The 63,559-nt window shown below is 37.8% G+C and overlaps 5 protein-coding genes and 1 long non-coding RNA gene across 6 annotated transcripts; 1 reads left to right on the forward strand and 5 right to left on the reverse strand.

Annotated features, from left to right (window-relative positions):
• Positions 1-8,102: 8,102 nt before the first annotated feature.
• Positions 8,103-11,612, reverse strand: LOC121789813 (E3 ubiquitin-protein ligase RZF1-like). The gene is made up of 2 exons (XM_042188173.1): positions 10,847-11,612; positions 8,103-8,599 (listed from the first exon to the last, which is right to left on the reverse strand). The coding sequence occupies exon 1, from the start codon at positions 11,569-11,571 to the stop codon at positions 10,849-10,851; it is 723 nt and encodes a 240-aa protein (XP_042044107.1). The 5' UTR covers positions 11,572-11,612; the 3' UTR covers positions 8,103-8,599; positions 10,847-10,848.
• Positions 11,613-13,607: 1,995 nt separating this feature from the next.
• On the reverse strand, positions 13,608-14,195 carry LOC121789814. The gene has a single exon (XM_042188174.1). The coding sequence runs from the start codon at positions 14,190-14,192 to the stop codon at positions 13,767-13,769; it is 426 nt and encodes a 141-aa protein (XP_042044108.1). The 5' UTR covers positions 14,193-14,195; the 3' UTR covers positions 13,608-13,766.
• A 1,072-nt stretch (positions 14,196-15,267) lies between these two features.
• LOC121789810 (AAA-ATPase At4g25835-like) lies at positions 15,268-17,003 on the reverse strand. The gene has a single exon (XM_042188171.1). It carries the CDS (start codon positions 16,835-16,837, stop codon positions 15,353-15,355), a length of 1,485 nt encoding a protein of 494 aa, XP_042044105.1. The 5' UTR covers positions 16,838-17,003; the 3' UTR covers positions 15,268-15,352.
• Positions 17,004-33,799: 16,796 nt separating this feature from the next.
• Positions 33,800-35,487, forward strand: LOC121789811. Its single transcript, XR_006048154.1, has 2 exons — positions 33,800-35,172; positions 35,232-35,487. It is a non-coding gene; the product is annotated as an uncharacterized LOC121789811 (long non-coding RNA).
• Positions 35,488-36,475: 988 nt separating this feature from the next.
• On the reverse strand, positions 36,476-37,109 carry LOC121789812. Its single transcript, XM_042188172.1, has one exon. It carries the CDS (start codon positions 37,058-37,060, stop codon positions 36,710-36,712), a length of 351 nt encoding a protein of 116 aa, XP_042044106.1. The 5' UTR covers positions 37,061-37,109; the 3' UTR covers positions 36,476-36,709.
• A 2,967-nt stretch (positions 37,110-40,076) lies between these two features.
• On the reverse strand, positions 40,077-44,538 carry LOC121789816 (uncharacterized transmembrane protein DDB_G0289901-like). The gene is made up of 3 exons (XM_042188175.1): positions 44,292-44,538; positions 43,923-44,198; positions 40,077-40,090 (listed from the first exon to the last, which is right to left on the reverse strand). Exons 1-3 carry the CDS (start codon positions 44,536-44,538, stop codon positions 40,077-40,079), a joined length of 537 nt encoding a protein of 178 aa, XP_042044109.1.
• Positions 44,539-63,559: the final 19,021 nt, after the last annotated feature.

Genomic DNA, 63,559 nt, shown 5'->3' on the forward strand with positions numbered 1-63,559 from the left:
ATTAGGGTTTAGTTCGTACCCCATCATCGTTCAAAATGGGACGCCAACTGGTTGACAATTCGGACAATTTCACGCCTCAATAATTGGCTATTGCTTTGCTGAGCGGACTTTACTTTCTTTAAAATTGGAAAACAATATTTTAATTATTTATACACTTTTAAATTAATAGTAATTTAACTCTCCCACAATAATCACATGACAATTGAGGCTGCACAACACAGATTGCTCATTACAAAGTAGCAATGCATAAATCAAAACAGGCCTTGGGATTCCAATATAGAGGCCTCAAAATAATTGGGCCCGACCAATTATAATGACAAATATTAAATATCCATGATTAATTATATAGTACTAATATTAAAATAATGAATTATATATATATATAACAGTTAAACACAATAATTACTCGATCCATCAAATTAATAGAAGCTAACCGTCATGCATATATGTTTCATTGCCCACCTACCATAAAACTAAATTACACCAAAACTGTGAAAACCTTCATTCAAATGAACCTCAATTTCAGTTTTCTTCTGCATGTTTGTGTAGATTACATAATTCATACGGGAAGATGAAAATGGTCATAATTTTAATTTTGACAATTATTGGTATTTCCGATGCTAGTTCTTTTGGCATTGAGAAAAGACGAGGATGTTACAGTGAGTATCATGAAGTTCATGTTATCAATGATCTCCCTCCAACTCCAAATAGCGATGCCCCGGACTCTTCTCATCCACTGATGTTGCACTGTGCATCCGCCGATGATGACTTGGGATATCATGTTCTTCCCACACAACGTGAATTTAATTGGAGTTTCTGCGTTAACATATTGAAAACTACTCTATTCTTCTGCGAATTATCGTGGCACTCCACAATTTCAAAATCATTTCATGTGTACGATAGGGATATCGGATCTACATGCAATGTGACTTGTAACTGGATTGCCAAACACGATGGCATCTATTTTTCCGGCAACCCTGATCCTACAATAGGTTTGGTAAAGAGATATTATTGGGATGAAGCCAAATGATCACATCTTATATCACACATTGACTTCGTCATTCAAATGGAAATTATATATCCTATGTCAATATGAATATATGACTTCAATATAATTTTCCCGACCTATTGATTGCTTTTAAAATGTCTTACTAGCCGATTAGTATAAAAAACAAACTCATATATATATATCGGAAGTGAAACAATCATTCTTTCCATTATGAAGTTCGCATTATCAATGATCTTCCTTCAACTATCGGTGCCCTAGACTCTTCTATTCCATTGCGGTTGCATTGTGCATCTGTTGACGATGATTTGGGATATCATACTCTTCTCACACAACGTCATTTTTATTGGAGATTCTGCATGAACATTTGGCGAAACACTTGTTTCATACGTGATTTATGGTGGGGCTTTACAATCGCAAAATCATTCGATGCGTTTAATTTTGACATCGGATTAACGTGCAACACAACTTGTAACTGGGTAGCCAAACGTGATGGCTTCTATTTTACGGGCAATCGCGATCCTACAGAAGACTTGACAAAGAGATATAATTGGGCTTCAATGTATGATACATCTGTTGGTAATTGAAACATAAAAATGAATATAATAATATCTCTCGGTGTACACAAAGAGCTTAATCCACTATATAAGTCTCATGGGCCTTTCCTCTTATCACCAATTAGTTTTAAGATGGAACCCATGGATTTCTATCATGGTATCAAAGCGGGTCGCCGACTGTGGGTCATATTTAACTGACCCAGCAGTATATCTGGGCTGAAACCGAAAAAAATGACTGACCCAGCAGTATAACTGGGCTGAAAATTTGGGCCAGTGGTCCAACCGATCGAAAAAAATTGGGCCGATTGTCCAATCAATCACAAAAAAGTCCAATCCCTTGAAGGGTTTGAGGGAGGGTGTTGGCAATTGAAACATAAAAATGAATATAATAATATCTCGCATCTGTGTACACAAAGAGCTTAATCTACTATATAAGTATCATGGGCCTCTCCTCTTATCACCAATTGGTTTTAAGATGGAACCAATGAATTTCTATCAACTCATTTACTTTGTATCTCACTTTCAAACATTGATTAGAAATAGCATATACAGATTTTAGGACGACATTTTAGGACGACAAATAAGATTCTCAGTTACCAAAATATGATAATAAGATTTATATCACATATTGTACTTGTAAAGAAATAGCATATACAGATACATAATTTATACTCCCTCCGTCCCGTAAAAATATGGGCATTTTTTTTATTTAAATCCATCTCAAAAAAAATAACTACTTCTATTTTAGGTAATTTCTTTTTCTCTAATGAGGTAGGACTCATTATCCACTAACAATAATCCAATTACTTTTTCTTCCAATCTCTCTTTTAATCTACCAATTGTATATCAAAACTCGTGTCGATCCAAATGTCCATATTTATTATTAAAGATAAAAGTAACCCCTTATATTATGGGACCACAACTCAAACGGCTCAACCTTAACATGAATTTACTAATAATAAGCTATCAACATAACACTATTAGTATAAGAGTATTTAGTTTTAATTAGTAGCTAACCCTCATGCATGTTTCATTGCCCACCTACCATAAAACTAAATAACAACAAAACTTAGGAAAACCTTCATTCAAATCAACCTTTATTTCCCTTCCTTCCACATTTTAATCGAGATTACATCATTCATACAACAAGATGAAAAGGATCTTAATTTTTATTTATACTATCATTATTATTAGTATTTGTGATGCTAGTTCTTCGCGCGTTGTAGGTCCAACCTGTTGGTGAAGTTTAGAGTTAGAAGTTCATATTATCAATGATCTTCCTTCAAACACCGGCGCCCAGACTCTTCTCTTCCATTGCGGTTGCCCTGTGCATCTGTTGACGATGATTTGGGATACCATACTCTTCCCACACAACGTGATTTTCATTGGAGTTTCTGCATGAACTTTTTTCAACCCACTAGTTTTTTATGTGAATTATGGCGGGGCCTCACAATCGCAAAATCATTTGAAGCGTTTAACATAGAAGTCGGAAGAATGTGTGATACGACTTGTAATAGGGGTTACCAAACACGATGGCATCTATTTTACCGGCAATCGTGATCCTACTGCAGGCTTGGTAAAGAGATATAATTGGGTTGAAATGGAATGGACTTTATATCTAACTCACACATATTGATGAGAAAGTAGTTGTTTCCGAGTAACATTGCCCAAACCATTTGGGCTGACAAAAGAGAATCTACGACTAAATATTAGTATTACTTTGGCTTTTCTTTTTTCTTTTTTATTATTACTATAAAAGCGTTGATCATTATAAATTAAATTTAAATATAACTTTTTAAGTCCTTAACTCTGCTAATCCATCAACGCAGTGTATTATAAATGTCAACATGATAACATTAAAATGTTCATGTGTTGACATTTTTAATACACTGCGTTGATAAGTTAGCAGAGTTAGCAACTTAAGAAAGTTAGCAATTGGTCACATCTCACCTATAATATTCGTAAGTTTGCATGTCAATAGGGGTCAGACGGGATTAACGACCCCCACCACTAGTCAGTGTTATAGTTTGGGACTTATCATGGTTATGTTCAAAATATATTTAAGGAAATGCAATTTCACGATTTAGATAGCTACTAAAAGAAAAAAAATAATGCTCTCTCAATCCAAATGGATGCAAACGATGCTCGTCAAGACGACGTTCTTCAACTGGCAAGCTCCACCCCTTAAATTTTGTTTTCTAGATCCACCACTCATTGTAATAAGAAAATTCATTAAAAATAAAATAAAAAATGAGTTACGAAATCCAAACTCGTAAAAGATATTATGGCAACTAAATTTAAATTTTAACAAAAATGGAATGTTCAAATTACATGTAACCTTCAAACTAGAAACCCTTACATCAAACAAATCGGCTATAAACTATTGATCATCATCTCAATAAAAGATTGTCTTGCTAAATGCTAATCATTATTTTCTAACAAAAGCTAGTTTTATCATCAATGTGCGAGACATAAAATAGAAGACGTATCATTCGAATTCGGACCAATAATATCTCTTTATCAAGTCTTGTGCAGGATCTTGATTGCTGGTAAAATAGATGCCATCATGTTTGGCTATCCAGTTACAAGTCGTATTGCACTCTAATCCAATGTCAAAATTAAATGCTTCAAATGATTTTGCAATTGTAAGGCCACACCATAAATCACAAACGAAACGAGTCGTTCCCCAAACGTTCATGCAGAAACTCCAATGAAAATCACGTTGCGTGGGGAGATAATGATCTCCCAAATCATCGTCGGCAGATGCACAATGCACTTGCAATGGAAGAGAAGAGTCTGAGGCGACGGTGTTTGAAGGAAGATCATTGATAATATGAACTTCATAAAAGTCATTAGTAACAGAACATCTTCGTAACCTTCGTCTTTTCTCCATGCCAAAAAAGCTAGCATGAGAAATACTAAAATCATATAAATGAAAAATATAACCATTTTCATTGTGTCGTCTGAATTATGTAATCTTGACTAAGTTGTGGAAGGAAATGAGTGTAAATGAAATTAAGGTTCATTTGAATAAAGGTTTTCCAAATTTTGGTGTAATTTAGTTTTATGGTAGGAGAGCAACAAAGCATGCATGAGATTTAACTCTATAATTGCTAATTAAACACTATTTTATTTATCCATCTTCAAATAATACTAATAATTTTCCCACAATAATAACTTGAGGCTGCACAAATTTCTCATTAGAATTTGTGTACCATTTTCATTTTGTTTTAGTTAATTTCTTCTTTAGCTTAATTTTGTACTTGTAATTAGTTAGGATTTATAACTAACAAATTAGCAACATAACTATTAAGAATATTTACTTTTAAAAAAAGTTAATAATTTACTTATCCATAGTTAGAGTATACTAGTTCTAATTATACTACCAAATAGTATTAATTAACCATGACTAATTACTCCATCCGTTCCATAGTAATGGAGACGTTTCTTTTCAGCACGAAGATTAAGATAATTGTGTTAGGTGGGTTAAGTAAATGGAGAATAAAGTGGAAAATGAAAAAGGTAGAGAGATGAATAGAGAATAAAGTAAGAGAGTGTAAAGTAGGTGTAGAGAAATGTGTTGACTTTTACTAAAAGGGAAATGACTCTATTACTTATATTTATTTTTATTTTATATGTAAATGACTCTATTATTTTTATTTTTATATTTATATTTATTTATATTTCTGATGCTAGTATTTTTGGCTTTAAGAGAAGTTGCTATACTTACCGGGTTTTATGAAGTTCATGTTATCAATGATCTTCCTCCAAACAGAGGTATCCCAGACTCTTCTTTTCCATTTCGGCTGCATTGTGCATCGGCCGACGATGATTTGGGATACCATACTCTTTCCGCACAACGATTTTCAATGGAGTTTTTGTTCTAACATTTGGGTAAGGACTGTATTTTTTTGTGAATTTTGGTGGGACAATATACTTATAAAAAAAATTGAAGTGTTTAATTTTGAGATCGGATTAACGTGCAATATGACTTGTAACTGGATAGCCAAACATGATGGCATCTATTTTACCGGAAATCGCGAACCTACGGCAGGCTTGCTAAAGAGATATAATTGGGATCCCACTGAATGATCACATCTTCTACTTTAACTTTGTGGTATATATCTCACATATTCATCACAACTAACACATTTTTTTAGCATTAGTATTAATTTCACCATCTAATAATGTACTTTACACGCCTCATAATAGGAGTTCTATTTGGTTATAACACGGGTTTTAATAAATGTAAAAAAAAGTGAGTTGAATAAGGTAGTAGAATATGAGTCTCATTTATATACTGATTTTATAATAAATGTGAGTGGAATAATTTGTGGGATGTTGAGTTTATTTACTATTTATAGTAAAAATGAAATATGACTATTTTTTAGGGACGAACGGAAATGGAAAAACAAGAATTTCTTCATGGACGAAGGGAGTATGAAAAAAAATATGAAAAAAAACCAGGCTATTCGAAGCCCTATTTTTAGATCATTTAGTCGAAGTATAGAATTAGGCTATATGATTTGTTCATTGAATTATAGAATTGATCAAAATCCAAATGATCAAAACTAATAGGGCAATCCTACAAAGATCTAAACTAAATTATTAAATTATAATTTTATTTTTAAATGAAAACTTATACTTACTGTATAAAATGGTAGTACTATATTATTTAAATGATAAAAATGGTTGAGACAAATATAATTTGAATCGCATCACTGGAAAAATAAATTAATTCATAAAAAAATTGTTTCATATAATATGATGATAAAAATAACACTCCCTATTTTCTTTAGCGTTGAGACATTTTTTTGGGAGACAGATGAATATTTAATGAGTTAAGCATAGTAATACTATTAGGCGGTGTTTGGTTTCCTAGATAAGTTAGTACCAAGATATAATATAGGATTGAGTTGTGAGATTATTTTAGTCGGAGTGGGTTAGCCATGACTAATTATTTCATGATTATCCCTCTAGGGTTCAGTTGTGTGATTGAATCTTATGAACCAGATACACTACATAAATCACCAAATAAAATCTTGCAAACCGAACACCTCCGTAAAGTAAAAGAGATGATAAAATAGATAAGTTCTGAGATAATAAATAGGAGAGTAAATAAAATAAGATAGAATAAAGTAAGAGAGATTGTGTTGGATTTTACCAAAAAAAGAGACTCGACTATAATGAGATAGTCGAAAAAATAAATATGAAAGTAAAAAAAATGGCAAACTCTATCGATTATATACGGCCAACTTACGGCAAACTCTATCGATGATATACATTATACAGCCAACGTTCACAAGTTTCAGGTATATGTTATAAACGGCTGAAAGTTATTGTTCTTATAATAAAATTACTTTAAAAAAAATTAATTGTTATAAATAAAAGTGATTATTTTCACAGTAGGCGAGTGCCCCTTTGGAAAATGGCACAACACTTGCAAATTCGTTGATTGCATAAAATAACATAGTTAACAAAATTTCCCATAAACTTGACTAAATAATCCTGCATTACAAATCAAATTATGAATAACAATAAATTGTTCATTTAACATCAAGGCTAGTTCTGTTGCCTCTGTTGGAATCATAGTCGCTTCCCAAGATTTAACAATTTAGAGCAGAGCACACAATAAGCCAAGCTCTAAATATCTAAGCACAAAATAACTGGATCACTTTATTTATTAGAAAGAAAAGAATATGATTAGTGTTGTAAAACGAAATCATATCCCCTAAACACTAATACGTACTACTAAGGTGAAAGAAAGCTCCCTTCATACTCAATTATATCATCAGTCGTGTTCGAGCTCTCATACATCTTAAAACGTCCGATCAATTTCCGAGCACGATAATCATACAAAATCACTTCGCTCGACTTACAACCAGTATTATAATTCATCCCAACTGGAATATAATCACTCCGAATATGCAAATCTCTAAGGACCACACAGTTATCATTCCTCCTAATAGGAATATCCGCAGACAAAGAACGAACGTAGTTCCACATTATTCACATTATTCCAAATAAGTTCACTTCCCAACTCATAAATCTCAATGATGTAATGCCAGAATTTGCAGACACGTATGAATCTCAAGAGGGATCGTACAGGAAGATGCAAGAGCATCTCGAACAGCACGTTTGGGATTAGTCTATATGTAGCCTATTTCTGTTAATTATATTTTTGTTAAAGATTGAGAGTTAATTTGATTTCCTTTTAGAATAGATTTATATTTCCAAGTCCGGACCTTGTGCACATATACGGTGATTTCATTTCCATTTAGATTGGATTTATATTTCCTTTTATATATATCACCCGATTTTGTTAAATCTTGCCTAAATTTTTTTCGCAAGCAACCAATGTGGCTGCAAATTACATAATACAGTAGTATAATCTTCATAGTATTAGACTAATTTAAAAGTATATTGCAAACTTTGAGGATACTATTACTATTAGTGATTAATATAACGCCTGCAAATTTGTTAATTGCATAAAATAACATAGTAGTTACCAAATTTTCACATAAACTTGAACTGATGTGTAAAACTAAACAATCCTGCATTACAAATTAAATTATGAATAACCATAAATTGTTCATTTAACATCATGTAGTATCAAGGCTAGTCCTCTTGCCTCTGTTGGAATAATAGTCTCTCCACAAGATTTAACAATTTAGAGCACACAAAAAGCCAAGCTCTACCGATCATATTATCAATTTTCTTCACCATCTCCGACTACAATATTAGCTCGGGAAACAAACAATCTTGAAAGGAAGGTAGGTTTTACAAAGAGGGATTTATGAAATGCAACTAATCCTTTGGCTGTTAATTACCAAACAAGTGTGATTTACAGAGTATATTTATCACACTTTCAAGAAGCTGAGAGCAGGGAGGGAACGCAAGGGAAGATTCACAGTTTTCTTTTTTGGGTTATTGAATGGAAGAGACACGGCCGATTTATGGCTAATTTACACTTCACTACACTCGTTACAGGTGACAACATGGCCTCGGCCCTTGATCTCCTGGGAATATACATAACCTGAAAACGTTACCACCAACGAATAAATGTTAGGCAGACAATCCAGCAAGACTGATATGAAGCTAAAAAAGAAAGCTAATAAATCTCAGTAGCAGAAAGAGTACTTGATTCCTTGGTCATTAATCACATTATAATTAAAGCGACCTCTTTCATTGAACGTCTAGTGAATTTTGTCATGCATGTACCTCCGCAATATTCAGTCCTCAAACAATAGTAAACCAGAAATAAGTGTTTTTGCATACATCTCTATTTGGATTCTAGAATGATAAGCCAGGTTAACATATTTAAGGTATGTAGCATGGCCGATTCTAATAGATAAGTGAGATGAAATGCGAAGCCTATCAGATTAGCTTAAGTATAGAACTAATGCACCACAACCCTAATTCTGCTTTTTGGGTAAGTTAGACAATCTGTCCTAGACCACCAAGCCATTACAACAATGGAATTTAAAAAAAGTACTAGTACATTTTACCATAGAAATAGTACAGAGCCTCCAAGGTAGAGTTTTCAACTACACATTTTATATGACCAGATAAAGTTTAGCATCACAACTCGCTATTATGGCAAAAATGTTATCTTTTTATCCCAAAAGACTAACTATCCAAACAGTTCATAATTTACAGCTATAAACATTAAACAGAATGCAAGACAAGTGGTCAAGGCAGTCAACAAGTTTGCAACCAATTGTGTCCAGCCAACATGTGCACGAAACAACACAAGCTCGCTGAATCAGCAACCTCAAAGATAACTTTCTCTGTGATAGGAATTGTACTGATAATAAACTAAGCAAAATTGTGTCACAGTGATTGTGTTATCGACCAATCTCTTAGAGAAGTGTGGATCTTTTCAAACAAATAGTTCTCAGCAACCACACCCACCCTCAAAAAAATTAGTTGTCACATATGAGAAAGGAGGGAGATGGAAAATGCATATATTAGATAAATCTGGATGATTTCAAGCGAAAGTACCAGACTTTAAAGAACACAAATTAAATCAAGTGAGCCCTAAGCTAAGGAGTTCTTAATGGAGGGAGATTCAGAGGAAAAAATTCATAGCGCAAAAGATGGTTACGGCATGATTCTTTCACCCTTAAGAAGCATACACTAAGGCTGTAAGCTAGAGGCTACCGTTTAAACCATATGGGTAAGTCAAGTCCTAAACCTTCATAAAAATCATAGTACTATTTTAGATGCCACCATGCATGCTCTCCACCAAATGACAGAGAACCAATTGTTGCAGTAGAGCCAACAAATCGGGTATAAAGGTAAGTGTTGACAGTTTATGCATAAATGTGAGTACTTTTACAAGAAACATCATGATTTTACTAAATGAGTGTAAGCTTATATACAATCTTAATCAAACTGAGGTTAAAAACCAATTGCAGATAATTAACGAGCACCTACAACAGTACCATAGAGTTCATTTCCGCTGCATTTCCAATATATGATCATTCACTAATCATTAATTGCTCATCTATATTGATCGTTTACAATGTTTAAGGAAAAGACTTATTTTTGTGAGGTGAAAAGAATATTGAATTACAGACGTGAGGTGAAAGAATATTGAATTACAGACTAAGTGCAAGCAATCTATACTTCCATCTTTCCATTTACCACGCTAAATTATTTGTTCAACGCAGCTTTCAGAAAACTAGTTCTTGGGCAATTATGTAACAGCATATTCAATGTCTTGAATGTAGCCTAATCACTTATAAACTATGAAAATCCAAAGAAAAAAGTAGCTTTCTAGCAACACACCTTCTGACACCATTAAACTTACCAAAACCTTGTTCTATGCTTATTCAGTAGCACAAAAACATTTAGGTGAAGCGAACGGAAGTTCATCAAACACATTGTATTAACTATTAACACTAAAATAAGTAAAATTTTGAACTTTAAGAAACAGAAGTTCTTCAAAAGAACTAGTATTAATAACAAACAAAGCACAAAGCAACAAACTTTATTTTTTTTAAATGGCAACTTAGGTAACCAGCACATATAGTCCAAAAGCAAGAACAAGAAATAGCATTCCATACAATCAGTACATGCTTACAGCCTCTAGAATCATGCTGCACACTGATGTCAATCTTTAAAAAGTGAATTCCTTTGAGCTTTAATATTCAAGAACTGTTTTTTAAGCATCAAATTGGTCAAAACTAAAACATTTCACAATTCATCCGATTAGAGCTAGTAACCAAATTCATCCGATTCAACTCCAAAACAAAAGAAAGCAGTAACCAAATTGTACCTCTAATTTATGGCGTAACAATACAAAATCCAATTAGAACTCCCCACCAAAACCTCAGCTTCGAGCAAATGCATCAGCATCGTCAGTTCCTCCCCACCTCCGCCTCCGCCTCCACCTCTCTCCTCCGCCTGCCACCTCGGCCAGCTCGACACGGTTTCCACACTGTTTTCCCTCTCCAAAACCCCATCCCCTCTCTCCACCTCCCCGATCTGCGTCGGAGAAAACAAGTTCCCCTCGCTCCCACTCCCAACATTACTCTCATCATTATTCCACCGATGCCTCCTCGCTATGTGCCTCAGCGTGTCCCTAAACCCGTACAAATCCGCCTCATCATCCACCAATTCCTCAATCCTGACCGATCCCACAAACCCCTCCGCCGCCCGCTCCTCCACCGCGGGCAGCTTGTAGCGGCAAACGGGGCACGAATTGTTGATCTGGAGCCAGGGAACGATGCAATCGGGATGGTAATTGTGGCTGCAAGGCATGACCTTGGCGACGGAGTCGACAAGGAAGGGGTCTTTGCAGACGGGGCAAAGGAGGGAGGCGTCGGTGACGGTGAATTCCTTGAGGGAGTCGATGGAGGATTTGGGGGCGGGGTCGGATCGGGGGTCGGCGGCGGCAGAAGTGAGGTGGTGGATGAGGCGGTGGAGGTAGGGGCTGTTGAGGAGGAAGTTGTCGTCGGGAGGGGGAGGGGGGGCGTCGTCGGTGTCGATGTCCATGTCCATCTGCTCGAGGGAGTCGCGGTGGCAGTGGGGGCAGAGGAGGGCGTTGGGGGTGGGGAGGGGGGGAGGCCGATGCTCATGTCGCAGGAGTGGCACCAGTAGGCCGGGTGGTAGAAGAGGCGGGGGACGACGGTGGAGGGGGAGGCGGACATGATTGCGGTGGTAGGGATAGGGATAGGGATAGGGATTGGATTGGGGGTTGGGAGTTTGGTTTTGGGGAAGAGAGGAGAAATGGGGTTAGCTTAGGCCTTACGTTTCGTCACGCTCCGTAGGGGAGACGTCGATGTTAACTTTCAACATTAACACTTTTATTAATTATGTAATAATGAACTAATTAATTATCACTACATCGTGACTCGTTTATTTAAATACTCATTCTGGATTTTATGAAAATCTAAATATTTGAGTTGGGAAATGAATGGAAGGCGAACTTCATTTTCATACTCATATTTTATTGTTCCATTATTTATGTTTCAAAATCTATATAAGTTGTTGAAATGTACGCAGATCTACTTACTTAAAAGCAAAATGTGACTCTTTTTATTGGATGGGCTGTAATGTCAAAACGTGACACTTATTATGAGATGGAAGTAAATATAAGTTAGTAAAATATGAATATTGTGTTTATACATTATTTTCTTTATTTCAAGCTACTTAGAACATTTCTTTTCAATATAGTAAAACTTAAGAAATTGATGTTAATGGTTAAATAAAAAGAAAATTTGTTTATGTAACTACAACAAAAAAAATCGGGTAAGAATATTTTTTAGAGTGATAATAAACAATCAAATTTTGAACAACTAAATAAGGTTATATTAGTAATTTGATGTATTAATTATATACTAAAATAATAAATATAGTTGGTGGACAAGTTAAAAAGACTTGATTAGCCTTTAGCCTCATTTTCATTTTTTTTTATATTTAAATTGTCTTTCTATTGCTTTTCATATTTGAATTAAAGTATACATTAATTACATTTTTATGATTCCAAAAAAAATTTATACACAAATCATTAATATATGACCACAATATTATGCACGTTCTATGTACTATATGTGCGTCTATATGTTTTAATTAAATGCATAAATAAACTTATTTTTTTTTCAAGTAAATCAGTTTTTGGTAGTACAAAATTTGGTCACATATATTTATTATATTTTTTAATGCTATTAAGGACGCAAATTTATGTGTCTAATTATACTATTAACACTTCATAAAGTGTCCTCATTGTTAGTGTCCCAACTAAAATTTGGGGACACAAATAAAAAGCGTCCTAAAAAGCAAAAGTTTAAAATAATTTGTCTTCAACTTAGAGACACTTTCTTTTGCATCCTAAATTATGGTTATTTTTAAAATTTTCCAAACGCTAGTAATTGCATCTCAATTTTCGTGTTCCTAAAAGATGAGTTTTTTTTAGTGTGTCAATAAAACAGTTTTTGTTTAGAAATGAAATTGTATAAGTAGTTTGGAGTAGTTTTTATATGAAATATAAGTGAAACAAAGTATTGGTATAATATATAAGAGATAATTATAAAATATAGTAAAAAATAAATGAGACATATAAATAAGTACAGATCAGATGGAAATAAAAAAGAATGAGACTAAATTGATTAAATGTTGAAATGGAGATATGAAATGATTGAATGTACATATTAGTTTAAAGAGTGTTTAAGTTTCTTTGATATTTTTCAAGATAGTAATATGTCAATTTGAGATATAAAAACGTACTCTCATTTTAATAATAAACGAAACAAATGGTGCTATGAAATACTAAGTCGTATTTTGTAAGTTAATCAAATGGAATTGTAACCTATATTTGGGCTTTAGGGTGAAGTCTTTCGTTCTTTAGCTTTTCGATTATTTGACTCTTGTTTTCACCAATACACGAGTCAAGAACAAAAAACAAGAAAAGGTTGAATCAATAAAGTAACAACATCGAATTTTGAGATTTGGTATTACATTAAAATTCCAAGGAATCTCTCAGTCGTGCGTTTACTTTTTTAATATTCTATTCGATTGGATATATACATAAGTCTTACTTACACCAATTCGTACATTTATAAAACCAAAAAACATTAAAATTCCAAAGGAAAATAACTACCATAACCATACAACAGAAACACACATTTGCCAGAAGAAAAACACAAAAACAAAAACAAAAACAAAAACAAAGCAACACATTGAAATATGAAACATAATCAATTAGGCTTAGCAATCTTGGAGGCCTCGAGATCGGCGGCCTTCTTGAGGAGATTCCTGTCGCCCTCCTCGAGCGCCATCTGAATAGGGTTGGAGCCGAGGCCGTCGGCGATGGCCAGCAGTATGTTCCTGATCTCGTCCCTGAACTCCTTCTGGTCCACCGTCCCGCTGTTGTCGCAGTCGAACCTCGCGAAGATGGAGTCGTACAGCTTCGTCACATCCTCAGGCGGCATCGCCACATCCACCCCGAAGTCCGTGTCCACCAGCCGCGTCGACTCGAACGCGTGCCGCAGCTCCGACCGCGACAGCACGCCGTCCTGGTTCAGGTCCAGCGCCGCGAACGCCTCGTCCACGCCCTTCACGAAATGCTCCTCGTCGTTCACGAACGACCGCACTGTCGTCCCGTCGATCATCACCACCCCCATCTCTCCTTTGCTTTTTGGTTTGTATTTGAGTTTGATCTCTGATTAATTTCGTTTCTTTGTAGAGAATGGGTTGGGTGAAAAGGAGGCCATGTTGAATTTGGACCGTCGGATAGGTGGAGTTCTATGCATAGATTTCGGCCACGTGGCTCACTGGGTTATTCAAATTACTACCACTACTATTATTATATGGGGGCATCGAATAAATCGTGCTCTAATTAGTGGTGTGAGAATATTATTCTATTTTCGGTGCTTTTGTTGGCCGTTCCTTTGTCTATTTGATAGGATAATAGTCAACCCATACTTACCTCATGCTTCATTAAATATATAATGTATGCTTTTAAAGTAATAAGAGTAGTATATAGTATTTATAATAGAATGTTAATTTGTTCTTTCATGACATTCAAACGCTAGATTCTCACGTGTCAATAATGAGGTGAAAGATTTAATCTATACCTTTATTATTTACCCTAGTAAAAAAAATAACATATGCATAAAGTAATAATCAAACTATAGTTTTCCAATTTTGACTATACATGAGTAGTATAAGATTCATAAGAGGCCCACCTTTTTTACTCCAACTAATTATATTTTTTATGCGTATTTTTTAATTTTCCTATATTACTCCTTAAAATTAATTTTTAATTTAGAAATATATCAATGATTTATTTTGCCTAAATGAGGTAATATAACTATTTTTTAAAATGTAATATCAATTTTACCAGACAAAAAATATTATTTATTTTACTATATTACTCCTTAAAATTAATTTTTAATTTTAGAAATATCAATGATTTATTGTGCCTAAATGAGGTAATATAACTATTTTTTAAAATGTAATATCAATTTTACCAGACAAAAAATATTATAAGTAAAGGAATTAAGTTACGAATTAATTTCAACAAAATATACATTTTAAACTTTACTTAATTAAGTAAAACGAATCAAGTTCAATATTGCAGAATAAGTACTTTAGATGCAGAGTAAGATGCAAATAAATGAACAATAGAGTGGGGAATTTTTTTTGGTAATAAAAGCGGGCAACATCCGAACGAGACTACATACTACTGATCAGAGATTGGGGAATTTGATTTCATGTAAAATAGAATTCTCAAAATAACTGCCGATGCAAGAATTGCTACAACTCATGTTACTTCATTTAATTAACCCCCTCTTCTTCCAGAATCAGATTTATTGAATGATTTGAGTCTAACAAGGAAAATCCCCTTACTCTCCCAATTACAACTACCCCTATAAATATGATCCTTCCTTTTCTTCCCATCAAACTTCTCCGCCCATTCACATAGCCCCGGCTGTGTCCTTGACACGTCATCGCAGCCTTCCACAACATCCACATCAGCACCCCAAATCTTAGCCTGCATGGCCGCGAGAACAGCCTTGACCGCCACGTCAGCATCCCTCCTATTCCTCAGCATTATCTCCCCAACCTGAGCTGGCGTGAGGGACCCACCACCCTCCACGCACTTCTCCACATCATCAAACAGCGCGTGCGACTCCAGCCCCAGGTAGTTCCTCGCCAGCTCCCTCACGGCATGCATCCCGCACGTGCCGAGGCTCACGTGCACGTCCATGCGCCCGCGCCTGAGCAGCGCCGGATCCACCGCGCCGCGGTCGTTCGTCGTGAACACGATCACCCTCTCCTCCCCGCAGCACGACCACAGCCCGTCCGTGAAGTTCAGCAGCCCCGACAGCGTCACGCGCCGCGCGTCGTCTACATCCTCGCCGCTGCCTTTCCTCGCCGCCGCTCTATCTCCGGTTAGATCTATCGAGCAATCAATATTCTCGATAACGATAATCGAACGGTTCGTAGTTTGGATGAGTAGCGCCCTGAGCTCGGAATTGTCCTTCACCTTGCTGAGATCGAGATCGTACACGTCGTAGCGGAGAAAATTCGCCATGGCGGCGATGAGACTGGATTTCCCGGCACCGGGAGGTCCGTACAGTAAATAACCCCGTTTCCATGCACGGCCGATTCTCTTATAAAACTCTCCGCTGTCAGCAAACGCCGTCAAGTCCTCCACCAGCTGCTTCTTCATCTCCGGCTCCAGCGCCAGCGTTTCAAACGTGGAGGGGTGGCGGAACGACACCGACGACCATCCCGAATCCAATGCGCCGCCTGCGTTGTTGGTGAAGAGGCGGCGGTCGAGCAGCACGCGCTCGAACTCCGCCGCACGCGCCGCCACATGGTCCAAATATGGGGCGATGATCGCAAGCCTGGAGTGCTTGGGGAGCCTGAGCGTGAAGGTGCGCCTTTCCTCGTCCGAATCTTCGACGGTGTCGACGTGGTGGGTCCAGGAGAGGCGGTGGCCGAGGAAGGAGTCGACGGCGGTGTGGTCGGGGGCGACGGAGTAGGAGATTCGGGTGGAGGATTTGGAGCGGGAGAGGGAGAGGCGGGTGGAGGCGGGGTTGATGGAGTTGAGGTAGAGGGTGGCTTGGCGGTAGAGCTCGTTGACGTCGACGCCACCGAGGCCGGTGAATTCGGGGATGTCGAAGGAGGAGTGAGGGCTGAGGAGGTCTTGGAGGGAGTCGGAGAGGCAATGCAGCCATGCAAGGAGTTGAGTTGGGAGAATGTTTTGGATCAGTGTCAGAAGCCCTAATAGAGACCATATTTGAGATAATATTTCCATGACAATGTTTGTTCAGTTAATGTAGCTACCATGTGTTAATGATATTAAAGATCTTGATAGAAGAAGACAAGAAGATGTCTATAAATGTAAGCACACACACATATTAATTAGGGTTTTGAAAAGTTGATGCTTTGATGGGTGAGGAAATAAGCTGTAAAGAGGAGTACTATATATATGTATATAAAGCTAAAGATGGATTGATAAGACCAATGTTCTTGCTTTTGCTTTCACTGTTGTTGATTTTGGAGCATCCATATATTTATCCATATATTTCTCTAGTAAATCAATAAATTTATGTGTGTATGTTGTCCGACTGCGCGTTAGTCAGTATTGAATTAACAAAATAAAATTTTTTGAGTAAGATTATAATTTATAGGTGTTTGAATTTGGAAATGTTTCATTTTTTATGGAACAATATTCGATATAGGAGTATAATACTATATTGACCTTCTAAGCTAGAATAAATACATTACTAATAGAAGTTAGTGGGTTTGAGTTAGTCAAGCAGTAGATAGAAAGGTATTGTCCGAAGACGAAGGTTTTGGGTTCTAGACCATCGTGACACAGCCTTTAAATTTATACTTCTTCCGTCGCATAAAAATAAACTCAATTTCTTTTTTTATCCGTCCTATAGAAAAGTCTCATTCTCTTTTACTTGATCATTTATGGATCACACCACCCACTATACTATTTCAACTACCTTTTCTCATACTTTTACTTGACCAATTACATATTAAAACTTGTGTCATTCCAAATGACCTATTTTTATGGGATAGAGGAAGTATTCATTTGCCCTAAAAAAAGAATACGAATAGATGTTAAATCAATAGCATTGCTTTGCTTTATGCCTACCTTTATCTATAATTTGTTCTTCAAATGTTGAAACTTTTTATGCATGATTATTCTTTAGTAGTTGGAGTAATTTACTATTATGACTCATTAGATCAGGTTGAGCAAGGTTTGATTATGTTGCTGGATTTCTATACGCAGTCCTATTTATTTAGAGTTATATAGTGATGCGATGCAAGCTAGAGCTTATTAAAAAGTGACACATACTATTCATCTCCTTTCAAAATATCACTCCATTACTCATAACTTTATAAAAGTTGTTACTCCTATATTTTCTTATCCAAATCTATGAGACCCCAATTGCCCTTTCAATCTTTAAAAAATCACTTTTTATAAGTCTCTTTTATTACAGGCCCCTCTTTTTAGGGCGTCAGCATGTTTGGTAAAGCATAATTTATGAGAATCAACAAACAATGACAAAAGGAAAATGCCAAATAAATTGACTTCACATGGAAAGCCCATAACTGATTATATGTAATCCAACTCATTTTATTTTTGGAGCTGCGGCTTTTCAATCCACTCCCTATAAATAGTGGAAATTGGATTTTTCTTTGTTTTGAGCTATAGATCTTAATAATTTATTATAATTAAATTCATTTGGGATCGATGCTTTCTTTGTGGTATATGGAGTATTATATATGCACGTACACTTTTAAGAACTCTTTGTGGTAGATAAATGCATACCTTTTGTGGTATAGGAACTAAACAAACAAAGGCCAACAAAAATGAAACTTAATTCGTTTTGAGCATACCAGCAGTTTAGAGTGATAGTAGTATAATACTATTAATAAAAAAATTAAAATTATATTTAAATGATAGTATAATCAAGTAAGTTCAAATTTAATTAGTTCATCAAAATAAATACTAATAGACCAATTTAAATATTTTTATCAATCTTTATCCTCACTCAAAAGTAAACATTGCTCTGATGATTGCTATATTTATTTTATAGTACTATATTTTTTTAAATATCTTTTGTCATTTAGTTGATTTGTATAATCATCAAGTTTTGTTGCTTTGGGTAGAGATTGGTTCATGGTGGGTCACAGTTAAATATGCGGCATGTCTCCACTGGGTTGCATAAATTTCAAAATTCAATAATAATGCGATAACGTTGCCAGAATACTAGCTTTTGCCACGATTATAAGTATAACAACTTTTCCATATAGTTGCATAAAATGTGGTTTTGAATATAAATTGCATTATTGCAATATAGTTTCACATAAAAGAAACACATTTTGTTAGGTATAAACTTTTATAGGAGTATTTGAAAGCACTAACTTTTAGTATAATAGGGGTATAATCATATAAATCCTAGAAATACTTATGTGAATATGATCTTTAGTGTGCTTGATGGATCCGCGAATTTCTGATGTTTGTAAATGCTGGTAGAGAAAGAAGATTATGACACAAAGAATTTACGTGGTTCGATTTACTGGAGTAAATCTACGTCCACGGGAAAAAGGGAGGGCAAGATTGTATTGCTTGATCTGTTTTCTACAGCTTACAATTACAAACTTGCTATTTTGTGTTTTATCTCTAGAGAGCGAGAGAGAAAATCCCCTCAATCTATTTGATCTAAGTTCTATTTATACTGAACTAAGATCGTGGCTTGCGTCATCACTAATGATGGTTGTGGATGTCGTGGAGGTCATGCGATCCTGCATGGGCCCACTATCCTGCATGAGTTAATGACTGCTTGACACCACTGAATAGATCGTGGGTGTAGTGGAGATCGTGGAGGTTCTGACATGAGTTGACTATCTCCCAGTTCGGTCGAATACTGAGACCGAACTGCTGAACTATTGCCGAGCAGCTTTTGCCGATCTGAGAGTAGAGCTTGATGCCGACCTGAGAGCAGAGCTTGATGAGTTGGCTTTCACCGAGCTGTAGGCTGGGGCCGAACTCTTTGGTTGTGCCGAACTGAACTCTTTAGTCATGCCGGACTGATACTCTTTGGTTGTGCCGAACTGAACTCTTTAGTCATGCCGGACTGATACTCTTTGGTTGTGCCGAACTGATACTCTTTCTTGGGCTTTACTGCTGTTGGGCTTGTTTAGTTCGTACTCCATCACTACCCCCCCCGAAAAAGCGAAGTGAATCACTTCGGCGAAGCGAGTCACTTCGGCGTTCTGGATAAAGTACGGGGTAAGTTGAGGTCTGTCCTCGGTCTTATGAAGTAAACTTCTTTGACCGGACTTGGTCCTTGGTCTTATGAAGTAAACTTCTGACATGAGTTGTCTTTGGTCTGATGAAATAAACATCTTTGACCGGACTCGTTTTTGGTCTGATGAAATAAACATCTTTGACCGGGCTCGTCTTTGGTCTGATGAAATAAACATCTTTGACCGGACTCGTCTTTGGTCTGATGAAATAAACATCTTTGACCGGACTCGTCTTTGGTCTGATGAAATAAACATCTTTGACCGGACTCGTCTTTGGTCTGATGAAATAAACATCTTTTGACCGGACTCGTCTTTGGTCTGATGAAATAAACATCTTTGTCCGGACTTGGCTTGTCGGTCTGATGAAATAAACATCTTTGTCCGGACTTGGCTTGTCGGTCTGATGAAATAAACATCTTTGACCGGACTTGGTTTGTTGGTCTGATGAAATAAACATCTTTGTCCGGACTTGGCTTGTCGGTCTGATGAAATAAACATCTTTGTCCGGACTTGGCTTGTCGGTCTGATGAAATAAACATCTTTTGACCGGACTCGTCTTTGGTCTGATGAAATAAACATCTTTTGACCGGACTCGTCTTGTGTTCTAATTTGGCGATTTTTGTCGCCGGGATCGAACTTTCCCTTGTCCTAATTCGGCGAGTTTTATCGCGTGGATCGGACTTTCCCAGTTAACCGAAGTGGTCTTATGCAGTAAACCTCTTTGACTAGACATGGTCGTCCTCGGTCTTATGAGGTAAACTGCTTTGACCGAACTTGGTCGTCCTAATTCGGCGAGTTTTATCGCGTGGATTGGACTTTCCCTAGTCGTAATTCAGGCAAGTTTTATCGCGAGAATCAGACTTTTGTTGCAGTTCGTTTCAGACGAAGTGCTTGATTCTTAAGCCGAATTGTGGTCTTGTATCTTCTGTAGAAGCTTGGACTTCGCAATCGTTGGCTTATCGCAGCTCGTTTCAGACGAACTGCTTGTTTAAGCTGAATTGTGGTCTTGTATCTTCTGTAGAAGCTTTGACTTGCAATCGTTGGCTTGTTGCAGCTCGTTTCAGACGAACTGCTTGTTTAAGCTGAATTGTGGTCTTGTATCTTCTGTAGAAGCTTTGACTCACAATCGTTAGCTTGCATATGTTCTAAGAAGGGGATCAGCCTTCGAAGAACAAGATACCTCAGTAACATTTGTAAGAGACGACACGCACAGAGACAGACACAACGCACGTAGAGACAAGAACAAGTAAAAAACAAAGAAAACACATAAGACTGACTGAACTGTCTCTTACAAAGGGAACTTTTTGAGGTTGGAAATATGCCATGCTCGGGGCGTTTATTCTCCTGACTTGAGAGTCAATTTATAAGACCCTTTGCCGAGGACTTCTGACACCCGATATGGAAATTTTTGATGGTGGGTTAGAGTTTGCCCAGCTTTTCTGCTCGGCTGACTTCGTTGTTTCTCAAGATGAGATCTCCCACTTGAAGTTGCAGCTTCTTCACCCTTTGGTTGTAATACCGGGCTACTTGCTCCTTGTACTTGGCTGCTTTTATGCAGGCCAGTTCTCTTCTTCGGCAAGATCTAGCTCGGCTCTCAGTCCGTCCTCCTTCAGTTCTGCTGAGAAGAAGTTTAGAGTTCGGAAACTGGGTATGCCGATCTCAACCGGAATTACGGCTTCAGGGACGATTTAGTCTTCCCGGCAGGGAAAGCATCAATGGTCAGGATTACTCCATCATATTGTTGCTCGTCATCGTCTTCGGGATCCTGTTGCCTTTTCGGATTCTGAGGAAAGCAGCTCGTACCCCTCTGCTTTTTGTTTTTTGTTTTTCGGCTGCTTGCTTTGGTATTTTTTTAGCGTTCCTGTTTTCACAAGAACATCAATATCTGCAGCCAAATTTCGGCACTCCTCGGTATCGTGACCGTGGGTTTGATGGAAAGAGCAATATGCATCAAGACTTCGGCGTGTGGCCGATTTCGTCATCCGTTTTGGTTTTTCGAACATTTCGGAATGTAGTTCGAAAATTTCCGCTCTTGACTTGTTCAATGGTACGAACTGAGCGGGTGGCGTCTCAGGATTGAGACGTGGTCCCAATCTACTTCGTACCGGTGCCCTCTGAATTCTTTCAAAAGGAGTTCGGCGAGGAAGAACATGTCGGGGGTGAGGATTCTCTCTCCTGGAGGACACGTCACTACTGCGGTAGTGACTTTCATGTCTGAAGGAGGAGGGAGAATCCCCCGTTTTCTTCTCCGGCTGCTGGCTTTTTTGCAGGAAGGCTAAGAACTCCTCCTGCTTCTCGGCCAAAAACAGTTTGACAACCTCATTTAAATCGGGCTGCTGGGAAGATTCTGTGCGATGACTCCTGGAGTGGCTTGCTCCTTCGTGAGAACTGGAAGTAGATGTCTCCCGAGGCCGTTTTTCAGACCTGCGAGCTAGACTTACTTCCTCACGGTTGTCACGGACAGAATTATGGGTGTTACGTGATCTGGAATGCATTTTTTTGGTGGAGGGGGATCAAAAACTCGCTTTATCACAAATTTGGTTCTGAGTTTCCCACAGACGGCGCCAGTGATGGATCCGCGAATTTCTGATGTTTGTAAATGCTGGTAGAGAAAGAAGATTATGACACAAAGAATTTACGTGGTTCGATTTACTGGAGTAAATCTACGTCCACGGGAAAAAGGGAGGGCAAGATTGTATTGCTTGATCTGTTTTCTACAGCTTACAATTACAAACTTGCTATTTTGTGTTTTATCTCTAGAGAGCGAGAGAGAAAATCCCCTCAATCTATTTGATCTAAGTTCTATTTATACTGAACTAAGATCGTGGCTTGCGTCATCACTAATGATGGTTGTGGATGTCGTGGAGGTCATGCGATCCTGCATGGGCCCACTATCCTGCATGAGTTAATGACTGCTTGACACCACTGAATAGATCGTGGGTGTAGTGGAGATCGTGGAGGTTCTGACATGAGTTGACTATCTCCCAGTTCGGTCGAATACTGAGACCGAACTGCTGAACTATTGCCGAGCAGCTTTTGCCGATCTGAGAGTAGAGCTTGATGCCGACCTGAGAGCAGAGCTTGATGAGTTGGCTTTCACCGAGCTGTAGGCTGGGGCCGAACTCTTTGGTTGTGCCGAACTGAACTCTTTAGTCATGCCGGACTGATACTCTTTGGTTGTGCCGAACTGAACTCTTTAGTCATGCCGGACTGATACTCTTTGGTTGTGCCGAACTGATACTCTTTCTTGGGCTTTACTGCTGTTGGGCTTGTTTAGTTCGTACTCCATCAGTGCTATAGTTAAATTCTCAGTTCAGTTCAAAAATCTTATTAATAAGAACTCTAGTGTTTTTAATAATTATAATACTATATTTTAAATAAAAATAAATAAATTGATAGAGGCTTAACATGTTTATGCTTAAGGGTTATTCGGTTGGCAGGTAGAAGAGAGTCTCTCATACATTATTCTCTCTCTTACATAATTTTATCACCACTGTAATTATTTATCATCATTTTCCTAAAACATGTGCGAAAATAACACGTCTTGCATAGGCTGGAACGGAAGTAATACTTTTTAATCAAAATGGCTACTACTGGCTATAGTCACTTTTTCTCCCTTCATTTTTCGCCTTCAATTTTGTTATTTTAATTATATTTTATATTTAGTAGTAGTAATTATTATTCATTATATGTAGTTTGATTTTATTTTCGCATTTGATTGTCAAATTATGACATTTTCCACTATTGTGCATTGTTTTGATAATGAATAATTATAAACATATAAAATCATTCAATATGCTACTTTGACAATCAAATGCAAGTCCTATTTTTATACTCCTATTTCATAGTATTAATTTTATAATAAAATAAGTGTTAGTCGCGTGCGTCTCACAACATCAATACATCAACTAATCGCATGTGGAGCAGTTAGGGGTGAGGGTGTACGTGAAGGCTCGCATGCATGGGATCCTACCCTAGGATCATTCGGTTAGAAGTGAGTATATTTGTTGATCACTTCACACGAGCTGTGTGATAGCATGAATCATTGATACGAGAGATAAAGAGAGAAAACACAGTGTGAAAGTTTGAGCAACGGTTTTTTGCAATCCGAGAGAAGATTGATCGGAGATCTTTGTGATCAAGGAGTCTCAACTCTTGCATCACGTTATCTCGTTGCTTTCTTGGTAGGTGGATCTTAAGTCGAGTTTCTTGAGAGGTCTATATGTAGAGAGCTCGTTCTTGTTGTAGATTCTTGTTGATTGATAGCTTGTAACTCTCGATTACATATTAATACAAAACGCTTGAGTTCTCCTGTGGACGTAGGCTGATCTTAGCCTAACCACGTATATCCGTTGTCATCCTGTACTTGGTTTCATTTCTTGTTCGCGTTTTCGATTAGTAAGTAAGTTTCACAAATTGGCGCCGTCTGTGGGAGGTTGAGGGCGCGACGCTGATGATGGCAGGGAATCAGTTTGATTTTGAGAAATTCACGGGAAAGAATGATTTTGGATTATGGAAGGTGAAGACGAAAGCTATGCTAGTACAACAAGGTCTCTGGGAGGCCATGAAGCTTGAGCAGCCTGATAAATCGGTTGATCTTGAAGATGAGGAAGTAATCAAGAAAATCGACTTGATGGATAGAGCACATAGCGCTTTGATGCTCAGCCTTGGAGATCGAGTGTTGCGAGAAGTGTGCAAGGAGAAGACACCTTTTGCAGTGTGGAATAAACTTGAATCCATATACATGACAAAATCCCTAGCCAACCGATTATTCTTGAAGCAGAGGTTGTATTCAATCAAGTTTCTTGAAGGGAAATGGATCATGGAGCAGATGGATGGATTTGTAAAAGCAGTAGATGATCTTGAGTGTGTGGATGGAGAAATAAAGGATGAGGATAAAGCTATAATGCTATTAAATGCTCTGCCGAAAAGCTTTGATCAACTTAAGGATGCCCTCTTGTATGGGAGAAATAGCTCACTCACATATGAAGAGGTATTAACAGCCTTGAAGGCAAAGGAGTTTCAAAGATTCTCTGTCAATAAGCCTCTTGACCAAGCTGCGGAAGTTCTCACGCAAGCAAGAAAAAGTGGCAGAAGAAGGCGAAATTTGATAAAAGGGAGGACAAAGAAACCAGATCCTGCCATTATTGCAAAAAGGCAGGCCACATAAAGAAAAATTGCTATGCATTCAAAAGAAAGAAGGAAGAAGAAGCTGCAGGTACTGGCAATGCGGATATAGCTCAAGATGTTGAGACTGCACAAGTTTTGAATATAGCTGAGGTGGACATCTCTGAGTCTTGGATAATGGACAGTAGATGCAGCTTCCACATGTGTCCAAAGCTTGAGTGGTTTGATAATCTCAAGAAGGCCTCTGGTTCAGTGTTTCTGGGGAATGATCATAAGTGCACAATCAAATGAGTTGGAAATGTCAAACTCATAATGAAAGATGGATCACTAAAAATCCTCACTGAAGTCAGATTCATACCAGAAATCAAGCGCAATTTGATATCTCTGGGAGCTCTGGAAAGGAAGGGTTGCTCTTTCCTGTCTGTTGATGGAGTCATGAAGGTGTTGAAAGGGTCACAGGTCGTTGTGGAAGCAAAACGTATACACAACCTATACTACTTGGAAGCAATTGTGGTAATAAATGAAGTGAATATTGCTGAGAAACAAGATCCAGATTCTTGGCATCTTAGGCTGGGTCATGTATCAAAAGATGGAGTGAATCGACTGATAAAGGATGGGGTCATTGAGGCAGACTCCATGATGAATTCTAGAGATTGTGAAGTCTGCATACTTGGCAAAAGCAAGAAGCTAGTATATCCTACTGGAAAACACACATCCTGATCAGTTTTGGATTATGCTCACAGTAACATATGGGGACCTGCACAAGTTGCATCTATATGAGGTTGCAGGTATTTCTTGTCTATTGTTGATGACTACTCTAGGAAGATATGGTTGTATGTTATGAGAGAAGTCATATGCTTTCAATAGATTCAGAGATTGGTGCAAGGAGGTTGAGGTGGAAAAAGGACTGACTCTTAAATGCCTCAGAACAGATAATGGTTTGGAATTCCTTTCTCATGAGTTTGATGAATTTTGCAAACTGAAGGGGATCAAAAGGCATAGGACGGTTCCCAACAACCCCCAACAAAATGGGGTGGTTGAAAGAGCAAATAGAACAATTCTGGAGAGAGTGAGATGCATGCTTATTTCTTCTGGAATGCCACCAAGGTTCTGGGGAGAAGCAGCTGCTACAGCTGTGGTTCTTATGAACAAGTGTCCTGCAGCTTCAATCAACCATTAAACACCAGATTTCAGATGGTATCTCAAGCATGGTGATTACAATATGCTGAGACCTTTTGGCTGCAGAGCCTATTCACACATCAAACAAGGCAAGCTGCAACCAATGGCATTGAAGTGTGTCTTGCTGGGCTATCAGAAGGGTGTCAAGGGATATAGGCTCTGGTCTATGGAACTCGGTAATCAACAGGTTGAGATTAGTAGAGATGTGGTATTCAGAGAGCATGAGATGCCATATAAGGATCTTGAAAGGGTAGAGATTTCAGAAAAAGTGAGTATACCAGTGGAGGTGGAGCTGCTGCAACAATCTGATCAATATCAGATTATAGAAGAGGAGGGTTCCTCAGATTCTAAGCAGGCAGTCCATGAATCCAATGATGACCTGGACAATGTTGATCAAGGTGATCAGACTGAGGAAGATCTGAGTAACTATCAACTGGCAAGGGACAGAAAAAGAAGAGAAGAAATCAGGAAACCAACCAGATATAGCAACTCAAGCTTGGTGTACTATGCTTTCTGTGTAGCAGAAGAGGTGGAGGCAGTGGAGCCTAGCAACTATAAAGAGGCAATCAAGAGCAGGGAAGAGACAAATGGATCAAAGTTATGCAAGATGAGATTGACTCCTTATTGAAGAATAAAACATGGATTTTGGTCACAAGAAAAATGATGCAAAAAATGATTGGTTGCAAGTGGATCTTTAAGAAAAAATATTGAAGCATCAGAGAGAAATAGAATTAGGTATAAGGCCAGGTTAGTGGCCAAAGGACACAATCAGAGAGAAGGGATTGATTATAATGAAATATTTTCCCCAATAGTAAAGCATAGTTCCATCAGAATCCTCATGGCATCAGTTGATCAGAATGATTGGGAATTGCATCAGTTGGATGTCAAAACGGCCTTCTTGAATGGAGAGTTGGAAGAGAACATTTTCATGGAGCAGTCTGAGGGTTTTATAAAGCCAGGAGATGAAGAAAATGTGTGCTTGCTGAAGAGAAGTATATATGGTCTGAAACAGTCAAGCATGCAATGGAATATCCAATTTGATGAGCATATGAAGAAAATCGATTTTGAAAGCTCCAAATATGACAGCTGTGTGTACATAAAGAAGAAAGAAGGGAAGTCAGTGGCCTTCCTACTCCTGTATGTGGACGACTTACTAGTGACAGGTTCAGATATTAATGAGATTCTGAAAGTAAAACATGATCTCAAATGCAGGTTTGAGATGAAAGATTTGGGGAAGGCCAAGAGGATTTTAGGTATTGACATCATCAGAGACCGAAAAAGGAGGGTGTTATGGTTAAGTCAGCAGCATTACATAGATAAGCAACTCAAAAGATTTAAGATGAAAGAGTCCAGAGTTGTTTCTACACCAATTGGACAACAATTTATACTATCTGCTGCACAATGCCCTAAAAGTAAAGAAGAAGAAGAAGAAGAAGAGCAGATGAGTAGAATCCCCTATGCTAATATCATTGGAAGTGTCATGTACCTAATGATCTGCACGAGGCCAGATCTAGTTCATGCAGTGAGTGTTACTAGTAGATACATGAGCAATCCAGGAAAGATGCATTGGTAGGCATTGAAATGGATGTTGAGGTATCTTGGAGGAACTGCTGATTATGGGATCATGTATAAGGGAAATGCTGACTACATCAAGGATAGTTTGGAGGGATTTTGTGATTCAGACTTTGCTTCAAATCGTGACAACAGGAAGTCACAGACTGGATACATATTTATTTTGTTTGGGGCAGCTGTGACTTGTAAATCAAACTTGCAATCAGTGGTGGCATTGTCCACAACTGAAGCTGAGTATATTGCCCTAACAGATGCGATCAAAGAGAGTTTTTGGCTCAAGGGAATTGTTGATGGCTTGGGGTTGAAACAAAGGAAGGTTGTGGTGAATTGTGACAGTAGCCGCGCGATTTGTTTATCCAAACACCAGACTTTTCATGATAGGAGCAAGCACATCGATGTGCGGCTGCATTTCATTCGAGATAAAGTAAGAAAAGGGATGATAGAGGTGAAGAAAATTGCAACTGAGCACAACCCAGTCGATGCTTTGACTAAAGTGGTGCCAGCGTCCAAATTTGTATATAGCTTGGAGTTGGTGAGCGTTTTCAGAAGATGAAAGTAAGAGAGTTTGGAGAATGAGGACAGCATGCTATTGATGTTGGATACGAGGTAGAGATTTGTTAGCCGCGTGCGTCTCACAACATCAATACATCAACTAATTGCGTGTGGAGCAATTAGGGGTGAGGGTGTACGTGAAGGCTCGCATGCATGGGATCCTACCCTAGGATCATTCGGTTAGAAGTGAGTATATATGTTGATCACTTCACACGAGTTGCGTGATAGCATGAATCATTGATACGAGAGATAAAGAGAGAAAACACAGTGTGAAAGTTTGAGCGACGTTTTTTTTTCAATCCGAGAGAAGATTGATCGGAGATCTTTGTGATCAAGGAGTCTCACTCTTGCATCGCGTTATCTCGTTGCTTTCTTGGTAGGTAGATCATAAGTCGAGTTTCTTGAGAGATCTATATGTAGAGAGCTCATTCTTGTTGTAGATTCTTGTTGATTGATAGCTTGTAACTATCGATTCCATATTAATACAAAACGCTTGAGTTCTCCCGTGGACGTAGGCTGATCTTAGCCAAACCACGTATATCCGTTGTCATCTTGTACTTGGTTTCATTTCTTGTTCGCGTTTTCGATTGGTGAGTAAGTTTCACAATAAGAATGAATTAAGTTAAAGGAATGTGAGATTTTTTTTGATAAAAATAGTAAAAGTGAAATAAAATATTTATTAACGGATGAACAGAAAAAAAGGTAACATGTAATGGAGGAATCCAAGTTGAGGTTTATATATGCTGAAATCTCATGCCCTTGAACCGACCCTTGCAAAACTGAATTAGGAGAATGATGGTAAGATATAAGCCCAAATCTTTAACCAATTAGGCCCAACATACTAGTATTAAGTGTAACATTAATTTTAACTAAATCAACAACATATTAAAAATATTTTATAATCCTACTACTAACTTACCATTCGTTTGCAGTTCTGAATAACGAGCATCATTCTGATTTGATGATCTCCCATGCACACTGATACGAGGGTACTCGTATCGGTTCCGGCAGCGAGAGATTGCCGGCGAAGGGGTAGGTTCGTTCGCGGGGTCTCCCCGTCGAGCAGCCTAGATTTCTCGGCCAATTAGAGGTTGGCGAGATGAATTTGCAGAGAAAGTAAATAACTAAATAAAAGACGATAAAAAAGATAAATTGTATTTCTTCAATGAATAATATGAAGGTCTCCTACACATATTTATAATATGTGGGGATACAATAATATCCTACCAAAATCTAGTAAATCAAATATAATAATATCCTAAGTAAAAGATATGGAGAATCAATAACTAACTATGAAAAAGATAAGATAAATCAATGCTAAATGACTAATAAGATATGGAGATAATTTAGGAATATGCTCGTATCAACTCCCCCACGGTTAAAATTCACCTTGTCCTCAAGGTGGAAACCACGACAAAACGAAGAGTGTCGCGACCAGAAGCTTTGGCGAGGTATCTCCTCCCGGATCAAACGCACACCGAACAGTAGAGCATCTCCCTTCATCAATGCGTCCATGAATGCTCAAGCACAGAGTGTCATTTTGCGGAGGAATCAACTGGGCATCGGCGTCGAAGAAAGTTGATCGATGATTAATACTTGTAACATCACCAACATGCCAAACCACATATACACAGGCAATTACCTTCTTCATATCCTCAATGGAACCATCTTCGTCCTCTTTCAACAAAAAAGAATCAATCTTGTTGCTCAACATTGTAATATCCAACATGTTATGCTCCACCACATGTATAGGTTCTCGGCAAGTAAAAACAACATTACATGGATCATCTATGCCATCTTTACTACCATAATTTGGTCCACTAACATCAACACTAGAATGAATAACATCTTTTTCCTCTTCATCATTATCAACGACAATTAATTCCATCGAGTCATACCCGAAATTGGAGTCGCACGACAGAGATATTGTGGCTGGTGGAGGTGGGATAGCAACGACAACAGGCAGCGAGCTTCTAGATGGATGGTGATGGAGATCAGCTGGGGCGGCGGCGGTCATCTGTGGTAGGGGACATGATACCGGCTCCGTGTACATGACACTGGCTGTAGGGTCAGGTGGAGGTCGTGTCGCGGCTTGTGGATCGTCCAGGCAGCGTTTGTTTGCATCCATCAGAGACGTCAGTTGCTTGACAGTAGCAGTCAAACGCTCGAGCTGTGAAGCTAAGGCAGCCACCGTTAGGTTCGGTTCAGATTCCGGCGTCACTGGATCACGTGGCATGTTGAGAGGCTTCATATGGCCGACATCGTTGGTCGTTGGGAGACATTGCCAATCCGATTGATAAGGAGGTTGCGGATATAACAATGGCGAGTCTGGATAGGAGTATCCAAATTGCACGATCTGGCTCTGGAGGTACCAATACGATGTGGGGCTCGGCATGGGCAGTGGCGAGAGGAACGGTCTATTGAACTGGCGATGGACGTAGTCAGTGTAGGTGTATGACATGATGGCGGAAATACGGAGGATGAGCTCTCAATGAAAGCACCAGATGATACGAGGGTACTCGTATCGGTTCTGGCAGCGAGAGATTGCCGGCGAAGGGGTAGGTTCGTTCGCGGGGTCTCCCCGTCGAGCAGCCTAGATTTCTCGGCCAATTAGGGGTTGGCGAGATGAATTTGCAGAGAAAGTAAATAACTAAAATAAAAGACGATAAAAAAGATAAATTGTATTTCTTCAATGAATAATATGAAGGTCTCCTACACATATTTATAATATGTGGGGATACAATAATATCCTACCAAAATCTAGTAAATCAAATATAATAATATCCTAAGTAAAAGATATGGAGAATCAATAATTAACTATGAAAAAGATAAGATAAATCAATGCTAAGTGACTAATAAGATATGGAGATAATTTAGGAATATGCTCGTATCACACACGCACGGTGGCGTTGTAATAGGAGGGTCCGCGCACCATCTGACTTTAGCCAAACTCGTTATGTAATTGCAACTAAGCCTTTTGGCAGTTGAAATTAAATGTGGTTAATGAACAACTAAACATCGATTGAAGTTGTCAATATATTTTGGAGTACTATTATTATTGGGTTGTACTATTATTTTTCTCGTTTATAAGCCGGTAGGGGTGAGCAAAAAAACCGGAAACCGAATATCCGAACTGAACCAAACCGAAATTTTGAAATTCGTTTCGCTTTTTTCGGTTTTTCGGTTCGGTTCGATATTAAAAATAAAAAAAATTCGGTTTTTCGGTTCGGTTCGGTTCGGGCGAAGAAAAAAACCGAAAAACCGAATTATATATATATATATTCTATTAATTTAATATATTATATTATATATAATATATATATTCTTTTAATATATTCTACTATATAATATATATATACTATATGTATTATTAATTTTATATTATATATAAATATTTTATTAGTATATATAAAATAAAATAAAATAAAATACACATATATAAATATATATTTATATTATATTTATTTTTTTCAGGTTTTTCGATTTTTTTCGGGTTTTTCGGTTTTGTTCGGGTTTTTCGGTTTTTTAAGTTCGGTTTTTCGGTTTCGGTTTTTCGGTTTTTCAGGTTCGGTTCGATTTGGATTTTGAACTAAATTCGGTTTTTCGGTTTTGGTTCGGTTTTGGCAAAAAACCGAACCGAAACCCGAATGCACCCCCTATAAGCCGGTAGTTGTTAAATGTGTATCCTATTTTAACCTAATAATATGTACTCCACTAACTATTTATTGCTGCGATACTCGGAACTTATTTATCTATCCATAAATTCTGACGTTCGGAAAGAGTTTTACTTATATGCTAGTGAACTGTCATAGACTCATAGGACTCATAACAAACATATTAAAATTCCTAAAGTGAAAAATGCATTTTAAAATTCCAAACGTATACAAATAAACTAAATCTAATTGTGAATTTAATTAAAAATTTAGTTAACCATTTGCATTGATAAATTCTAATTGAATTTAATTCGGAACCGAATAAGTTTTTGTCTTGTTTTATGATCTAATAGATTCGTTTGTCGGACAAACATAGTGAAATAATATTAGTATAGCATTTCACATTATATTATGAACTTAGTAAAATGACGGCGATGTGATAAACGACACATATGTCACGACCACGTCTCCCTAGTACTAGTGAGTGTAGCTATTTCGCGACTAAAAAAAATACTCTCATCAATCATGAAGTAAACATAAGAGCAATAAATCAACTCGAGGTAATAGTTTCGACGGCGAATGGGTACATAGTCCAAAGAAAATCAGAGTATCAAGACTAAATTCATAAATTCCTAAAACATAGTTCTATTGCAGCAGAAGAGTCCAAGACAAAATAGTATGTATGAAGACATACTACTTTGGGCTACCTAACTACTTATTAATAGTCATTTCCCAACACATTCGCCTCCTCGTTCACATTCAACATGCACGTTAGAAAAGAACATGCATGGCTGAGTAGTTGATAAACTCAGTGGACATAGTGCCAAAATATAAGTTCCATTTAAATTTGTCAGCCACAGTTGAGTGAACACGGAGTTTTATTTAAAAGGCTCGAGTCACTAAATTTCCTTTGATTTCATAAAATTTGATTGCGCAATCACATGAACATAGTTATCATATCTGAACGTAAGTGAATCGGGAATGTGGCCACATTCCACGACGGTCACTGGACCGGCCAACTCAAAAGCTAGCTCATGGTTCCCATATGTGTACACTAGTCCGAGTAAGGTTTGCGGCCCTACTGGGACCCGAATTCAATTAAACATGATTGGCAAAGCCAAGCAGATAGGTATTTATAAAAGCAAAACATGACATGACAAAAACATGTATAGAATTTTTCACATAAACATGCTAAAGTCACGTTTAAAAAAGAATGTCCACCTCAAAAGCTAATTCCCTGCTGTAAATTCCTTAACTTGGTCTTAGACGACGTGCGAAGACGTCCCTTTAGAAATGAAATAATATTTAATTAGACTTTAAGAAGTCAAGAAAACTTAAACGTGAATGCATCCTAAGTGCGTGCTCATTTTATTCTTTTTCGTATTTTTCTAGAAAAAGTTCTAGGATCCTTGACCATTAATATAAATCAGGAGATTTATTTTACATGGAGGTTTAAGAGCATCAGCAGTGGCGGACGTCACCGCGGAATTCCCACCGGCGTGCGGGAATTCCGTGGCGGACATCCGCCATTGTGCGTGGCATGCACAAATATGGAATTCCGTCGAGGAATTCGCAGTTCCGCGGCGTTCTGCGGAATTCCGCGAGGAATTCCGTGCGGACGTCTTCCATTGCGTTGACTCCCATGGACGTCCGTGCGGAATTCTCGTTTATTGTGGGAAGTCCTTCAGAAATTCCGCGGGGAATTCCGCCACTGTGCAGTGAAAAGTCTGTATGACGTGGCAATGCAGTGGAAAGTCCGTATGATACGACAAGAGGTGTTTTTGGGAACTCCATGTATCTTTTTCGAGATTAAAAAAAGGCCAAAAAAATACCCCTTCCCCCCGTCATGACTTCTCCTTCCCCAATTCATTCTCCCATTTCAAAATTTTCTTAAATCCATAGTTGAAGCAATAGCAGCGCCTCCCCTTTCTTCTTCTTTCTCTTCCTCATTCCACGCCTCATCTTGGTGGAATTCGAAGTTCCGCCGGCACGTACTCCCTAAATCGACGAAACAACGGCGATCTCTCTTCTCTTCCTTTCGTCGCCGTCTCCGGCTACTCGACGGTTAGATCGCCGCTGCCCCTTCGCGAGGCATCCTCAACACTCACCGGCGACTCAGCGTTGACGCCGTCGCGACATGGATCCGTCATTGCTGTCGCGACGCCCAAATGCCGGTGCTCTGCCGTCGGCATCGCGGTGTCTTCCTCGACGTCTCGCCGGACAGACCCTCATCCTCAAGCTAAGTTCTTTTGGCTTGGTGTACTTAGTTTTGATTGATTATGAAATTTGGGCAGTAGCTATGTGGTGTTGAAGGTCTGCTAAAACTTTAATTTTCCTTGGGCAGTAGCCATGGTAAATTTGCTACTGATTTTTGGCTGAAAACAGTTTATGTTCTCCCTTGATTTGAAATGTATGGTGTGTAAAACTTAAGGCTCTAAATCTTGCACCTAGCATGATGTTCGAACTAGAAGCAGCGTGGTTAAATCTTGTTTTCTCTGTGCTCTGCAGTGTTGCAGATTATAGTTAAACTTGGTGCTTAGGATTCTTTCTTCTGGGATTCCTATTATGCTGTGCCCTTTTTTTCTTCAAGTGTTCATGCTTCTATGTCCCTATGATGTGGAGGAAAGGGTGTTACCTCTTGAAGTGGCTACTCTCTTTTAAATCTTTGTTCCTAACTCTCCCAAGTTCACTTCCCACTCTGGAACTCCTGGTTGTGAAGTAAGGGAAAGGGGTGAGCTTATGTTTTAGGATGAAAAACTTTTGGGGAGGAAGAAAAGAGATGTTACCTATGGAAAGTAGGGCTGCCTGCAGGAACTATGAAGAAAGCTCTCAAACTTGCTACTGCTCGTTCTTGATTTTCACTAGAAGTTGCTGAATTTTTGATGTGTGTGGAAGGGAGAAATTTATGCATATGATGGGGTTTTTATAGGCAAAACTTGATGTACTTTGGGAGGATTATTGTAGTTGTCTTCATGCTGCAGCATATCCGTTATTTGGTCCACATTGTAGCACTTTAACTTAAGACTTTTGGTGTTATTTGAAGTACTAGGTACTTGATCATTAACTCCATCTTGTTCCCACATGATTTTCAAGTACTTGGCTATTAACTTCCATTGTTTGCTTGTGGCTGGTGAGAAAACAGGTGCTGCCATAGTGTGGAGGATTTGCAGGATTGACTTTCCCCTTTTGGGTAAGTCTTTGGTCTTCCAACTAAAGAGAGGTTGTCTCCTTCCTCATGGTAAGTTTCTTTTAATTTCTTTTGTTCTGTAGTAACTAAAGTTTGTCTCTACTTTGCAGGTTGGGAGAGGACTTGGGCTGCCAAGCTGCTGTCCGCGACGGGCTCGCTGCCTCGGCCCCAAACGAGCTGATCGGATAGGGCCGACTTTTGGGCTTTGACATAGAGGCCCGAAGTACAACTATTATGAGATTTTGTTTTGTCTTAAACTCTTTGGCCCATCCAAGAGTATTTGTAATAGTAATATCCCATATTCTTTCTTCCATTCATGTAAGACGATAATCCAAGTTAAAGTATTATTCGAGAAGTATGCGAACATTTTCGTTTGGGGAGAACAACTTCATTTCCTTGTACAACGTTCATTTTATTTCATAACATACATTTGATTGTTTTAGTTCGTTCGACTATTACTTTAGTTTTGCGAACTAACAACATTAAGTACCAACAACGGGGCAACGAGTTCCATTTAACTCAATGAAACAAGAGAGCGATAAATCTCTAGTTCGACATTAAAGATAACGAAAGAAAAATAAAATAAAAGGGGTGGGTATTACAACATACTATCCTTTTTACCATAATTTTGATAAGTTTCATTGATGCTGCGATTGAAAAATTGGAGATTGGTGTTATATTTTTTGCATTAGAAAATTGCATTGTCTTTCTAGTTGCTTGAATATTTACAACGAGAGCAGCATCAACATTTACCCCTATTATTAAAAAATAATATTCCCTCCGTCCGCTTTTAAGAATCCCGATCACTTTTGTGCACTCATTTCATAAAAATGATAATAAATAGTTAAAGTGGAGTAATGATAAAGTAAGATAGACAATAATATTAAAAAGGGTCTTCTTAATATTATCCTCTCTCTCACTTTACCATTTCTCCACTATAACTATTTATTATCGTTTTTATAAAATGAGTGTGCAAAAGTGACCGGGACTCCTAATGGCGGACAGATAGAGTATTGTATTCATATATTAACCTAAAATATTCTTGAACAAATTAAACAACATCGATAGTTAGTAGAGACTAGTGAAATGTTAGCAAAGTAAGTTTGATAGTTAATGAATTAGATAGAAATTGTAAGAATAAAGGAAACTTAGATTAAAATACAATAAAGGAAACTTAGATTAAAATAGTACTTGACCATTAACTATAATCTTCTCATTAATTAATAAGTAATTAAAAGCAACTACACACACCAAAAAAAACTTCAGACAACAAAAAACACCACATCACACAAGAGAGAGACTAGTCCATGGCAAAGTAAACTTGATAGTTACTGAAAGTTAAAAACCATAAGAATAAACTAAAAGGTAGAATTAATAACAGATTATAATTAATAGTACACCATTAACTCTAACCCTCTCATTAATAACTAAAAAGTTAACTAGACACCAAAAAAAAGGTAGAAAAACAAAAAAAATACCCCAACAAAGAAGAAAACTTGAAGAAGATGTACAATATACACATCAAAACACGGCGATCATATTTAATTAATCAAGTATTTAAAAAACGACGTCGTCTTCACTACTCCGATCAACTAAGCAGCGGAAACCAGCGCTCGCGAAAATCGGACTGGTAGGAGATCATGAAGAAGAGGAGGACGAGCAGGAGGCCGACGCCCCAGGGCGTGCCGCCGGCGCGGTGGAAGGAGTCCTGCTCCGGCAGCGGGAGGAAGAAGAAGGAGGCGTCGAAGGCGGAGAGCAAATGCACGGCGAGGAGGAGGAGGAGCGGCGACAGCATGAGGAGGAGCTTGATCTGATCGAAGAGGCCCTCGAAGATGGACTCGTAGTTGATGTACCAGGTGATTCCGACGAAGGTGAAGAGGATGATCAGGAAGAAGCAGAGGTGGACCGGCGGCGGGGAGTGGCTGTAGCCGTTTGACATGACTGGAATTAGTGTTTTTAATTTGGCGTGTTGGAAATTTGGAATGGAGTTGGATTGTTTTGGGTGGTCGAGATTTTGGTCTCTTTTATAGAGAGAGAGGTGGGGTGGGGTGGGGTGGGGTGGGGTGGGTTTTGTTAATTACTCTGCGTTTTGGTCTCATGTAGTTATTGATTTTGACATATTGTGGTGTGATTTTGTAAATAATCTATTTCTAATAAGTGAAATTAGTTAATTATATATGGAATGCGATTTATTAAAGTTATTAGAATTGACAAGGAAATATCAAGTTAAATATATGGAGCTATTGGATGCGTCATAAATAATAAATATATAAATATGAACAAATAAAGTTAGTAGAATGGATTCCACCATGGAGGTAGTTACCATACATGAAAAATGAAAGGAAGTATACTACTAGTTCATAGACATATTTGATGCATTTGTTTAATAACATTTCAAATATAATTAATAAATTCTAATTAAATGTAATAAAATTTAATGACGAATTGTCAAATTCAGATTCTTGGTGTCAATAGGTTTGCGTCTTTTCATTCCTAGCCACTATATATGTATCATACTTTATAATATAATATTGTGAAGTCTACAGTGAAAGTCAAATCTTAATAGGAGTAGTATTTTCGAACCAAGAAGTGGGGGGATTATTACGATTTACGACCACGTAGACTTCCTAAGTCCACTCCATTTAATTGCTCCATTTAATTGTTAGTATTAAGAAAGAGTTGTAAACTTATCACTTCGTTATTCTACGCAAATAATAAAATTTTTAAAACAAACTTTTCAATCTCATATTCTCCTATATGTCCAAAAATAAAAGATACTGTATTTTTCTCATATCACCGATCTTAATATCTTATCATTATTCATTCATACTTTTATTTGATGTGTACATATATAGTTGTGGACTCAAAAAAAATATTTTAAAAGATCATATTGTTATTTGATGGAGTGAAAGTATTAGTTTGGATGAAGGAGAAATTATAGGTACTCATATTTTTATACTCGTATTAAGTTTGTTTAGGATAATTGATTTTATTTTTCTTGAAAAATAACGTTATTTTCCCATTATAGGGCGAAGATCAAAATTTCCGAATCCGACGAATCAAGGAATTTTGAAATGTGAAGACCCTAAAAAATAGTTTGGGAGAGTCTAGGGACGTAGAGAATTATTTCAACCACATATTTTCAAAATTTTGAATACATATTTTTCATTTGCGTATCGATTCATCTCTCAACTAATTAATTATTCAAAAAATAAGGAAAAAGAAAATTTCCACTTTTTAGTACTTTTCCTCTTTCTCTATAATTAGAAATCTACCATTTATATTCTTTGTTATTGTACCGAGTGAAATATTACCACACTAATAACTCACGACAATTTTTTTTTTCCTCATCGGAGTCTTGATAGGTAAATTTACAATATAAAAAGTAACACATAGCTCTACCAATCGGCATATTTGTAAATTTTTTTATTGCGAATTACACATATATTTATGCATATTTCCTCTGTTTTTTTTTGGAAAAGATAAACTTTTCCTTTAAAATACAACCAATAAAAAAGGGACATCGAAAGACGGGGTGCATGTGGCTTAAGCGCTGTTGGCACGTATAATAAATAAATAAATAATTAATTAAATTAATTTTCTTCCACACGAAGATTTGGGGTTAGTCCTTTTTGCTTTGGATGCATTATATTTAATGGATTCTCTTTTCTTTGATGGATAAAATGACAACATCTCTTAAAGTGATACTGTGACATTACGTATCTAGTAATATTATAAACGCTACACATCAATAGTATAAACGTTAAACAGTAATCTATAGATTGCTGTCTAGCGTATTGAATATTGCTAGCCAAGAAAAATTGATATATAGTGTATTGGATATTGTTGGCCGAAAAAATTTACCCTTGAGCATTTTTTATGATTACCATATGACAGCTGATTATTCGTCCATATATACAAATGATTGGCTAAAAATGATGATATGAGATTACTTTAAGAGGTGTTGTCATTTTAGCATTACCCTTATTCTCAGTCCTACAAATAAAGTATGGAAAATACGTAATGGGCGGTGAAAATGTATGTGCTTTATATTTATATATTGGGCCTATGACTGCTCTCTATCTTACACGTGTCACCGACCAAGACCAGATCTCGTTATCCCTGCCACACTTTTGCTTGCATGGAACCTACATTTCATAATCCAATTTTTAGCTTAAAACAGACCTACACAGTGCCTTTCCATCACATTTTCCTTTTTATGATTCGTCTAATCACACTACATATATTTTAATGAATATAAAATAAAGTTGAGGAAGCTATGCCCACATTCTTATACTTATAAAATTTGATGCATGCTTATAAGTAAAATGGTTAGGTTAATTTTATGTCCAACTTACATATAGAATGCATGATTTTTACTGTTATACAAGGGTTGAATATTTTCTCTACCACTTAAACTTATTTTGATGTAATATTATAATAAACTGATCTCACTTCACTTAAATTTACTCTGAAGTCATACTTTCCCCCTTTGTTCAATTTTAGAGTTTGTAAGTCTTGTCTCCGTATGTTTCTAATTATTTATTCCTTGAATTCCATGTTAAATGTCTTATATTTTCATTTTGGGATATTTATCATTACATGTTTCAGTACATTTTCACTAATTTTGATATGACTTATCATTTCAATCAAATGATTTTATAAAAGTATATATAACTATCACTTTCGCTTAGATTTTTACATTTATTTTTTTAACATTTCTTAAAACATTCGAATTTGAGAAACACATAGCGAATAAAAGTTGGGCATTTAATTAATACTTAGAAAACAGAGAGAGAATTATGTTTAAGTTGGGTTGACATGTTCCATATTATATAGCACTATGGGTTAATTAATTGTAGTGAAATTGAGCTTATCCAAACAGGGTAGGTTAATTAAAACCTAACCTAGATGACTATTTGCCCTGCAGTTGATTTGCTGAATTGCAGCTACTTCTAACGTTCGTTTCCTACAAATACAATACGTACCAAAAGTCAAAATATGGTTGAATATGAAAATTTATAAATATGAGATACATGTTAAATGGTATAGACAACATATTTAGAGAAGAAAGCAATGGGAGAAGATTATTGTATTTTGATTGAATGATGAAATGGTACTCAACACCCATATATTTATAGGGATGTTGGTGACTTTTGAGATCCTACAATAAATATATATTCATGGAACTACACTACTATTGGAACAATGCATGCACATCTTCAATGCTTCTTGGAACTCTATTCTTCTTTAATGCTTATTGATACTTCCCCTTTTCTCAACACTCCCCCTCAAATTGAGTGGTGGGATCTCCAAAACTCAATTTGGAAAGCACATCTTCAAAGCTCCTTGAGTTGACTGCTTTAGTTAGGATGTCGGCAAGTTGATCCTCAGAGCGAACAAAAGGGAGTTCGACAATCCCATTCTCAATGTTTTCTTTGATGAAGTGTCTGTCAACCTCCACATGCTTCGTTCGATCATGTTGTACTGGATTTTGTGAGATGCTTATAGCGGCTTTGTTATCACAATACAACTGGCACTTGCTTGGAGGGAGATTAATCTCTTTCATCAATCTCCTTAACCATAAAATCTCGGTCAACCCACTTTTAATCCCACGAAATTCTGCTTCGGCACTCGAAAGAGCCACCACCTTCTGCTTCTTACTTCTCCATGTTACCAAATTACCTCCAACAAAGGTAAAGTAGCCTGCTGTAGACTTCCTATCGTTTGGGTTCCCTGCCCAGTCAGCATCTGTATAACCATGAATCTCAAGATGCCCATTTTTAGCGAACAACACTCCATGCCCTGGAGTTCCCTTCAAATACCGACAAATCCTAAGTGCTGCCTCCATGTGATCTGTCTGCGGCTTATGCATGAACTGACTTACGACCCCAACTGCATAGGCAATATCTGGCCTAGTGTGCGAGAGATATATGAGTTTTCCGACTAGTCGCTGATATCGACTACGGTCAGCCAACTTGGCTCCTTCTCTGATTTGTAATCCGTGATTAACCGCCAGAGGAGTGTCTGCTGGTTTACATTCCAGTAGGCCAGTCTCTGCTAGGATGTCCAAGATATACTTCCTTTGTCGCAGAAAAATTCCTTTGGTTGACCTTAGCACTTCAATCCCAAGAAAGTACTTGAGATTCCCCAAGTCCTTCATCTCAAATTCCTGAAAAAGATTTTTCTTTAATTCCTCAATCTCTTCTAGGTCGTCACCTGTAATAATCATGTCATCAACATATATGATTAAACATGTGATCTTGTCACCCTGCTTCTTAAAAAATAGCGTATGGTCTGAATTGCTCTGTGTATATCCATAGCTAATCATTGCCCCAGCAAATTTCCCAAACCATACTCTTGGAGATTGCTTCAATCCATACAAGGTCTTCCTCAATCGGCACCCTTCACCTGCTTTAAAATCTGTTGCAAAACCTGGGGGTGCCTCCATGTAAACTTCTTCTTCCTTCTTCAACTCTCCATGTAGGAAGGCATTCGTTACATCAAACTGGTGTAATGGCCAGTCCCTATTAGCAGCAATGGATAACAACACCCGAATTGTGTTCATCTTAGCTACTGGAGAGAAGGTCTCAGAATAGTCAACTCCATATGTCTGAGTATAGCCTTTTGCGACAAGTCGTGCCTTGTACCTTTCTATCGAGCCATCAGGTCTTCTTTTGATAGTGAAGACCCATCGACAACCCACTGGTCGTTTCCCTTCTGGTAGAGCACATTTCTCCCATGTGTGGTTTCGAATCAGTGCATCAATCTCTTTCTTCATTGCTTCCCTCCAATGCTTGAATTTCATAGCTTCTTCCCATGTCTGTGGTATTTCTTCTTCCTCATATAGTGCATTCTCGAAAGCCCGAGCCATCTCTGATAAATGGCCTTTGGCTAGGTTCACAACAGAGTACCGCTTTTTCTTGTCAATCCTCTCTGGCGTATACCTTTTGGGTGGAACTCCTCTGTTTGACCTTGGTGGAAGTATGTACCTCCCAGTGTCAGGGTCAACTCCTTCGACCTCGACTTCCTCAATTTCCCTTTCTTCGGCCTCAATTGAATTTTCTTCTGCACTTACAGTGTTAGCCAAACAATTATCTGTATCCACAGGATTACTTACATTGGATAACCTTAACGGAGAAATATTTGAGGCGATGCCACTTTCTACGATGGACTCTACCACATCAGAGACTTGCTCAGCGGAATTGCTTACTGTTTTCTCTGATAGATCCGCATCAGGATTGCTTGGCGTTGGCAGTGGCATTGAGATCCAACTTAGCGGGTCCGTATCATTGTTATCCCTAACATTACTCTCCCCCTGACCGCTAAGATGGGTAAAGAAGTACTCAGTTTCAAGAAAGTTGCAGTTCATTGTAACAAACATCCGGTTGGACTTTGGATCGAAACACCTATACCCCTTTTGATTTACCCCATATCCTACAAAAACGCATTTGATAGCGCAAGGGGATAGTTTAGTTCTTTCATGTTTAGGAATGTGGACAAAAACGGAGCATCCGAAGACGCGAGGTTCAAGAGTCAAGGGCGGAGGAATTTTTGTGAAGGTGGACAAGACTTGTAGAGGAGTTTTGTGTTTGAGAATACTTGTGGGCAATCGGTTTAAGAGATAGGCTGAGGTGGCAATGGCTTCTGGCCAGAAGTGTTTCGGGCTTTTGACTCTATAAGCATAGAACGAGTCATTTCGAGGAGAGATCGATTTTTCCTTTCAGCCACACCGTTTTGTTCGGGAGTATGAGCACATGTGGTTTGGTGTATAAGACCTTTGTTTTGGAAGAGTTGTTTCATGGTAGAATTAACGAACTCCCCCCCATTATCTGACCGAAGGACCTGAATGGTTTTGTGAAACTGAGTTTGGATAAGGTTATAGAAATGGGTAAAGTGTGACAAAACTTCAGATTTTTGTTTCATGAAATATATCCAGGTCATGCGAGTGCAATCATCCACAAAAACTAAGAAATATCGAAAACCTTGCCCCCCAATAACTGGTGCGGGCCCCCAAACATCAGAGTGTACTAAGGCAAATGGGGTTTCAACACGAGTATTACTTAATGGGTAAGAGTTCCGATGACTTTTGGATAAAAGACAAGTTTCACAGTACATGTCATGCTTAGGAATAATACTAGGAAATAACAATTTTAAGTAACCGATAGATGGATGACCCAAGCGCCGATGCCAAAGCCAAGCTTTCCGGTCAGCTGATCCGTGAGTTAACATGGCAGTCCCTTTTTGAGCTATCTCATCCACATAGTAAAGCCCATCACGTTCAGTGCCACGTCCAATTATCTCTCCGGTTCGGATATCCTGCAACAGACAAAATTGTGGCTGCATTAGTAACGTACAATTCAATTCCTTTGTGACATGACTAATGGATAATAACTTATGAGACATCGAAGGAATATATAGACAATTTGATAACTGCAAAGTTGGGGAAATGTTAACGGTTCCAGCCCCCTCAACCACCGTAAATTCCCCATTGGCAGTTTGGATATGAGATTTTAGAGGTTTCTGAAGGTTGGTAAGGTCTGAGGCATCATATGTTATGGTATCGGTTGCCCCACAGTCAAAAATCCATTTATCATTTTTCTCATGGCCATTAGATACTGCACACACAACTCCAAGCTTCTCGAGAGGCTGAAATCGATTTTGGCAAGTGGTTTGGGAAATTATGGAATTTTCAGGAGATTTGGGGGCTAATTGTGACTGAGAATTTTGGTGGGGTAAAACCTGCAATTTCCCAAAGATTTGGGGGCTTCCAATAAAAGAGCCCCCTAACCCTAATCTACCTGAATCAGGCGCCGCCTCTCCCCTCATCAATTCTTCACTCCAATCGTGAATTACACTCCCACTTCCGCTGGCAACGAAGTTTGCTGCCCCGGTTGTGTTCGCCGGCTGAGCAGCTTCATTTCTGGTCCTTCCTCCTGGCTGGACAGCACCGGCGGTTTGCACGACCCCCTGCACGGCGTTGCCTCCGTCGCCTCCAACTGCTGCGGCGGCGTGCCCGCCACGGTTCCAGGGTGTTTGCGGTTGCGGCGGCTTGCCGTGCTTCTCTTCCCACCAATCTGGATATCCAACTAGTTCAAAGCATGAATCTTTTGTGTGTCTTTTCCGTTTGCAGTAGGAACACACCAATTTTGACTTGTCTTCTTCATCACTTCGCCGATTTCTATCATTGCCACTGCCGCGACCACCACTGTTGCTGCCGCGACCACCACCGTTGCTGCCGCGACCGCCACCCCGAGAGCCGCCGGTAGGGTTCTGCCACCCTCGGATGGCGAGGCCAGTTCCAATTCCATCCATGGCAGCTGCTCCGCCGGTGTTTGCCTGTTGTAGCACTCGGAGTCGTGTCTCCTCCTGCTGAATCAGGTTGTACGCATAGTCGACGGAGGGAAGCGGGTCCATTTTCAGTATCTCCCTCTTAGTTGTTTCATATTTCTATCAATTGCATAGAGAAACTGACATACTCTCTGATCTTGTATGAATTTGTTATGAATCTCCATATCCTCTGGACATTTCATTGGGTTCGTCTGTTTTTGGTCGATTGAAATCCAGATCTCTCCCAACCGGCTCCATATTTCTTCTAATGAACTGCTTCCTTGTCTCAGTGTGGTTGCTTTGAACTGAAGATCATACACCTGGATTTTATCTCTTCCGCTCCATATGTGACGGCCAACGCATCCCATATATGCTTTGCCGTCGGATGTTGTGAAACTCGACTGACCAGTCGAGGCTCAATGTTTTGTACTAACCAAGTGATCACACAGTGATCGGCTTGTTCCCATTGTATGAAGGCTGGATCGGTTCGCGGTGGGGAATGAGGCACTCCGGTGACGTGAGATACCATTCCCCGACCGCTTATTGCCGTCTTCATCAATACGGACCAAAGGGCGTAATTTTCCCATTCAACTTATTCCCACCAATGTGGAGGGGCTGCGTGTCAATTCTGAATGGCATGGCAGCTGTTTCTGGTGGATTTGGTTGGTTCATCGCAAAACTATTGCGCATAAAGTTGGCAAATTGCCGGGCAAATTCATCTGCCATAGATGAATCTGAGGTTTCGGTTACTATATAGTTGTCATTTGACATTTTGGCTTATGGTTATAGGTACAGCGGAAAAAGGAAAAACAAAAAAACGGGAAGGGGCCGAGAAAGGTATCAAGGACGATGATGATACCTTATCTGAGTCCAAACCCGCTCTGATACATGGATTCCATCCCAAAACCAATTGGTGATAGGAGGAGGGGCCCATGAGACTAATATACTAGTTTCAGTTTTATCTTGACACCGATGTGGGACAGTTATATGTTATATTTTTAGTTTCAATTGCCAACACCCTCCCTCAAACCCTTCAAGGTGAACCTTGGAGGGGTTGGACTTTTTTCTAATCGATTGGACAATCGGTCCAATTTTTTTCGATCGGTTGGGACCACTTGGCCCAAATTTTCAGCCCAGTTATACTGCTGGGTCAGTCATTTTTTTCGGTTTCAGCCCAGATATACTGCTGGGTCAGTTAAATATGACCCACAGTCGGCGACCCGCTCTGATACCATACTTTATCAATTTAATTAAATGAACGTTGAAAGCAGGTAAAAGAAATTAGCATGCTGACTCTTACAGAAATAATTCAAAATTTCTATTTTCCCACTATCATATGTTGATGATTGATGAAGCAAATATCATTAGAACTATATTACTAGTACGTTAGGTAATAGAAAGACAAAATCAAAGAGATTATGTAAATTTTAGGAGAGATCTGATGATTACTGAAACGACTAATCTTTGATTATGATATTAGTACATACCAATCAAACGATATATAAATAAAAAATAAATTTGTTGGGGCCCAGCCCACGGCAGCCTCCAACTCCACCACCTGTCGCAGACTCACATAGACAAATACTGATATTGTAGACAATTATTTTTTCTTTTGAGAGGGAGTGTAGCTTAGTCACGATTCTTGGAGATTATTCTGGATTAAAATAGAGTAGTATGCTTTATCATAGTAATAATTAATTAGTGTGAGTTCTTGACACCTAGCTCGATATTCCATCAGATAATAACTCTTCACTATTTATAGTCAAAGCCCATGTCTACATACTCATTTTTTTTTCAGTCACTTGTTCTTTCAGCTATGTACATATGTAAGATTATGCAGAAATCTAGTATATACTCCTATAATTATTAATTTCATGTATTGTAAATAGGGGATGACATTGATGGGATGGCCAGCAATTTTTCTAGTGAAAACTAGTGCACAGATACAGTCATATTTGTCCCACTTTCTTTTGTTTTTTGTGTTTGTATGGGGAGATTTAAATCTCAACCAATAAGTTTATATCATTATTTTAGAATAATCGTTAATTAAAGAATGAAATCTATTGATTTCTGGTTAATGGTTAGTTTCATAACGTGTGAAACTTAAATATAAAATCAAAACTTTTCAAATTTATCCATGGGAAAATTTTCATGCCTTGTAGTATAAGATAACATATGTATTAAACGTCGTCATTAGAGCATTCCCATCCATGCTCTTGCCATGTGGGCTCGGCCCCACATTTATTAATTTTTTACTCTCTGTTCTTCCCAATAGCACAACACTCACATCCATGCTCTTCCGCAAGGGTCCCACCATTCCATTATTTAATTTAAAATTATATCAATTACTAAAAACATTTCTACAATATAAAAATACATTAAAAATACTCGAACTACTATTACAAATTAAAAAAAATTACATACTTAAATCCTAAAAAATAAAAATTACATACTTAAAATCCTAAAAAATTAAAATTACATAATTAAAATACCTTCGTGGAAGACTATTCTATCCCCAAAATTTTTCGGAGACCTCGTATCATTGCAAATGTGCATCAAGTTGCTCGGGAGACATGTGTGAGTATTGACCATATTGAGTTGAGCCAAAAGGGTCCACAATGAGTTGGTGGGCGGTTGAGGTGGCACAAAGGGAGGAGGAGCGGCAGCGGCAACGGCGCGACGACGGTTGGCCGTCGCCTGTTTCCTTCCTTGCGGCCGGCATTGGGAACTACTCGGTCCGGCGTCGAGGCTACCCAAGTTAGCTGCGGCAAGCTGGCTAGCCACCTCATCTGAGCCGGCGTCGGATAACGACCTCGACCGTTTGTTGGAGGAGCTGGAGGTAGAGATGCCCACCGGTTCTGGTTCCGGCAGTTAACCGGCGACCGGAACCGTGGCGATTTCCTTGAACCGGAACCGTCACAATTCGGGTCGCAGTCCGGTTCAGGTTCAAGATTTTTCGAATCGGAACCATCACCGAACCGCCGGTTCAGGCACGGAAACCAAGGCGTCAGGGAGGGGGCCGAGGGGCAGCTTTTCATGCGAGAAAACTGGCCGGTTCCTGCCGTTTTTAGACCGGAAACCGGTGGTTAACTACCGGTTAACCGTGAAAACCAGCGATTAACCGTCGGTTCAGTGGATTTCGGTGGCGGCGCGGGACACGAGGCATTCGAGCACAGCTTTTGGCAGACGGTTTATTGATCGAACCGGCGGCTTTCTGCCAAAACCGCCGGTTTTTCCAAAAATTCGAATTTTTTTTTCAGATTTCAAATTCGAATTCTTCCATTTTCCCCCTATTTTTATTTATAAATACCCCCCTCTATCCTCAATAAAATTGTGGATACGCAACTCAACTTAAATTTGAAAAGTTTAACTTTGAAGGTTTAAGTTGAGCTCAAGTCCTTTTCAATTTTTCCCCCCATTTCATGTTTTTTTATTTACGTTCCGAGTCCGACGACACCTGTAAATTACATTGTTGTATGTTGTATACTTGTATATGTATTGTAAATTGTAATGTATCGTTGTCCGTTACAACTCAAATTCAATAAAATTGATATCATTTTCTCCTTATTCGTCTTATTTCTATTTGAATTATACATTGTCTTGTTCCAATTTATTGTATAAATCCAAATTTCAAATTAATAAAAAAAAATCGAACCGCGAAACCGCCGGTTCCGAATCGGAACCGGAACCGCCGGTTTTCGAACCGGAACTGTGAAATAGCCTCACGGTCCGGTTCCGGTTTCTCCTTCGACCAAACCGGAACCGCCGGTTTTTGAACCGTGGGCAACACTAGCTGGAGGAGGATGATAAGCCTCTCTTATACTTCGGATGCGTACGCACCTCCTGCCAAGCGTTGAGATACTTGAATGCTTTGTAATAACAAGATTGGTAGGTCGCCATGGAGGCACTGATGATGTCGAGCTCGCTCTTACCGCTCACCGCCGACTCCTATTCCTGGAGGTAAATCCCCTAGAACTTTTGGATTTCTTCGTTGGCTCTGAAGATGGCATTGCGCACCATACTCTCATTACGCTCGATGGTCCCTCCGGTCGGAGTACATTGTACCAGCGAAAGACGCGGAACCAAAACATATCCCCGGTTTGGTTCGTGCTAACCTCCGGATCTTCACAGATTTCCAGATAGGCTTTGAATAACATATCCATCTCCCTCGGAGTGTACGGGGTGCGGACGTGAGGATCTCCTCCACGACCCATGACACGAGTGCTACAAGGAGGAGGAATAGGAGGAGTTTGGGAGCCGCCGCTCCCTCCCAATCCTTGTTCGGGTGCCCACCCGTATCGCCCATCGGGGGCATCTTGCTCGTCCACCGGGTAAGGACGGTAGCCACCCGGAATTTGAGAACCTTGGGGTAGAGGAGGGGGCGAGAATTCCATTTCCGGACTAGGGAACCATTCGTGGTTCCAACCACGGGAGTCGAGGGGGTGATCGCCGGAGCCGAACATATTTTTTTGCAAGAGTGAAGTGAAATATTGAGAATTGATGAGAGAATTTAGATGAGAATTGTATAGTGTGGTGTAAAATTTTTTGTGTGGAAATGAGGGTATTTATAGATGAAAAATGTGAATTTTGGGGAAAAAATTGAAAAATAAATTAAAAGTGGTGAGAAAACGGTTATAATTTATTGGGAAGTGGGAAGTTTTTTTATTTAAAAACGATTTTTAAATTAATATTAGAATTTTAAAAAAAATTTGAAAAATGCCAACGGCTAAGCTGTTAGCCAATGGTGTGCTGCCACGTCGCCCTACTCAGCGGCACGGACGCCGTCCGTCCCAGCAATCACTATTGGGGATGCTCTTACTATCCAATGAAACTAAAAAAAAGTGAAAAAGGAGTCTTGCGGATTAAGGTTGCCCAAATGTTCCCTGAAACTTTGAATTGTGAATGGCAAGTCTATTTGGATCCACATCACCTCGAGTCGGCAATTGTCTGATTTTACAAAAGTTTAATTTTTCATTTTTGGTGGTATCTTAGGCTAACACCTGATGCAAATTTTTTCCATAATTGTTAATTCGAATTTCTATATGATGTTTGAGATAGAATACAAGTTATGTATACACAATCAATCAACCACCTCAGGTTTGAAAATATATAAAAGGGTAATTGTTGGTGAGACCATGTTAACGAGTTACAATTTGTAAGATAGATTAAGATTCGTATAAAGACACAATTGAACAAAAAATTAATAAAATGAAATTGGATAAGAATTTGAGTCCCAGCTGATAGCTCTATTGCAGTCTCAGCTTTTTGCTAATTCATCCACTACTCCTATAAATACATCACAACCTCCATCATCCACTCCTTTCACCGGTACATCTTTTTTCGTCTTTTATTGGCTGCACTTCATCATCTAAAACCTCTTAGCTCGATCATGTTTGTGATAAGATGTTGTATCCTATCGATCAACAATAGAGCACTCGAACGATTATGAAGAACAAGAAAAACCCTAGTTGAGGTGCTAGGGGGCGAGAATGAGAATAAGTTTATACTTTATTTCTCAATGAATCAAAATACTAGAGAATTCTATAATTTATAGAATTCTAAACCCTAAACCTATCTTGCTAATCAAGCAAGATAATTAAAGTAAAAGATTATAAAAGATATGGAAAATAACTAAAGATAACTAACAAAAATAAGAGTTATGTTAAATCAAAAAAGATATGCCATGTATTGTTGAGGAGATATGACTGAAGATATTTGGTGATGAATAAGGCAAAGTGAGATCCCTATCAGTTTGTTGTGATTTCTCTCTTTTTTCGGCATCTTCTCGACTTCAACATGGGTTGTACCCTTCTTGGAGACGATATGCGTCTGTTCCTCATCCGAAGAAGAAAAAGAAATTAATGTATGACATAAAATATAGGATGTTGTGTTTATACATTTATTGTGTATACATTTATGTATGACAGATTGATAAAATATAGGATGATTTTAATTTATTTTGTTGAATAAGCCCTACACATTTTACTTTATCGTAATACTATTATTATTATATAACCTTTGGTATTATTGGAGGTGTAGTTCGATTAAACAATGAGACAAGATATGTAAAACCTTGCTTGTTCTGTTTTGTTTGTGCGACCATTGATGAATAAGTTACTCTACATATCTACAATCTTAATTACTACTACTATATATTCTTGTTTCATCTCTGCCATCTGCATAAAAAAAGAAATTGCTCAACGTTGCATTGATCAGTTTTAGGGGTGCAATAGACTTTTTGGTTTGACGCGGACGATGCCCTATCGTCCGTGTATCGTCCGCGAACGATCTATAGGGCGCGGACGATGCATCGGGCATCGTCCGCGCACGCACAGTGGGCGGACGATGGCGTGCCCAAGGCATCGGGCGGCCTATCATCCGCCCCATTACGGATGCTCTTAGGGCAAAAAACTTGCATCATCATTATTATGTCGGTAAAAGAATATGAAAACTTAATATACTATATAAGATAAGCTAAGGATACAGTGGCAGGTCCATTTTTTATTTCATGTACAAGCTTATGATAAGAAAATTCCCTACTACCTTAAGGCAAATAGTATCCCCTCCACATCAATATGTCAATAGATGAAGATTAAAGATTTAATATTTAAGATAAGGCTACGAGATTTTTTAGAAAATTTCCTTAATAAAATATACTGTATGAGAATAATAAAATGAAATAAATGAGCTAAGTGATTTATGGCAAGTGAAAAAGAAAATAAATAGTACAAAATAGGCGAAAATATAATCGAACCACAGACATTAGTCGCATGCTGAAACGGTGAAACCAACCTAGTAGAAAACTTTATACTTTAGTTAAACATAACTACATAAGTATATATATACTTACTAATTACAATCAGAAGGGCCCAGCTTAATTAGTGAATTGCAATACACCTATAATTGTCTTTTTTCTACATTTAGGCTATAAAAATTCCTCACAATTAATCAGCAATCCAATATGCTCCAAACAAACTATATAGTATGTACTTTTTATGGGTTTTGATCCAACTTTTTTAACTATTTTATTTAAAATGGCGCAATACTAATGCCAACTAATGTTTATTGTTTTGAGTTAACTAAATCAATAAATTAGTTATGGGTCCAAATGGCAATTCAAATGCCATATAACATTTTATAGTAAAATACATTGATACATTCAACTTAAGTGGACTGTGGCGCAGTTGGTTGGACTCTATAGGTCTCTCTATCCCCGCGAACGGTTGGGTATTCCCTATTTTGTGTGCTCTTTCCATTTTGCACAATTCAAATATTGTTTTATTAAGTACCCCACACTTTTCACATACTTTGCCAACAAAAAATCATCTGATTTACATATTCATAATTATATTTTCGTTTTTTTATAATTTTGATTATTTTGTATCTCTATAGGCTATAGAGATACATTATCTCGCACACACCCAAATTTTACCCATGGATACCTTTCAACAATGCTTTCGTTTAAATAAATGCCTAATTGATTAATGAAAATAAGAAGAAACAAAAGGAAGCTCTTCCAATTTTCAAAGTCAAACAAATTTTTTTAAAGCAATAAAGGTAGCTAGAATTAGAAGGTCATAAAGTTTTCAATATTTTCCTTAATTGGATGCATAAGTAAATTCCTTTATAAAAGAAAATATTAAGGAAAAAGGGTTAAAGTGAGAACGATATTAGCTCTAAAAAAATTTAAGTCAAACAAAATAAAAAAATAGCAATAAAGGTAGCTACAATAAAAGAAAATAAGGAAAAGAGGGAATATTAGTTCTTAAAGAATTAATAATAGGGGTGAGCAAAAAAACCGGAAACCGAATATCCGAACCGAACCAAACCGAAATTTTGAAATTTGGTTCGGTTATTTCGGTTCGGTTTTGAAAATAAAAAATTTTCGGTTTTTCGGTTCGGTTCGGTTCGGGTGAAGAAAAAAACCGAATAACCGAATAACCGAATTTATATTTTAAATATAATATTATATATATTTATTCTATTAATTTAAATATATTATATCATATATATAATATATATTCTTTAAATATATTTATATAATATGTATTATATATATTCTATTAATTTTATATTATATATTTATATTATATTAGAATATATAAAATAAAATAAATTATATATATATATACATATTAATATATACTACATATTTTTTTCGGTTTTTCGGTTTTATTAAAAATTTCGGTTTTTCGGTTTAATTCGGTTTTTTTAGTTCGGTTTTTCGGTTTTTCGGTTTTCGGTTTTTCGGTTTTTCGGTTTTCGGTTCGGTTCGGTTTTAATTTTCAAAGAAATTCGGTTTTTCGGTTCGGTTCGGTTTGGGCAAAAACCGAACCGAATAACCGAATTCACACCCCTAATTAATAACAACAAGAGATATGTAGCGTGTGAAAGTAAAACATGAAAAATGGCCTACGGCAATCAATAAACACAAGAGACACTTAAGTGTAGTATATTGAGTGAGAAATTTTGTTAATAGCTTATTATATAATGTTTCATTTTATTTTCTTTCTCCTTTTATCTTTCTATTATTATACATATGTGTTTGGCAACGGCCGCGTGGCCATGGCTAACTCCGGGTTCCGGAAGCTGAAGCTATGCGGTGACATGGCGGCATGATACGTGCATATCCATATGAAGATCCTCATATCTTTATTAATTAGTTACTCCCTCCGTCCCAGAGTATTAGACTCACTTCTTTTGGGCACAGGAATTTAGGAGGTGGTGTTTAGTGGTGTAAATGAAGTTGGTAATAAAGTAGATTAGGTGATATGTTGTATTTTTATTTTTAAATTTAAAATAAATGGAATAATTAATTTTTTGTATGCATGCATTTAACTTACTGATATTTCAAAGCATATTTCTAATTAACTTTACTCATATTAAAAGTATCCATATTTAATGAATGCTAAATACGACGTCAAGTTCAAATTGAGCATATTTCAAACAATATGTATTGCAAACATTAAAATAATCAATGACTAGGAAAAGATCAAAACTAAATTGAAATTTTGATTCACTTTGATTCACATTTAGCGCCTAATTGAAATTTTCAAAACACAGCTTTCAGATCTTTTAATTTCAGCTGACCGCTCTTGAACTTCTTTACGGCAGGGGTGGTGGCGTCGGCAACCGGAGCTTTCTCGGCGGACTCAACAGACGGCACAACGGGGGGACAGGAGGTTGAAAAACTTTGAGCTTTCCTCTTTCCTTGCACCACGACGAGTGATTTTCCTCCGCCACCGCCACTGCCAGCAGACCACCACGGCGAGCGAGTAAGGGGCGTCGGGGGTTAACCCACCCATCATCGCTTGGATTAGGCTCACATATTTCGTCGTTGGAAGCCATGGATGCGTGAGTTTGAGAGAAAATGTTAGATCTAGGTTTTTTTTGGAAGAGGCGTGGAGAGAGAATGAGGGATTGAGTCTGGAAGAGAGAGAAGACATAAAGATGAAATGATGTTGGTGGGTTGGGTACCGATTTCCATTCAATTAACATTGGATTAATTAACAATATTTTAATCCTAATTGTAATAAGGGTGTTACTTAAATTCTTTAATTTTTTTAACATAAATAGAAAGTGGTCAAGTATGTTGGGACACCCCAAAATGGTATACGAGTCTAATACCCTGGGACGGAGGTTTAATTTACCGTATTTTTAGGATATCTATTTTCTTGCCCATTAAGTTAGTATTAGTATTATAAATAGGGCTATTGTTATTCTCTTCAATCAATCAATGAATATGTCACGACCGCCCTTCTAGGGTATAATAAATGCGGCGATCGCGACTTAAACGGACTTAAATGCAACAAGGAAAAATAGGCTAGGGTTTCATCAAAGAGGTTTGACCAAAGTATTTAATGAACAATTAAGTATAAGAAAAGGGGACGCTTTAATAATGAAATCCAATGAAGAAGGACTATTATACTTTAGGTCAAAAAGGCATGGCTTAAAATAATTCAAAACGTAACGTGTTTCAATATTCAAAATGAGAATCCAAAGATATCAGTATCAACTTAACGACAAAATAATCACGTTTTAGCGGAAGCATCCAAGAGAAGAGTGAAGTCGTGTATGAAGACACGACGACACTCAGAGTTTCAAGACAATAGCATTTATTTAATTGATTTGCTCAACACCGCCAACCGCTCGTCGCCGCTCAACCTGCACATAGGGAAAACACATGCATGGCTGAGTACTATAAAGATACTCAGTGGGCTCTTGCCGAAAATATTTTCAATAAAAGTATTATTTATCATGTCGTACATAAGTAACCATCGTGGTTTAGCTTTAGAAAGGCCCGAGGCACTCAAAATCTTTTCCCATAGTAAAAGTCGACTGATCAGTCATTTTCCCATAGACGTTAGCCATATCTGCAATACATGACAAGGAATGCAGCCGCAAACCAGGTCACTAGACCGGCCAGCCCGTACGCTAGCGCACGATCTACCATAGGTGTACACTAATCCAAGTAGGGTTTGCGGACCTACGAGGACCCGAATTTGATTTAAATAATAGTGGCAAAAGCCACACCTGATAGGCACGTTAAAATAAAACACGGCATGATAAACATAGTAATTTCCACCGATAAAGTATTTAGGACATTGTCCTTAGTTAAAAGAAAGCCCACCTCGACCGTTTAGACCTTAAGTACTTCTTTCCCTTTGTTATCACACTTCGTGCACGAGTTATCACCTTTAGATAATATGTATTACCAATCAGTCACAAACATTGACTCATAATTATGCATGTCCCCAACGTTTCCCTTTTCCCCAACAACAAAAGGAAGCACACCGTAGCATGCATCATCGAATAACACATCACTTCATCATAGATTGGGTTCATTAACACATACATATCATGTATATCATTTAAAACACAACAACATCGTTATTTTCGCAAGGATAGAAATCTGGCAGAAAGCGCGGTCATTTTGTAAAAATCATTTAAACTTTATCCGGCCTCCGTTGGGGCTGAAACTTTCCCACAATACAGTAGACACATTGAATATCATTTAGTTAAAATTTCACATCAAAATAATCTTTTTAGGTCGGTCAAATCGAAAACGTAACTCACTGGTCGAGAAAAATAATTTCTGGCAGAACTGCCCAGTCAACTTCACAAATTCGCCAAACTTCCATCTTTAGTCCAAATAGGTTGAAATTCACACACGACATAGAAGACACCTTGAGGGTTACTCGGAAAAAAGAATCGTACAAAAAGGAGTTCGTTTGGTCGGTCAAACATGCGTCGGAACCTACTGTCCGAACACTATAGATTTCATGCTTCAAAATTCGAATTAGGGTTTTATCCTCATTCATCCAAACACAACCTTTTATGCTTCCAGCACACAACCATGCTTAAAAAGGTTCTCACAATCATGTTCTCATATAGTCACACATCATTCACCCATGATTCATTTAGACTTCACACAAAATCATTCAAAACGCATATTCACAATTTGTTCTCATTCAGACACGAATTCCCACCGATTAAATTCCTAGATTTGAAATCCCTGCACTCACTATATGCATGAGGGAGTCAAAACAATGTTTGAATGGAGAGGATGAAGAAAAAGTTCGATTGTACCATTCTTGATTGAAACGATCGGTAGAACAAATATAAATCTTGATTCTTCAACAAGTTCTTGGCAAAGAATGAAGAGATCTTGAGTGAAATAGAAGAACAAGTGGAAGATGAGTGGAGAGGAGAAAAGTGGCGTGTGGAATGAGGAGGGAGGCGTGTAGATTTGTGGGGGCTAGGGTTTGGGGTTTGTTTTATCTCTTATTTATAGAGTTAGAATAAAATCTTCAATTAATTACATGAAGATATGGAGGAGATTTGGTGGGGAAAGAATTGACGTGATTCTTGGGGAGGAATAAGGGGAAAATTTTGAAATCATGGGCTATTTAATTAGCCTATGGTTTAATTTTATATTTCACGCAGTAGAATAAAATAATGCGGAGCAGGAAATTAATAATAATCCTCCCAAAAGAATAGGAAGTAGGAGTATATTATGTTCCTTCCACACGGAATAAATTTCAAATCTTTAATTTGAATGAGGTAAGACAAGATTTGCTAGGATATTCCAATCTATTAATGGGAGGAAATAAATAGGAGGTCAATTAATATAAAGGAATAATTTCCTTCTCCCATAAGTAGGAGATTTTCGAAATCTCCATGGTATAAGGCATAGGTGTCGATTTTTTTCATGGAGAGAATAAGGAATAATCGGGCTTTGGATTTAATTTGGATAATTATCCCAAGCAAATAATTAAATCCAGGAAAATAGAATTTCTCTCCAATAATTAATAGTGGTCAAAAATTCCAAATAAAATGCAAGATAATTATTGATGATCCTATTTAATCTCACTCACCCTTAGGAAAATAATTCACCGCAATATATTTCACCCCGCATCAATTATTCAAATAGCCATGCCATAAATTCAACCATTTTCACTTCCACCACATATTCTCAACACTTTGACTTTTCAATGGTCTCGTCATATGTTCCACATCTTTGACTATTCAACAACCACGTCATATGTTCAACGGATTTGACTAATCAAATCAAATCTCAATTCCAAAACGCAATTAGGTTACACATAAAACATGCAATTAATTCACTCGTCAATAAATCCACATACTTCACGGTATTAAAACATTTAATGCAAAATTTTAGGGTTCGAAAATTAGGGTTCAAGAAGTGGGGCGTTACAGAATATATGAATTTACGCTTCTTTCTGTTTTATTTTAGTACTTCGTTTAAACCTTGAGTTGTCGACAGAATTCCGCCTCCCGGGACTTCTTGTTTATGTCTCTGGCATCGTGATAAGGGAAATACCCTTATCAATTGGTGCTTTCATCTTCGAACTCATGGCAGAAGTCAATCTTCGTTCATGGCCGGAGATATTGCAAGCATCCGAAGGCTTGCAACGGAAGTCAACAGCAGTAACCTTGGAGCATATAGTGGCATGGATGACACGCTTAGATTCTAGCAGTGGCGGATCTAGTTAAGAACAAGGGGGTACGACTGTACCCCCAAAATGGCAAATAGCCTAGTGGTAAAATGCAGATTTGTTACAGCATAGACCCAAGTTCGAATCCTCCCAAATGCATTTTCCGTTATTCTGCCTTGAAGTTCTGTTTTCGTGAACAATTTACAATTGTTCCTTATGATTGAATACTCAAATAATTTATTATTTGTTCTCTAATTGTTTTATATCAATAAAGTATATTAATTGGATATAATCTTTATTATTTTGAATTTTTAATTATGCTCATATTTGGAATCATATAGACAATATTATGTGTTTTGTTTTAGTTAAAATATTTAATTTTTTAAAACTAAAATATAGGGTGTGTTATATAAATATCTATGAACCTCCATTTTAAATAGTGATATTTTTTTCAAGTAATAACAATAAAAAATAATTTCTTTTTTATATACTATGAAGTGATTCATGGAACAAATAATTGGATAATAGAATAGAAAAGATCGAATGAATTTTAAATTTTTCGGTTGTAAATATTTATCGTACCCCCAATTTGATATTTCTGTATCCGCCACTGGAGTCTAGATTGGATGAGTTGGAGCAGCGTGTTGTGACTCCGATTCCCCCGTCGCGCCCCGAACCTGACCCACCGGACGGCCCCCATGTACATCGTTGCACAGCCGCCTTACCAGCCCTACCAGCCATCGGCTTCTTACCAGCAAGAGATATACCCGCTGCACCAAAACCCTCCCACCGGCTATACCAATAATGTTGTAACAGATCCATACATGTTGTCGGCGAGCACGTTTCAGCAACTATACGCAGCACAACATACCCAGCAATACATGCAGCTGCCGTCATTCTACCAGCCACCGCCCGACACAGGCTGCTTGCCCTATGGATTGCCGCAGCCTAATCGCCAAGACCCTATTTTAGTGTGGTTTCTGCCACAGCAACCCAGGGTCAGCACACCGACTTGTTAGGATGCTACTGATTGTCGTGTCTCCAGCCTCCTACCACCAGCACAACAGCTCACGGACTGGCAGCAGCCACACCAGCTCGGCATGCCCTTGCTGGAGGATCCGACGCCACCGCGGCAGCCTGGTCCAGCACTGGCCTTTGGGCTGATCTCTGCCGTACCGCAACCTTATCAGCCCGTGACAGCTCCGTTATTGGCCTCTATGCCGCATCCACAACTGGTGCCGAGCTCAATGTTAACGGAGTGGGAAACGAATATGCATGAAAGGGAAGAGAAAACGGAGATTCAAGTCCTTGTTGATCCATTTGAGACAACAAAGAAGGACCTTGAACTAGGAATGGAGGAGAAGAGAAGGTTATTTAAGGATGAGTATAGATTAGAACATGAAGAATTGGTTTTTAAAAAAGATGTTTATCTATGTGCATTTGTTGGAGATGTAGTTGAACATGCCCTTCCAAAATGTTTGAAGGAAAATTCTTTTGATGGAAAATTTGATTCAAATATTTCCGATGACAATAACAAGCAGTCCAAGAAAGCTAAGGAGTTCTTTTCCACCATGGACGTGCTTAAGATACTTCATCAGCTAGGTGCACGATTTAAGCAAATGCACAGTTTTGATCCAGGAGGGGATACCTCGCCAGAGCTTTTGTTGGCCACATTCTTCGTTTTGTCGTAGTTTCCACCTTGAGGACAAGGTGGATTTTAACCGTGGGGGAGTTGATACGTGCATATCCATATGAAGATCCACATATCTTTATTAATTAGTTATTTTGATTTACCGTATCTTTAGGATATCTATTTTCTTGCTCATTAAGTTAGTATTAGTATTATAAATAGGGCTATTATTATTCTCTTCAATCAATCAATGAATATATGAATTTACCCTTCTTTCTGTTTTATTTTAGTACTTCGTTTAAACCTTGAGTTGTGGACGGGATTCCGCCTCCCGGGACTTCTTGTTTATCGTCTCCGGCATCGTGATAAGGGAAATACCCTTATCACGGCAACAGAGACGTCTTATCCTTGTGCAATCTGCTCAGAGGAGATGACTGGGGCAATGGCGTTTCGGATGCCTTGTACCCATATGTTTCATGCCGAATACGTCGTGAAATGGCTGTGGATGAGTCACACTTGCCCTATTTGCGGCTACGAGATGCCAACCAGAAATCGATACTAGTAACTTTTTAGCAATATTGTTATAAGTAACTTTGTAAATATTTTATGTTTTGTTGGATGATTTCATATTTATGTTTGATTGCTACTTCACTTATTAATCCTTTAATTTGTTCAGTCAAAAGTTGATGGGTTGAAGTGAGTGGTAGATACATACCTCAGCATTCATTTCTTAAACTTTTGTTTCTTAATTTAGTTTTTGTTTGTGATGACACTGTTAATGTTGGCGAATCAAGTTTTCTTAAAAATTATTTGGGCATTAAATAAAATTATTAAATTATTAATACTCGCAACACTCATATATCTAGTTTAACCATCTTCCGCTTTAAAAGTTAGTTTGTTCTTTTGGGTGATTCGTTGGCAAAATTAATGAATCGTGCTAACGATACTAATTTTTTCTTAAAAAGGATATGATGGACTTTCTTATGAATTATATTCCATTAACATGCAATGATATTAATTGGGTATACTTTATTATTTTTAGTGTTGCGTGTATAGAATGGTCTCAAGACTTTGTATGTGTTGTACTATTAATGTTCAAAAGTAAAAGGTTCATATTCCTGTAGGATGCTCAAAATAACAAAAAGTGTATCTCATTTTTAGGGATATTTATGATATTGATGAGAAATTGGCGACCATATTTTCATTATGCTCATTAATTCAAAAGTGTAGTAGTATTTGCCAGTTGATTTCTTGTCTGATTTTGCTAACGATTTAATACTCATATACCGCGCCTGAAAATCTGAGATTACCGAATTGCCTTAAGCTTACTTTACCTATTAAATCATAGTCCTTTTTAATGAAGTGACACACAATTTAACTTAAACAAATCTCAATATGAAAATCTTGCTTCATTAAATCCACCACGAATTAGTATTTTTTTTTTATTAATTCAATTACTCAAGATAGGAGTTGGAACGTTGCTAGGCCAGCATTCAGACCCCTGCTCTCATTCGTACTTTGCTCGCATTCGTACTTTGAAGTCGCTCGTCAGGATGGCTCGCAATCACATGGCTCGCATTCGTACTTTGCTCGCACAGATTCAGTTTATGTTCTCTCACATCTTTCGAGAGGGCAACCGGTCAGCAGACTTTTTGGCAGGTAGGGGGGTCCAGACCCCTGCCATCACCTTCTTTGATGCGGATTCAGCGCCTCGATATTTGAAGTCGCTAGTCAGGATGGACCAGTTGGGCTATCCGAACTTCAGATTCAGATATCGAGATGGATGACTTCTTCACTTGGTCCGTGGTTTTGATTTATGGTTTTTTTATTGCCTTTGGATTTGGCACGCATTTGGCCATCATCCTTGTTCTTTTTAGGATGTATAGTTTTGTTATGTTTATTTTCTCTTTAGTTAGATGGTTAGTACCCGGTCTGTGGGGATACCATAGTAGCTTTGTTAGCTCTTGTGTTTTGTATCTCTCGTGCGGACCGAGTCACTTTTGGGCTCGTCTGATGTATGTTCTTTTGGTGATTTTTGATATATACAGGTTGGGGGTCCGCCTTAACCCCGCCGTGATGGTGTTTGAAAAAAAAAACGTTGCTAGGCCAGCAAAATGGGAGGTGCACGTAGAGGTTGCGTCTCCTTATCCGTTGACGGGATCCAACGACATCTCTTGCCAAATGTCGGCGGCGAATACCGATGACTATATCATGTTTTCGACATAGAGTCGATGTCATCTTTAAAGAGGGGCAAGGTCAAGAAGCTAGCTGGGAATGGGTTGAAGCTGTACAGCCCAGATGAGAAGGACCTCTTCTATCAAGAAGAGAAGAAGAAGATTTTCAAGTTCGATGCCATCTGGAACCTCCTAATTCTCGTTTTTAGGTTGTGATACTCCTCCATTACAAATATGCTCATTTTGCAATTTAGAGTGACTCTCAAATGTTGCTAATTTATTTTTTTATTTATAATTTTTTTTATTTATATAAAAATCAAGTAGTACAACCTATAAATTATCTTATTTTTTAATTAAATACAATACTTATATAAGTATAAATTAAGTCAGACAAAATGGAAAAAAATTGGATATGGGTTTACCATGTTTATATGTCCATAGTCCATACTCCATACTTCCATGATACATGTACCTCCACCATATCCCACATCACCTTATCACCAATTTATGATTTTAGAAAATATAAACATTTTTTGTCCTGAATATTTCATTAATAGCTAAGGACGGACGCACCATTAGCCACAATATATTTACATATTTATTAGGGAAAAAATTATTTTTAATTCTGAGATTGCAAAGATCGTGTTTTTATGATCTTAATGGCAAATATATGATCTTAAATTGCAAATAAATATGAGATTTAAAATTATATTTACAAAAATAATTTAATTAAACATAAATATTGTACAATATAATACGTATATACCTATAGAAATAGTTGATTTTCCCGCCTTAGAAATAGTTGATTTTCCCGCCTTCCTTCTTAGCATTGCTTCTGAGCAATGTTTTAAAAACCGGACCGGAGCGGCCGGTTCGACCGGTCGGACCACAAATCGGTAGAAAGTCTGGTCCGGTTCACCCCTTTAAACCACCACTGCATTGAACCGCCGTGAACCGGTGGAACCGGCCGGTTGGACCGGTTGGGCCGTGAACCGGAAACCGATTTTCTATTTTTTTTTCAAAATTTTTTAAAATTTGTTGTTGGTAGAGGTTGAACTCATGACCTCTCTTCTAGTTAAGAGGATCTCTACCACTCCACCACATGGGCTCATTGAACAATTTGAACATTAAGTATTTTTATACGTTAACCATTAATTTTATCTACAAAAACTAATAATTCATTTTAATTTTATTATTCTTTAATATAATTTTTAATTTATAATATATATAATTATCATCCTTTATATTTTAATGATGCTCTACTTACCACCTATATTATTATTAGTACCATATAAGATTCATTATTTACTATAAATAAATTTTTTATATTACATACTTAATTTATATACCCTAGCCATTGACATTAATGAATAATCTTATCTAAACTAATTAATAAGTACTTAATTCGTATTTAATTATATATTATTTTATGAAATAAATTTTCTTAAATTAATATAAACATTATCTATTTTAATACATGAAATATTAAATTTTTTATCTAGACTAACTAATATTAAATATATATATATATATATATATATATCTGAATATATTTACTAAATTTTAATATTATTTATATTTATACATCACTAATTATCTATAAGGTTTAATGTTTGTGATATATTATTAATTGTAAATCATTTACTAAATTTAATATATTTTTTATATATATTTGCAACAGTAAAACGGTTAGAACCGGTCGAACCGTGAACCAGTAACGTTGCCGGTTCGCTTGCCGGTCCGGTTTTTAAAACATTGCTTATGAGCATACCTTCTTACCATAATGTTTTGGTCATACGAACACTGAGATTCAAGGTTAAGGTTAGCAGCCAGCCACTTCAGCCAACTGAGTTCCCTCATCTTGGCATCAAAATCAACATCTTCTTCCACACCCAAGAATCCAACTATGGTATAAACGCAAATTCTAGATCCAATTCCAAACCTGCCCTATGCCCTCTTCCCTTCCTTTCCTTGGACAGTTCCACCACGGCAACCGCCCACATCATCGCCCGAGGTCGCTTGTCCTACGATGACATACAAGAGGCGGTCAGAAAACTCATTCGCAATCATCTCCGGGGCGACAAGCGCAGCCGGGCCCCATTCCCCAACAATATGGGAGGGGATGAGTTCGTGTGCACACCCGCGATCAAGCTCGTATGGGAAAAGGTTCTCAGAGCTACTGGAATTTCAAATGAAGAGGTGCTCAACAGAACGATCAGAATCCAGCATTTCGAATTAAATGTCGATTTGAATATACGGATCGGATACTATTATGGGTATATCTTTGGCAAGGGTCGTATGGCCATGGCTACATCCGGGTTCCGGATGATGAAGTTTTGTGGTGA

The sequence above is a fragment of the Salvia splendens genome, unplaced genomic scaffold (assembly GCF_004379255.2).
Source record: "Salvia splendens isolate huo1 unplaced genomic scaffold, SspV2 ctg343, whole genome shotgun sequence".
In the NCBI taxonomy this organism is placed as follows: domain Eukaryota; kingdom Viridiplantae; phylum Streptophyta; class Magnoliopsida; order Lamiales; family Lamiaceae; genus Salvia; species Salvia splendens.

What these genes read in the sequence shown, in the direction of transcription:
- LOC121789816 (XM_042188175.1), bottom strand. Translation starts at nt 44,538, where the DNA reads ATGGACCCGCTTCCCTCCGTCGACTATGCGTACAACCTGATTCAGCAG. An exon ending in CAATGATAGAAATCGGCGAA is followed by an intron (nt 44,199 to 44,291) that starts GTGATGAAGAAG and finishes TTGGATATCCAG; the next exon opens with ATTGGTGGGAAGAGAAGCAC.
- LOC121789814 (XM_042188174.1), bottom strand. Translation starts at nt 14,192, where the DNA reads ATGGGGGTGGTGATGATCGACGGGACGACAGTGCGGTCGTTCGTGAAC.
- LOC121789810 (XM_042188171.1), bottom strand. Translation starts at nt 16,837, where the DNA reads ATGGAAATATTATCTCAAATATGGTCTCTATTAGGGCTTCTGACACTG.
- LOC121789813 (XM_042188173.1), bottom strand. Translation starts at nt 11,571, where the DNA reads ATGGACATGGACATCGACACCGACGACGCCCCCCCTCCCCCTCCCGAC.
- LOC121789812 (XM_042188172.1), bottom strand. Translation starts at nt 37,060, where the DNA reads ATGTCAAACGGCTACAGCCACTCCCCGCCGCCGGTCCACCTCTGCTTC.